At 37.4% G+C, this 72,089-nt stretch overlaps 4 protein-coding genes across 7 annotated transcripts in view; 3 read left to right on the forward strand and 1 right to left on the reverse strand.

The window, feature by feature from the left end:
• Nucleotides 1-5,313, forward strand: part of LOC115995384 (probable voltage-gated potassium channel subunit beta) — a 6,467-nt gene extending 1,154 nt beyond the window's left edge. Inside the window, exons 3-4 of the mRNA XM_031119935.1 lie at nucleotides 683-847; nucleotides 4,739-5,313. Coding sequence (XP_030975795.1) covers nucleotides 683-847; nucleotides 4,739-4,852 — 279 coding nt within the window. The 3' untranslated portion in view covers nucleotides 4,853-5,313. The remainder of the gene's footprint in view (nucleotides 1-682; nucleotides 848-4,738) is intronic.
• Nucleotides 5,314-12,251: 6,938 nt separating this feature from the next.
• On the forward strand, nucleotides 12,252-20,220 carry LOC115993791. 3 transcript variants are annotated; one of them, XM_031117764.1, is made up of 11 exons: nucleotides 12,252-12,544; nucleotides 12,779-15,516; nucleotides 15,604-15,918; nucleotides 16,005-16,091; nucleotides 17,072-17,224; nucleotides 17,422-17,585; nucleotides 17,661-17,808; nucleotides 18,019-18,141; nucleotides 18,261-18,348; nucleotides 19,403-19,604; nucleotides 19,852-20,220. In XM_031117764.1, the coding sequence occupies exons 2-10, from the start codon at nucleotides 13,297-13,299 to the stop codon at nucleotides 19,588-19,590; spliced, it is 3,486 nt and encodes a 1,161-aa protein (XP_030973624.1). In that variant the 5' UTR covers nucleotides 12,252-12,544; nucleotides 12,779-13,296; the 3' UTR covers nucleotides 19,591-19,604; nucleotides 19,852-20,220. The 3 variants fall into 3 exon arrangements, with proteins under 3 accessions (XP_030973624.1, XP_030973623.1, XP_030973625.1); XM_031117763.1 differs by lacking the exon at nucleotides 19,852-20,220 and having other exon boundaries at nucleotides 19,403-19,838; XM_031117765.1 differs by lacking the exon at nucleotides 19,852-20,220 and having other exon boundaries at nucleotides 12,957-15,516; nucleotides 19,403-19,838.
• A 10,192-nt stretch (nucleotides 20,221-30,412) lies between these two features.
• On the reverse strand, nucleotides 30,413-33,534 carry LOC115993760. Of its 2 annotated transcripts, none has more exons than XR_004093069.1 (4): nucleotides 33,060-33,534; nucleotides 32,729-32,793; nucleotides 32,420-32,537; nucleotides 30,413-30,919 (listed from the first exon to the last, which is right to left on the reverse strand). XR_004093069.1 is itself a non-coding variant. In XM_031117735.1 (4 exons), the coding sequence occupies exons 1-4, from the start codon at nucleotides 33,195-33,197 to the stop codon at nucleotides 30,902-30,904; spliced, it is 330 nt and encodes a 109-aa protein (XP_030973595.1). In that variant the 5' UTR covers nucleotides 33,198-33,534; the 3' UTR covers nucleotides 30,413-30,901. The 2 variants fall into 2 exon arrangements, 1 of the variants encoding a protein (XP_030973595.1); XM_031117735.1 differs by having other exon boundaries at nucleotides 32,729-32,784.
• Nucleotides 33,535-64,268: 30,734 nt separating this feature from the next.
• Nucleotides 64,269-66,229, forward strand: LOC115950004. The gene is made up of 4 exons (XM_031067259.1): nucleotides 64,269-64,911; nucleotides 65,001-65,180; nucleotides 65,256-65,653; nucleotides 65,714-66,229. The coding sequence occupies exons 1-4, from the start codon at nucleotides 64,269-64,271 to the stop codon at nucleotides 66,227-66,229; spliced, it is 1,737 nt and encodes a 578-aa protein (XP_030923119.1).
• Nucleotides 66,230-72,089: the final 5,860 nt, after the last annotated feature.

The following is a 72,089-nucleotide window of genomic DNA, read 5'->3' on the forward strand; positions in this document are numbered from 1 at the left end:
TATAGCTTTATGTTACTTTTTAAGTCTCATTATTGAATGTTAATTTCACCTTTGGCTGTTTCTTGGTGGCTGAAACAAAGTGCATTATATTGGGATAGTGTTCCATCATCATTGGTTCTCCCCTTCATAGACTTTGTGCCTATGTAGTGTCTGTGATATTGAATGCTTCTGTGATTACTGCTTCTATGATATCCATGTGTATCCAAGGGAATGATGGTTTCCACCATCAGCACTCGGGTATAAGAATGTCACAGCTTATGACATGTTCCGTAATGTGAAATATGTGGATTATACAAGACTCGGGGACCCCTTTTTTTTTAAATTAAAAAAAAGAAGAAGATTGTTTTAGCCACAGGGTGATTATCCTTGTGAAGTAGCATTTTAGTTCTATACTGTGTTGTCTCACATGTAGTTCAGTTTGGATGCAGATCCCTGTACAATTGATGATTCCATTTCTAATGCGAGAGCTCTTTTTCAATTGATGATTCCATTTCTTTTTCTTTTTGGTGTTCTGTTGGCCTTGTGTGATGAATGCAAACCAAAGGGTCCATGGTTTAAGGACCGGCACACGCACACACAGAGCAATGTTGTTCTTTCTTATTTAAATTTAAATTTTATAATCTGTCTGGTGACTGATAGCAAAACTTGATTTATCATGTCAAACTCTTATTTTGACTTGTAGAATCTTGCTACTCGGACATTGGTTGATGACGTGCTGAAAAAAGTAGAAGGACTAAAGCCAATTGCAGATGAGCTCGGTGTGCCATTAGCTCAACTTGCAATTGCATGGTGTGCAACAAATCCTAATGTCTCTTCCGTTATTACTGGAGCAACAAAGGAGTCTCAGGTTAGTTTTAAAAATATCATATCCTTTTATTTTTATTTTTTGAGAAGTAAAAATATCATATCTTCAAAACATATTGTAGTTGCACGATATACTGCATTTTTTGATCTGGCGTGTGTTTGCTTATCATTCTACTTAAAAAAAAAAAAAAAGAGATTGAGTGTGCATTTGGATACCACTTATTTTGCTGAAAAATGAAAACAGAAAACAATTATAAAAAAAAAGTTACTGTTTGAGCTTCGGATACTGTTCATATGCCTGATTGCACTGTTCATGACAGGCGCTGGACTTAAAAAAAAAAAAAAGCCAAAAATGCAGACTTGGAAAACGCAGACGCCAAATCCAAACAAACACCGAAAGTTGGATTTAGTTTTTGGATGAATGAGATGACTTTTATTGATTAAAACCAATCAAACACACAATGTAGACTATACAGAGCTTAAAGTTCCCACAGATCAGCACTAGTGTTTATGAAAAAACAGAAAACGAAACCAGATCAACTTCTGCTTTCCCCTTATAAAAAAGACTACTGTTTAAAAGTAGAAAACACTACAATTATAAAGAAAAGAATCTCAGCACTATTTACTCTTTGAGATTTTCCTACTGATCATGCTTTCTGAAAGTCCGTGCTCCCTGCATAATTCTACAATTTCATCTGATTTCTTAAAACCATCTTTGTCTCTTACTCTGTTTTTCACTTCCTGTTTAATGAATGCAAAATGCTCTCTTCGCTCCTGAGCTGTCCCCCATGAATTATGAAATTCCTTTGGCACCAGATATGGTGAACCACTGCTCCTGAAGCTGTTTTGACCACAATAGACTTTAAAATTTTTCCCTTAAGGCTTTCCGCACCCCAATCCACCAGTCTACAATACCCAAATTCTGGGTTCTCTATTAAGAAGCATTTCATGATTCCTTCCCAGATTCTGCCAGTGAAGGTGCATTGGAAAAGCATATGTTCCCTGGTCTCAGTGTTTCTTCTGCAATAAACACAATTCATCTCACCTTGTTACCCCCATTGGCTAACCTATCTATTGTAGTGAACCCATTCTTTGTACCAAACCACATAGAAAATCATGCCTTGGAATTGCAAGAGAGTACCATACCAATCTCCAACAGTTTTACCTCATGTAGCCTAAATCTTAGTCATTCCATGTCTCTGCACTAGAGAAGCAACCTGTCTTTGCAGGAGTCCAAATGGGTCTATCACAATCCCCAATAAGTACCAAAGATAGCTTGCCTTATATGGTTACTAGATCCTTAGACATTCCTGGCCTACATGCCCAATTTTTATCTTTCAAGAAAGAATTAAAATCCTGCTCTATCATAGTGATTACCTTCTTGGGGAGGACAAAACTGCTTGCTCAGTAGACTTCAATGGTGTATAAAACTGAGGGCAGCAACTGTAGTCTTCCTGCAAAGGACAGGCTCCTTGAATTCCAAGAGTTAATTCCGGAAGTGATTTTATCCCGAAATGTTTTTTCATCTTGAGCAGATAACTTACCTGGGATTAAGGGAATACCCATGTATCTCATTGGAAAATGACGTTCTCTAAACTGGAGGAGCTCAAGAATCAGTCTAGAAAATGCTTACATTGCCAACACAAACAGATAGGGAGGCAAAAGATCCTCCTGTCTTAATCCCTTATTTCCCTCAAAATAGCTAGCTAGGCTGCCATTAATAGCCACTGAAAATTTAGGGGTAATAAGGCATGTTCTCACCCATTGCACTAACAGCAGCAAAACATTGGAGGATAAATTCCCAGCTAACTGAAGCATACACCCATGAGCAATCAGCCAATCACCACATGTTCTATAATGCTTCTATTAGTAATAAATGCTGTTGTTTGATTATGGTATAACAGATTTTTCAGAAGGTTATGCACTTGTATGTCACATTTGACATTACAGAATGAAATGGGCCTAAAATCACCCAGGTAGGAAGGATTCTGAACATTAGGGACTAGGATTATAATTGTCACATTGACTTTCCCTAACAGCTTCCCTGAAGAAAGATTCGATTGCATCCTCCATTTCACACTGTATAGCCCAAGATTTATGGAAGAAACAAGCCAAGAACCCATCTGGGTTAGGGCCTTATTACCATTAAGAGAAAAATAGTTCTTTGTATTTCCTCAGCAGTGTTTTCTCTTCTGGCTTCATTAACCCCAAATTGTAAGTTGGATTTTCCAAGCTGGCTTTTATAGAACTCAAATGCCAATTGTGTATCATCTGGTCGGATTCTCCATCATGTTTCCTTGATCATCTCGTAAGCATTTGAGTGAATTTGTTATATTCCTTTAACAAATCTATAAAAGTAAGAGGTGTTGTGGTTCCCCAAGTTCAACCACTTATTCCTAGATTTTTGTTTGAAAAAAGCTTCCTCAGCCGTACTTACTGCACTCCTCCTATTCACAAATACTCATTTCTAGGATTCCTCATCATGCAATTTTGGGTTTGTTCCAGTTTGGATCTAACTTGAATTACCCTTTGAGAAATACTGCCAGATTGTGCAGATTAATCTGCCTCAAGATTCTCTTCACCGCCTTCAGTTTAAAGTATAGCTTGAACCCTTTTTTTTTGGTTTTGAAAAGTAAAAGTTTTATTAGAAAAGGAAAAGAGAATGACACATAAATAGATGTGTACAACCCTTGTCAAAGAATTAGAGAATAGCTTAAACATTGGAACTCCTTCAACTTGTGTTTCTCAACCTTTCTTACACAAATAGGATTTCATCATTATCTGCACAGAAATTGAATAAATTGAAAGGTTGGTGCTCAAAATTCATTTCTTCACCAAATGACGTCACTGCAGATAAATGATCTGATATACCATGACTTAAAATTTTTAGTGGCCTGGCTGTATTTCTTCATCCATCTCTCATTCCCCTGCCACAAACTCAATACCTTTTCTTTTATTACTCTATGTATAAAAGCATCTTGTTTAAGCCAAGTCCATCACTTCAGTGTTGTATAAACACTCACCAAAATCCATCACAAATGTTGAAACAGATTCTCAAAAAAAAAAAAATGTTGAAACACTTCCAGAACCCCACTTTTCATAAGAGTTTCTAACCACATTTAAATCCTCCATTAGCAGCCAGGTGTTCTGACTTACCCTTTAAACAACCCCAAACTGTTCCATATCTCCCTTCTGTTAATCCCTTTTAATGAAGCTTAGATACAGGAAAGGAAAGAAAAATTCCATGACTTAGATGCAGCTGTAGTTTGCTACTCCCTATCGCTTTTAATTGATGTATAATCTGAATCCGTACCACTTCCTTAAACCCAGATTTAATTGTTTGTATCTTTGACATGTAAATAAATAAAAAAAAACTGCTTTTGAAATACTACACGACACCTTAAGAATAATTTGTATAATAAATCAATGGTCCATGTCATTTCCTTCAAGATCAAGCAATTAATTTTATTAATTCTCATCTTTTTTAGCAATAAAATAAAAAAGCTCGCCTATGGATGCTTTATGCTTCTTCAAAAAAACGCGAAAAAAGTGCCTAAGGCGTGCTTCTTGAAATGAGCTTTGCTTCAGTGCTTTAACAACACTGTATTGTGTCTAATGTGGAGCTTCATGGAGTGTCTGAGCTGTATTCATGTTGCCACAGGTCCTTTGTTGGGGCATATCTTTGCTTCATATTTCCCCTCTGAACCCACCTAATCTGTGAATGTATTTTAAAAATGGGTTTGTGATGTTAAAGGTCATTCTTTGAGGTTTCCCCCAAAAAATTTATTTCTTTATTCTGCCTGATTGAAAATGCTTATATATCATCCTATTTTTCTCTCAAAGGTGCTAGAACATGAAGCTAGTAAGCATCTAAAATCTGAAAATGATATAATCCATAAAGCATGCCATTAAAGAGCTTTTTTCTTCTATGTAGATTCAAGAGAATATGAAAGCTATTGATGTCATCCCGCTACTGACTCCTGCTGTGATGGAGAAGATTGAGGCTGTAGTTCAAAGCAAGCCAAAGCGTCCAGATTCATATAGGTAAAGTGATAATTCACGAGCTCCTCTGTGTTCTGCACATTCCGCAGCAGACTCCATTGTTCCAATATACTGGAATGCAATTCTATACCTCAACTGTTAGGCCTGATGCTTAGTTTCTTTTTTCTTTTCTCGGAACTATTCTTGTGATTTCACTGTGTACCTGGTCTTCTCTTTTTCTTTTCCTCTCTTTGGTTTTCTTGATTTGGGGTGTGGGGAGATAGTGAGTTCTTGTTTGAAGTACCTACATCATTGTTAGTGGCTATGGATTTCTATTGGACAAATTACAGCGTTGACATCTATTATTTGCCTGTTAAATTAGCCTGAGTGTTTTTTCTTCTGGACTTCTATGCCTATTGTTAGGTCTGGATGTTCGAGGTTGACACCCATTTGGCTTTTGGTGTCTATGCCCATACCCTCTTCGCCTGTATGCATATTTCGTACATGTTCATGTATGTTCATCTGGAAGTTAGTGTTTTTTTTAGAACAAAAATGATTGAATCTGATTAAATACATAGAAATGCTCTTACGTGATTGCCTTATCATCATTCTCACCTGCTGCCAATTCTTCCCTTATCATCATTCTCGCCTGCTGCCAATTCTTTACGTGTAAGACTCCAATATCCAGCAACATTTTCACCCTTTCTGCTGACTCGGGCTTTCAATGAGTGCTTGGTGGGATCTGGTAGGATCCAAGCTTAAAAAAATTATATTGTCTGAATCTGAGATGGATGGAATGCAATTTGAGTTTGAATCCAAAAGAATTTCCTTGCGGGAATTGATTCTTTTTCCACATGAAGGAAATCCAAAAGTAACCAAGTTAATTTTCTTTCTCTAACAAGAAAATTAACTTTCCGAGTCATAATAAAAATTCAAAGCAATTTCCCAACAATGGGATGAGAAGAAGGGAACCGGTTAGAGAACAATTATAAATTAGTAACTCTATGGAAACATCTAATTTTACAACATACAAAGAAGTTAAGTTGTGATAGGCCCAACATCACATTCATATGAATTCACTATTTTTATTATGTACTAATTACAACTTAAAACCTTAGCATGTTATAAATTTGGGTGTGTCACTTACAGTATAGAAATAAAAATAAACAAAATACTAAATATGAAAAAACATAAATCACTCAAACGGACTTAAAAAGTAGAAATCCTAGAAGTTATTTACAAAGCAAAACCAGATTGACTCTACTGTTTAAATTCGAAAAAAATCGCAATTACAAAGCAAAAAGTCTCACCAATATTTACTCTTTGAGCCTATCCTACTAAGCATGCTTTCTGGAAGTCCCCACTCCCTGCCTAATTCTACACTTTCATTTGGTCTCTTAAAGCTACATTTGTCTCTTACTCTGTTTTTCACTTCCCATTTAATTGAATGCAAAATGCTCTCTTCACTCTATGGGGCCCTTTTTTAGGACAGTTCCCCAAGCCCAAACCCAATATGATATCATGGGTTGTTGAAAGGGGCCAGAAGTGGAATAAGAGTGCTGAATGGGCGAACTGGGCTTGGTTCACCGCAAACTATTTGTGCCATTATGTCGAACTGGTCTATTCACAAATCAAAGCTCCAAAAGAGTGAATACAAGGCAAATATAACAACAAATACATAATAACCTATATTTTGCAAGAATCAAAAGAGAGCAGTAACATTAGCAAGCATAAAATAAAAGAGAGCAATAACATTTTGTAAATCCGGCAGAGTTTCGTGTTTTGTGAGCTAAGGCGCACCGACAGGGTTTCATGCCTATGTATACGGTGTGTGTCAACATGCTCATGCTAGGACGAGCCATAGCCCCTTAAAGCATCAAACATATTGATGTGTGCTGCATACACGGGGAAACCGATGTCACTTGATGACATGGGTCAGGATGATCACACCGTGATGATTATGCACACAATATAGCGTGAATATGCACCTATAACAATTGCCTTGGGCACATACCCACACTACAAGGTTAAGAGCACTCATGACTAGAGAGGGTCGCTCACGTAGCCATGAGAGTCCATCATAAAAAATGCATGATCACCCACATACAAGCATATATATATATATATATATATATATACATCATGCACAATGCTATCACATAGAGTGGGAAAGTAAAGCAGACATCGCTAATGTTCCAAGGGTATGGCCTAGCAAGGTACAGGAAATGTAAATCAGACATTGCCATACATAGTGAACGCAGCCCAAGCAAAGAGCAAGAAAGATAAAGGATACATGCTTACATCCATAGGGTATGGTCCAGTAAGGTGCAGGAAATATAAAACAAACATTGTTGTACCCTAGGGATGACGCCTAAAATTGGGTACAAGGATGATAAACCCAATACAATGCTCTAGAGAAGAGGCTAAGAGAGAAAGAGAAAGATGTAATCACTCAGGGAGGCTAGGCCTCCTAATCTACTGAACGTCGCCCTTTTTGGGCTTGTGTCATCTTGTTTGCATCCTTGCCCTCATTGCTTGCACCTTGGAAGTCGTGCCCTTGCTCTAAGAGTCTTCGTTCCAAGCATGTACATGCAACAAACAAAAAAAACCAGGCAGTAGACAAGCAAAGGGGATAACCAAGAGGTAAAGGGAGCATGCAAAAAGACATACTAGCAAAGAAAGCCAAAAGGGGGCAAACAAACATCTTACCAAACAAAAGGGGGTGTCCTAAGAGGACAAATGTAAGTTTGGATTAGGTGTCCATAGTTCCATTGGATTGGAGTATGGGCAACATACATGTCATTAAGCAAAGTTCCTAAAAGGGACTTGGGGTCTTATTTATCAAAGACAGGAGTGAACTCACACGAGATAGTAGGAATTAGGCTTGATGGCACAAGCAAACAAGGACTCATGCACGAACATATAGATAAGCGTGCGAAGATGCAAAGAAACAAAGAGAGCCAAACGGGTGGCACAAAGCAAGTAAGGCAAGCATAACATCGCATGGAGCAGAGAAAGAGTATGCATCAAGCAAACTAACATCACGGGGATGTGTTCTCACAAGTGGTTACACCCAAATAAGCCACAAATAGGACGGATGCAACCACACAAGCAAGTGGCCTCAAAGACCAATAAACACAAACCCACGGAGGGCACAAGGCATGGCAAAGCCTAGATCTAAATAGGCAAACATGGATATAAAGCAAAGAAGCAAGCAAGCATACACATGCATAAAAGAAATGATCCAAGACCTAGACCACAAGACCTAGATCTACACCCTACCTAAAGGGCCAAAACACAAGAAAGAGAAACATCAAGAGACAAAAAGGGCTATAGAAGCACATGGCATAGCATCCAATATGTAGATCTAGACACATAAACATGGCACGGAGCACACAAAGATATAGATCTAAGTATAAACAAGGTAAAGAGCACATAAACATGTAGATCTAAACAAAAACATGGCAAAAAGCACCTAGGCATATAGATCTAAGCACATACATAGTATTTAGGCATATCTTAGCCCAAGAAGGCTAGGACAACATCATCGAAGTAATAAAACATGTTTGAAAGCAAAGAGACCTACTAGGAAAGCTATGAAACATGCTAAGGAGCAAGATAAAGCAAAAATATACTATGGAAAACAATAAAACATGTTATAAAGCAAGATTAAGCAAATGGTGTAGATTGTAGCTAAAAAGCTACATCTACACCCTCAAAATCTCAAATCCAAGGTCTTAAGACCAAGGAGAGGAAAAAAGAGTGCAAGAACACTATCTCTTGATTGTTGAGAAAAGAGAGAAATTAAAGGTTTTTTAATATGTTTAGGAGAGGATTTAGAGAGGAAAAGAGAGAATCTACCCAGAAAAGTGCTCCAAAAATCCTAGAACTGTTTATTTTATTTTATTTTATCTGAGAGGGGTATGGGGGTATAAATAGCTAAAAAGTGACTATTCGGCTTCCAATGGTCGGGTTTGGTGGCCCTTTAGTGGCTACCGGGCCTAATGCTGACATTAGTAATCCCGGCTCCTTCCCTGGTTCAACTTCAAATGTATATTTGGAGGCCTTCCCGAACTCTGATTGAGCTGATCTTGATATCCCTAGAAAGATATGGATGTCTAGTTTCCATAACACTAAAGAAAATGAAATTTTGATGGTCAAATAAAAAGTTATGGCCTTGGGAAGCGAGCTGATGTGCTTTGCACGGTTTTTCGGACATCTCAACCGTTTTAACTCCGATTTCAACCCATGAATAGTCGTTGGAAAAGGAATTCAATAATCTTCACAATGACGCTAGTCTCAACCTGTTCTAATGGTCAGATTAAAATTAGGATTTTCGGGGCCCCGAGAGTCAACTTGGGTCAAACTTGATGAAAATAACCGAGTAGCTCGAGTTTGATGTAGAAACATGAAAAATATTGTTTTGTGATTATTTTGACCAACTTTGACTTTTGGCCAACTTAGGGTTGACTAGGGTATTTTGGTCAATTTGACCTGAAATGACACTTCAAGTGCTCCATTGCCCAAACGGGTTGCCGCACTTCAATCTAGATGTTTTCACTGTCCCTCGGAAGAAAGTTAATATTTTTAGAATTTTCGAAGTCCAGCATGCAAATTGAGGGCGGGCAAAATACGATATCTACAATGTAGAACAGTTCTATTTGTTAAATAACCAGATATTCATCCGGTTCAAGGTTATCTGGGTTGAATTGGCTTGTATGGTCAGGTCCGGGTCTGGGTTTGACAACCTTGTTGTTAAGTGACACATTATCATGCTGATGTGTTTTATTTTTGCCAAATTAGCTCCAAAACTATGTAGTTTTAGTGACACTCTCCCCACCTTAGCACCAATTTTGGTAAGACTACCCAATAATAGTGGGACATATGTAACATATCGAAAGACCATTTAACCTTGAAAATTTCAACAACTCGCCTTCCCCTTCTTTCTGAAATCAAATTTTAGAATCTCTCTCTCTCTAATCAAATTTCATAAAAAATCTCCTTTCATTTCGTTACAATTCTTAAACTCCACCTTGCACTGCTCCCACCACTAGTTTCAGCCCTTTTAGCCACCCACCTCTATTTCACAATGCTAACCCCCAGGAAAAAAAATGGTGCTCTCTCTCTCTCTCTCAACAAACTTAGATTTGATGTTACAAAAGTGTCCTATGTGTTTACAAAAAATACTACCCAGTACCCACTGCCCTTTTTCCATTTCTTTTGCTGGATTCATGAACTTCCTCAACCCCCATCTTTAAATAGGCCAATAGACCTACCAAAGCTCTATCAGTTTTCACTCCCATTGTTTTTTGTAGTCACTTAGCAATTCCAATTGCAGGTAAATTTTGTCTCAATTAATGCCATATTTTTGTTATCTTATTTCAGCTTTTGTGATTTTTTTTTTTGGTTTCTTTTGTATACATAGATCATATATATTTCTGTTTTCTTGAATTGGTGTGTGTTTGTATCAATGTCATCTTTAGGATGGATTAATCAAGATTTTTTTTTAAAATCCCATAACCCAAGTTCTTTTTATTTGTAATACTGAAAATATTCTTTATTTTCTTTGAAAATAAGTGTATATTTTTTTGTGACTTTTTTGGGACTGATTTGGCAAAAATAAAACACATTAGCATGATGATGTGTCACTTAACAACTGAAACTAATCTTGGGGGGTGACTTGCTAGCGGAGCAAAACTTTAGGGTGTAAAATAAAAAATTTGAAATTTTGGGATATAAATCTTGTCAACCCCAAACTTCAGAAGTATAATTTGTAATTTACCATTTATTTATTTATATTAGAACCAAGATAAAAATAATATACTCAAGTTTATTTATTTAATTTTTCTGTACATAAAAATCCAAGTCATACTAGATTGATTTGACCCATCAAAGACTAGGTAAGGGTCATAAGATTTTCAACTCGTTTAAGTCCGACCCATTTTCTAACAATTTAATTTGAATTTGAACTTATTTAGTGTCCATTTGACATGATTAATTTTGCTAACTTATTTTATTATTCAACTTATTTTTTGCTACGATTTATGAGTCCCACTGCATTTTTTGATACTATTCATAGGTCCCACTATACTATTGCCGCTAATTTTTACTTTTATCTACAGTATTTTCAACAAAAAGTTGTCAGTTTTAGCAAAATAAGCGGATTCCAAACAGATCCTTAATATAACATATTTGCCAAGTCTACTTTTTCCCAAGTCCATACGGTCAATAATATATTTGAATGAAAACTTGAAGAGGGTCCTTACAAATGAACTTTTAGGCTACACTAAGGCACTTTTCCCTAACATAATTTCATAATTATTTTCATAACTTTTGATGCGATATTCTGATTGGTGTGTAACAAAAATGGTGTTACTAGCAGGTCACTTGAAAATGATATCCTCTATGTTCTAAATTGTTGGTACTATTTAGAATATCTAACTTTTTAACGTAAGATCATTTCATGAATTGTTTTTTAGTTAAAAGGTACAAGTATCTAAAATTGTGCTTGATAAATTAAACTCTGAAAAAAGGTGGTATTGACTTTTTAATTAAGTAAGGAGTAAGATGAGAATTTTATTTATCAACTTTTCAAAGAGAACAACATTTTTGGGTATTCCAAAATGAAATAGGTGACCAAAAATTTGGGACAAAGAAAGTATTACATAAATAGCAACTTACCACTTTAAGCAAGTTGTGAAAATAGATTTTATTTTATTTTTTGTGCCCTAACGTTGTTACTCTTCCACTAAACTTCTCTTCCTAACATAGGTAGAACTAGAATCTATTGTAGGTCTCTTGTGTAAAAAAAAAAAGAAAAAAAGAAAAAACCAGAAGAAGAAAGGAAAATACTAGAGCTATAAACTATTTTACAACATTTTTTTATAAGGTGCTGATGTGTTGAATGATTATTAATAAGTAAAAAAGTAATATCAGTAGCGGGCCTAGATGGTAATCAGTAAAAATTTGTCACATTAATAGTTTGTAAAAATGATGTAAAATAATTTGTGGTTGTAGCATTGCTTAAAAAAGAAAAAAGAAAAAAAAAAAGATTCCTTTAACAAACATATATTTGAATAATTTGTTTAAAGAAGTGAGTTCCAAATAACTCAACTGGTAAAATCTTTGATGGTTGAAAAAGATATTTGAAGTTTAATTTTCGCCTATATCAAAAACTGATTAATGTCTTATTTTGATGATAAAAAAATATAATTATTAGAAACGGACGGTATAAATTGACACTCAATAATAATGAAAAAGTGAAAAAGAAAATGTCTATAGCCAAGGAGAAATGGGAATATGGGCCGTAGACCCATGACATAAAATATTAATTAGAATGAGGCAACCATGACCCAAAAAACTTTCATGGGCCAATCGAGACCAAAGAACTTTAAAAAGAATATATTTAAGATAGAGACAGAAACAGTTATCATAAGTTAGTTTACAGTTAGGCCATCGAATCTAAAGCCATTGTTGTTCGTGTTCCCTTGGCTTGAATTGATATGCCTGCCGCGTTATTTTAAGCAAACAATGTCGTTATCTCACACCCCCTATTTTGAACTCCCGACCCTTGTGCAACGGCCTCTTCTTCTCTCTCTCTCTCTCTCTCAAACCCAAACTCACCATTTTCTTTTTTTGGTTTTCTTTTTAAATAATAAATTAAACTAATAATGTACAGACTTCAATCCAAATCCAATGCAACAACCTTTGGAGCTTAATTCCATTCTATGTAGTTTGTACACGTGCACCATTTTCCCAGGTTCCCTTCTTACCATTCCTTCTCTTTGATGTTTAATTCAATTTTATCAATCTGGGTATTTTTTATTTTATTTATTGAAACATCAGGATCAGATTTTTAATTTCAATTCTCACATACCCTCCTTTTTTTCTTTTCTCTATACATTTTTTTTTCTTTGTATGGTTTTTATTTTTATTTTTATTCATTGCTTCATATATGATGTTGATAATTGATGTTATGCTATTTCTTGCACAGTTGAATTTGTAAGTTCCTTTGTGGAATTAAGGCAAAATCCCCTGTGATGTGTTTGTTGTGCAAAAAATGTGTGTCCGTGAGAGCCATGAATTTTGCTTCCAGTTTATTTATGATGGAGTAAATATGCGAAATACGGTGGAATCTTTGTTTGAAATTGTTTCATTTTGTTGCTTGTAAGGGAATATTTGTCGAAGACTGTTTCATTACGTCGTATACAAAGTTTTGAAGCCATAGGGAGAGGCATTGAATGTGGATCTAATTTTGAAGAGTGGGAGATGATGTACATGACCCTTTAAAGAAATTGTACAGTATCTTATATTATCACTATTCTTGGTCCAAGTTTATAGTGAAAGTAAGCCTTTGAAGCTATAGGTGTTGTTGATAATTCCATTGGTTAAGTTTCAAGGTTGAGTTTGTACAAATGAACAGATTTTGTGGCATAGAGGGAGTAAGGCATAAAAGACCAGAGAATGTTAATATGAAGCTATAAAAAAAGAAGAGGGAGTTCTACCAAGACCATGACTAGTGAGGCTCCTAGTTCTTCAGGCCAACAGTTCCACAAAGATACACAACAATTTCCATCAAGTGTTAGGACTGCTGCAGAGAGAAAAATATATAATATCTGTGTCCAGACAGGTGAGGAATTTTCAACTGAGTTTCTGCAGGATCGTGTTGCTATGAGAAGACTACCACATCAGCCAAAGAGAGTGGGTTTTAATTTTAATCAGAACCATCAGCCATTTCATGAGGATCTCAATGGCATTGTTGAGCTACAAAGAATTGATTCTGATTGTGATTCTGAGTTCACAGTGTTTGTCCCAGGGACAAGATATGGGGCTGAGGCGGAGAAAAAGACTTATGCTGATAGTATAAACAGAGTTTATTGGGAATATGGTGCAAATGGGCAAGTACCAGGTAAGTTTTCTGATGAGAGTAATCCCGATCGAGGCACTCCAGGACCAATTGCTCCACCCCTCTATGTAGTGGGGTCCCATCAGTCACACTATCCTTATGGGCCAGGATTTTCAGAAGGCTCTTTCTCTGGAAAGATGAAATTTCTATGCAGCTTTGGGGGAAGAATATTACCAAGGCCGACCGACAGTAAGCTTAGATATGTGGGGGGGGAGACCCGGATTGTATCCATCAGGAAGAGCATCACTTGGGAGGAACTTATGACCAAGACTTATGCAATTTGTAACCAACCTCACACTATCAAATACCAGCTTCCTGGTGAGGATCTTGATGCGCTTATATCTGTTTGTTCAGATGAGGATCTTCATCATATGTTAGAGGAATATCAAGAGCAGGAAAGAATTGAGGGTCCTCAAAGACTCCGGATGTTTCTTATATCTTTAAATGAATCTGGGAGCCCAAGTTCTATGGAAGGAAGGGCTGCCCAGCCAAGCGATGTTGATTATCAGTATGTTGTTGCTGTTAATGGCATGGTGGAACCCCCAAGGAAGAGCTCTAGTGGCCAGAGCCAGAACAGCCAGTTAGGAAACACCTCAGATCATAGTCCAACTTTTCATAGAGACTCTCCTACATCTGGATATGCTTTGGAGACTAAGGATTGTAGTCCAAGTTCCTTGAACAAGGCAGGAATGTTCTCAAACCCTGCTTCTCAGTTTTTAACTACACTTCAGATACCAAGTAATTCCTTCAATCAATCGCCTCCTATATCTCCAGTTCAGAACAGAGATCCTAAGAATTCTAATGTGCAAATTTATTTGGATCAACCTTGTGCTAATGGCCATCAAGGTATCAATCCATTTGTTATGGAAAAACTACCCTGTGACAATCCCTATTATGTTGATGCCATGGGTTATCACCATAATCTTCCTCATGGGACTCCATTGATGAATTATCATCATCATTACAAATATTTGGTTGAAACTAACCAGGCTAACAAACTCAATGACAGACACTTTCACTACCGTATTCCCAGTAAAGACGTGCGTTCTCCATCATATGAGAGGCAAATGATTAAGGAAAGGGCATTCCATTCAGAAAAGATTGCCCCTAACGCTGATGATCCAATGAGCTTATGGTCAGGGCCTAATGATACAGATGGTTCTCATCGCAAATTAATGCATGCATTCTCTGACTCACAGTTGCAAGAGCATGATGAGAGGTCCAACTGCAACTTCCCTACTGGGAGAGAAAAATCACCTACATTTGCAATGTTAAATTACGCACAGGATTTGCCAATACAATGCAAAGAGAGAATTCATGATGAACACCAAATAGATGAATATGAGAATAAGCCTACTTTCAAGGCGCCTAAAGATTTCAAGGAAAATTTTGAACTGGGTCGAGAAATTTTCAGCTGGACAGATGGGATTACCCCTTATTCTGATCAAAACCAGCAACAATTTGAAGGAAATGTTGAAGTTACATCACATGATAATGTCATTGAGCTTAAGAATTTACCAGACCTTAACTGTCTCCCCAGTGTTTGTCTATTCTCAGAAGAGCTACAAAGCCTCAGAGAAGGGATTTCTGTTCCAACAATCATTCCTTCAGAAAGGTCTGCAGATAGCATGAGCGAATGCCCCTGTGTTTACCAATTGGATGCAACTGTTCCTAAAATTTTAATCAAGAGCCAAAGACCTGATGAGGATAAGCAGTGTGCTACAACTGAGACATTAAGTAGTCAAGTAATTTCTGATTGGTACCCTGGAATACTACCTCTTGCACCTGAGGAATTGCTTGACCAAGAATCCATGGTCCCAAGCTCTGTAAGTATATCTCCCTTTGCAGAAATGTATTTATATCCAAAATTATGATTTCATATGAATAACACTCCCATGTCTGCCTTATTTCAGAACTCAACCACAAGCACTGTTTTGAGTAGAGAGACCCCCGTACAGAAAGTCGAACTGATAGGATTTAGCACACAATCTTATGAGGAATTGAAGATTGGAGATGTTATCTGTGTCCAATCACAGGAATCAGATGGTCATCCTGACAATAAGGTACTGGAACAAACGGTTATTGTTGAAGATGTAACCGATTGTACTCCTGCTGGCATCCCCTTGTGCTCAAAAATTGTCCCATGTATAGAAGATGAGGATAGTGATGATTTGCTATCCCCTAGGAAAACAGAATCAGAGAATTCCACTCCAGAATCTGAATGCGAGGTAAACATATTTCCTATGGAACTGGAGTTAATGTTTTATGAAAATGTGTTTAGTGGTCTATTTGAGCTTCCACCTTGTATTCACAGGGTGTGAGAGTTGATGGCAGAGATACGTATGATTCAATCAGTGATGCTGCAATAGCTGAAATGGAAGCAGGCATCTATGGTTTGCAGGTTCGAAACTGCTATCTTATGGATTTAGGCGTGATATGATATTGGTCCCCTTTCCCATTTTGATAGCTGGATTTCTTTTGATTCTATGCCTGGGCACTTAGTCCAATTGGTTAGAAAATGCCCTTTTCTTATGAAGGGTTGGGTATTTAGGAAAAGCTAGTATTTTGCTCAGTATTGGAAGTGATCTAGTACACAGAATGAGAGTTAACATAATATTGGCATGTTAAATATTTTTTGAAATGAAACTGCTCTCTTATGGGCATGACCTGTACATTTGTTAATATCAGTCTATGGTTAATGAATTACCATGAGACAACCACTTCCCCCCAGATTTTCTATTTTGCTATGGATTTTTAAGCAAGCTATGCCATGATTCAGTATACAACTATACATATGGTGTGCAATGCATGGGCTCCATAGATTTAGAATTGAACTCATGACCATCTGATTCGTAGTGATTGGTATCTCCTTGCAAAGAAAATTGAAGGTTGAAGTCTGTATTTGTAAGAAAAATAATGGCATCTAATAAATAGCTGTCTTTCTCAAAGTCCTAAGAGAATGAAATGCTCATGAATCATTATGAGAGCCAAGTAACGTTGGTTTCATTTGTTTCTTCATTATTTTATCTTTTTTCTTGCCTAACTATGCACCTTTAAGATATTGTCTTTGTACACAAATTTGTCTTGTCTTAAAAAGGAAATAGTCTTGCAAGGAAAAAATTATGATTACATATTTTAGAAATATTTTCTTAGTTTTCTTCACTACATAAGGATTTCATTGTCATGATAGGTAAAAGCAAATTCAGATTTGCCAAAACCCACCTGTAATCTGAAAGTAACAACCCTGTATTCTAAGATTCACTCCCTTCTCATGTTTCTATCATTCTTTCTTCTTCTTCTTGCCACTTTTCTACTTTTTTTTTAGCAAAAGAAAGTATATTTGGAGTGAGTTTAACTGAATGCTTCATTTGTTGATATCAGACTATCAAGAATGCTGACCTTGAAGAACTGCAAGAGTTAGGATCTGGTACATTTGGAACTGTATATCATGGAAAGTGGAGGGGAACAGATGTTGCTATTAAGAGAATCAAAAAGAGTTGCTTTTCAGGAAACACATCAGAGCAGGAGCGACTGGTATAATTTTCATTTAATTTCTCACAATGTACAGAAGTTTCCAACCTAAAGAAAAAAAGGATTCTGCATGGAATTAGTGTCTCCATGACTTGAAGGATATATAGCATCACTTAGTTCAAATATATATTTTCTACACTATAAAATTTGGGTCTCTGAATTTTTATGGATGAAAATTTCAACTCCACCTGTTTGTTCAGATTAAAGACTTCTGGCGTGAGGCACAGATACTGTCAACGCTTCACCATCCAAATGTTGTAGCATTCTATGGGGTTGTTCCCGATGGTCCTGGTGGAACATTGGCGACCATAACTGAATATATGGTAAATGGATCATTGAGGAATGTACTAATAAGGAAGGATAGGTGAGTGGATTCATACATTTTTCAACCCTTTCACCCTCTAAATAGTTTTTTGGATCCTCAGAATCCTTCCTGCAGGGTGCTCGATCGTCGAAAAAGGCTTATGATTGCAATGGATGCAGCTTTTGGCATGGAGTATTTACATTTGAAAAATATTGTCCATTTTGATTTAAAGTGTGACAATTTGCTTGTCAATTTGAGGGATCCTGAAAGACCCATTTGCAAGGTATTTAATAGTGGAACAAAATTTTGATTAACCCAGTTGTCTTCTGTAGTTGTTTTCATCTACTCATAATTACTAACTTTTCTGTGGTATATGAGGTGTTCAGTAATTTGTTTTTCCTGCATGATTTTAGCTCACTGACTTATTAGAAATGGATTTTATGATATACGGAAGCATTGTACAACTTACCCATGGTTGTGACCTGCTTTGCAGGTTGGAGATTTTGGGCTGTCAAGAATAAAACGCAATACACTTGTCTCTGGTGGTGTTCGAGGAACCCTTCCATGGATGGCACCAGAATTATTAAATGGCAGCAGCAGCCGGGTCTCCGAGAAGGTATATGAACTTGGGATAAAACCTAGTATCTTCCATTATTGAGTTTATCTGCTAAATCAGAACAAATTATGTCCCAAACAATGTAATAACAAGATCTTTTGAATTCCTTTCTTTGACAGGTTGATGTTTTCTCATTTGGTATTGCAATGTGGGAGATTCTGACCGGTGAGGAACCATATGCTAACATGCATTGTGGTGCTATCATAGGTAAGTTCAGACCTATTGCAGTAATTATTGTGCATTTTTTTTTATCTGTTTTGATTTTATACCATCTCAATAGAGCCGTATTCAACCTACTATGAGTTTCATAGTGCATACGGCATACCATTGTATTAATTTGTTGAGTTAACTTCAATTATTCTTTTAATGGGCAAAGAGGTGGTTACTGATTTGTTGAAATATGTTCACAACTATGGTGTTATTTTTCAACTTATGATCATAAGGGTGTTGTTGACGGAGATCATTTGGAGTAACATTTATGATGAATTTCAGTGGCCTTTTATGGAGACCCATATACGCAGGGTAGAAGCACAACTCTTAAGGTGTGTCACTTGCATAAAGGTTCTCCTAGAAATTTTCGGTGCTGACCACCTCCTGTGGAACCCACTTAAACATTGTTGTCCAATTAAAGTACATTAATTTCCTCCTGATAACTCTTACCAATTAACAATGTTTTTGACATAAATTTCATTAGTTCTTCCGATGGGCCACCATCTAGTGCAATGGTGTAAATCTCATACTATCAAGCACAAGTTTGCAGGTTCAGCTTTTTGGGAATGGTCACTTCATGCAATAATGTCAAACGTTAGGACAGTGGTTTCTCTTCCCCAACCTTCCGTCTGCCTGCACAGTATCCTGCTTTGGCAGAACCATGACTTGAGTTTTACCTTACTCATTCAAAGTTATTCCTATATCAGAACCCTAGTCCCTCTCTTGGTGCTGTTCATTGACAAAAGTTATTTGAATACATTTTGTGGCATGGTTCTCTTGAGTAGAATTTCAAAATCTTGGTTCAACATTGTTTTTGGTTACTTTAGGAAATCAAATAAATATTGTTTTAGCTTTCCTTTTGACGTTTATATCTCTAAACATTTGATTTTTCTGGGTAAATAAATGTATATGTTTCTAGGTCATATTTCTTGAAATGCCTAATTTGTTAATATTCTGCCACTATCTTTACTCTCAATCATTCTATACTTTTAGTATGGCTATGTTAAAATTTGGATGATCATTTTTGTGGTGTTGTGAACTTTGTATGAAGGAGGAATTGTAAGTAACACGCTCAGGCCTCTAATTCCAAAACGTTGTGATCCTGAGTGGAGAAAGTTAATGGTAGAGTGCTGGTGTCCCCATCCTGAAGGCAGGCCATCATTCACAGAGATTACAAATAGGCTACGCATAATGTCAAATGCAATCCAGAAAAAGCGGCATTCTCCTGCAAATAGATAAACCAAGATCACCATGTAAGTCACACTTATACATACACCCAAAAAAAAAAAAAGGTTAAAAGGTTTATATTTTCATGCACAGTCTGTAAACTTTGTGAAGTAGCTTCATACAAGCCATTTAACCTGTACATTGAAAGTAAAAATCAGATCTGTATGTTCTTTGTACCTTTCCACTTGTTTACTTTTTCACATGAAACATTCATAGAAGGTAAAAATAATATGTGAAATGTCAGTTTATTGTGAAATTCTTTTAATTTCTTAGAGAAGATGATGGGAGTGCATTTATGGAGCTGTTATAGAGCTGCATTTGGAGTAGGGAATTCTTGCATAGAAAAAAAGTTGCTAGAGAGAGCACAGACTCTTCGAATTTTCCACTTATAGGCACCGTTCACTGTCTGGAAACTCACTTCTCTTGCTGAGTTTTCTCTTGACCTTGCAATAATGAAGTTCAGAATTCTGATTTTAGTTTGTCTCAGTTGAGTCCCATAACAGAGTTAGGAGTGCTGCCATGCTGCATACCTTTGCATGACAAATACAATATTATTAATCCATAGACAGTTTATCTTCGTGTATATAATGTAATTTTTTTAAAATGTTAATTTATATGAGATGAATCTAATGAAGTGCTGTGAGTTATGCCATCATCCAGTGATTCCAGTCCTCAGATGTTGAATCTTTTATAAAAGACAAATCTGGGTGAAATGATTAAATATATATATGAAAAAAAAAAAAGATTCTTTTGGAGGAATCTCCTCCTCCCTCAATACGTTGCAATTCATAAGATCATCTACTAGTATGATTTAAATAAATCATATTACCAATTATAAAGATTATATGACTAAATGTAGATATTGATGGTTTTTTTTAGGGTAAATTACAAAGTTGGTCTTTATCTTCAGTAGGAAAAAAGATTAAGTAATAAGTTAGCTTATAATCAAGACCCAAACACACTTAATACAATTATAAAGAACAATAGTTGTCAAAGTTGAGTTAAATTGTTAAATACAAGAATTTTGTAAAGAGTTAAAACAAACTAAAAGATAAAAGAATTATGAGCAATAATAATTAAAGCTCACTTAACGATAATAATTAACATGTTTATTGTATTTGAAAATAATGGATGATTTCCAAGATTTCATCTTAGTAATAATAATTAATATGTTAATTATATTATGAAACTATATGCCAAATGAACTGATAGTTTATGTAGGGGCAAAGGCCCAAGATCATTCAATGGGCCTTGGGTCCCGTATGGAAAATTCGACCACGTCCGAGGAGAAGGCGTGGGTGCCAAAAGGGCTCCCGACCTAATTCTTGTGGGCCTGAAGATGTTTAAAAGGCAGTCCGAGGAGAAATGTCTCCTCGGACGTACCAAATATGGCTCAAACATGCACTCTGCCTGCTAAAAGGATCCACCCCAACGAGCACTAGTAACAAGGATGAGTCCCACAAGCTCGTAAGAAGGAAGAAAGCGTAGGATGCCAAGGGTGAGGCTACAGCTGCCAGATTAAATGTATGACAGCTACTTTTCTGGCCGCATTAATGAGGAGAGGACTTGTGAACAGTGTTGCCTTGGCTACCACAACTCATAGAAAGATGGGGGGAATGTCCAATGGGACAAGCACTCAAGTGAAGGTCCAGATGATCAACAAATGTAAGGCCCTTATGACTTCAAGAGGACAATATAAGAGAGGGAGTCCCCATGAAGAAGGGGACAGAGAAAAAAAAGGGAACTTAGAACAGAAGAACAGTGTTAGAACCATAGCCTTTGAGCAGGGACTGATATACCTCCTACACGTCTCCTCGGACTGAATATCTAATAGACATAAAGGGGATTTTCTTACTTTCAATTGTTGCATGACCCAATTTTAGCTAGTATACACTTCGTTAAGGCCTAGTTTTGTAACCCACTCTTTATAAATTCATTATTTCAGGCTTCCTAGGCCAGAACCCCATACCTGTTGGGCCTGGGTCCTGAATTGTGATCCTACAGTTTATATTTTATTTTCTTGCTAATATTATGGACAAATTTTTAATAAAGAAACATCATAAATAACAAGATTCATTTTTTTTTTTTTTTATCTAAGATTTATCTTTTAATTGATTCTCAAAAAAAAAAAAAAAATCCTGAAGCCAGTCACTGATTGAACCCAGTTATATTCCAACACTTGAATTACCTTAATTTGAGCTTCAACTCAAGGCAATCAGCTGGAACATGTCTCCAATCCCAAGGAGGGTGAAGTGCTAATTTGGAACCCATCTAAGCCACCAATACTAATTGGCTCCTTGGGTGCCCAAGAATTGTTGATCTGAGGCCTCGATTTTCTGAACTAACTGTCGAACAATACTTTAGTCTGTAGGCCAAATACTCTGTTATTCAGTCTTTTTTCGCTTCATATTGAGTTGGCTTGTGCCTTGAGTTCTAACATAGTCCTAACAGTAAGTCCTCAACTATTTCTCTCTTTCTTAAATTTGATTAGTAAAAGAAAAAGATAACAATGTAATAGCATTAAAGTTGACAAGCGGTTAACATATAAATATTATATTTCTCTCACTTATAATTGGAAAATTATTAGGTAATCTTGGAGTGCCATAAATACGTAGTCTCCCCTCTTATATGAATAGTGGGTCTTATCATGAATTTAATTAGGGAGACTCATCATTCATGTAAGAGGAGGGAGTACGCATTTATGGTATTCCAGAAGTACACAATAATTTTCCCTTATAATTAACTCCGGTGGAAGGATACCTAGCCACGTAACGAGGGTTATCATTTCACCATCTACCATGCATGGAAGGTTGTCAACAAACAAAATGAGCATTTGCAAAGCTAAATTCCTCAACTCATATGGACAGTATGACCATGCAGACTAAATTTTCAAATTGAAGTCCAACGTCTAGCACAATATATATACGTTGAATTCTGGGGCATGCCATATCTTTATCTTCTTGCTATATAATAACACGAGTAAGAGTAAGAGAACAATATCTGCTATAACTATGTGGTAAAACTTTCTTTCTTAAGAGAGAAATTATGTTTGCCCAATATTTAAGGTTAAAGTTAAACTACCTTTTGAAGTCGAAGATGAACAGATTTTCAATCATAAAAGTTGCATAAAGAAAATTTTCACTTAGCCAAGAAAAGTCAATTAAGTCGATGCTATATCTCTTGGGAAATTTATTATAAAGTATATATAAATGTTCAACATAGTGAAAGGCAACTATGTTACTAGCTACTACGTACATCCCTTTTGTTGGCCTAGTCAACATACTTTTGATAAAACAAAAATAAATAATTATATTATTATATCTCTTCAACTCTATACATACTTTGCCGCCATTTCCCATCGATCCATGCATCCAATTGTCTCCTCTATGACTCCACCAAGACGAGCACATATGAAAAGAAAATAGCTGCAAGAAAGATTAGTGGCTAATCCTATCCTTAATGTTGCCCATTGGCATAGCAATTATTTGATGCTGAAAAAATCACCAGTGAGCCACACGGTCTTCACGTGCTCCTGACAAGAACCTGCACAACACAAAAGCTGAAGACCTTAAGAGGAGTACCGGTGTGGTACCGGCCAAATACCCTCTGACAGTCAAGTTAGAGAAATCTCTTGTTCACAATTCTAGAGTACCAGAGATGGGGTGAATTATGCGTACCTTGGTTGGTGAGGGTATTGGGGCTTTTATAGTAGTAGAGGGTTGACCTCTCTTCCTTGGACTAGAAGTCTTTTCCTTATAGGAGTCTTCTTTAGGCGTATTTGGCAGAATCCTTTCCTTATAGGAATCCTTTTAAGTAGCGCCAAACGTGGAAAGTAAGACATTCCTTTATATATGTAATCGTGGGTAGCAAGTAAACTTGTATCAGGGTCGTTAGCTTACCCTACATCCTTCAGCCTTATTGGCGTCTGCCCTCAGGTGCGTTTCATGGACTCCCTACACTTCGTTTGTTGACACCTACTAATGGAAGCTGACGGTTTTACATGTAACCGTGAGTTTATGCCTGATGGCTTTATCTAAAACCGTCAGCTTATGTCTTATATGAGTAAGCATTATTTTTATCCATATTCGCTTCATCCCTTTTCATTGGTGATTCTAATATTGTAAATTTATCCTTATCACTCATTAATACACATATCTCGTGGGATCCTTTCCTAACTTCAGCTTTCTCCCCGTTTAGGCGTAGATGCCAACAGGTCAGAAGATGAAGTCGTCAGCTTAACGGCTTCATCTTGTGTGAAGTCGTCAGTTTAGAGACTGATAGCTTCATCTTGCGTGAAGTCGTTAGCTTAGAGACTGACGGCTTCAGCTTGCGTGAAGTCTTCAGCTTTAGAGACTGCTTCATCTTGCGTGAAGTCTTCAGCTTAGAGACTGACAGTTTCATCTTGCGTGAAGTCGTTAGCTTAGAGACTGACGGCTTCAACTTGCGTGAAGTCTTTAGCTTAGAGACTGACGGCTTCATCTTGCGTGAAGTCTTCAGCTTAGAGACTGACAGCTTCAACTTCAGCTTCATCTTTTGTGAAGTCTTCAACTTAGAGACTGACAACTTCATCTTTTGTGAAGTCTTCAACTTAGAGACTGACAGCTTCGTCTTGTGTGAAGTCGCCAGTATGCATAATAGAGCTGACGGGTCTTTGGAGATCAACAACTTTTATTTTGTCAAAAAATTCCCCTTATCAATTATCACGTCTCTACCCCATATCTTGTCCCCCCAAAATTTAACGGTGTTGACTTGAAATGTTGCATACATATAATGATTGCTTGCAATTTTTTTCCTGCAAATATTACTTGTAGTGAGTGGTATTGCAATTTGCAAGACTCTAAAGTACTACCCTTTAGTCGTAATTCCTGAATTCAATTCCCACCCAAAAAATAAAAAATAAAAAATAAGGAAAAAGAAGTAACTGTTAGCTATCTTTTGTAGAGCCAAATGTGTAAAGTAGTTAAATAGAAAATATATAGAGCACTGAAAGAACAAATAAGCGTGGCTTGGACATCTCTTTTTAGCAATGGCTAATGGTGTGTCAAGCATATATATATTGGTACCAAAGAGTTCCTATACAAAAGATAATATGATTATTCTATTGGCATTCATTAAAGAAGAATTTTGTGTAGTGACTATGAGCTTTTTTTCATTAAAAAAAGGAAAGGTAATAAGTTGAATAAGGATTAAACCTTTTTTTAAATTTTATATATATATATAGGGATTAGTTTCATTTGTCTTTTTCCCAGACCAATTAAGCAAAAGATATTTTCCTTATCTTTCTTCTCCAGATTAGTTTGATTTACATGGGATTGAATATTTTCTTACCCAACCCGGCCCATGAAAGGTGAAGATTTCATCTCCGTACAAATTTGAAATTTCTGCAATCCTAATTTATTTTTTGATGCGTTCAAGTTAGCTATTAATCACAATTAGAGCATCCATAGCAGTGGATCTAAATTTTTAACTTTTTAGTTACACAAAAAGTCACTTTATCTATTTTACATTCACACATCCTATAACAGTGGAGCTATTTTACTTTTTAACACAATAAAATAATATAAACACTATAATAAAATAATATTTCATTCAACCACCAACACACTACCACAACCACCACCAAACCTATAAAAATCACTGCACAACTACAACCCCACCGTGCCTATCAAAACCAGTGAAGAAGAACAAAACAAAAACCCAGAAAAATCAACACAGCCAAACCGAAACCTATGCGTGATACTCTGTCCGATTCAGTACCGACCAACGAGACCTGCACCGATCATCAATCAATGATCATAAACAGTGATGATGAGTGCAAAGTGAAATGGAATGCTCCGATTTGAGGTGAGTCGGGTAATGTGGGACTCGATCGAAGCTAAAAATGGAGAGAGAGAGAGAGAGAGAGAGAGAGAAAACGAAAGAAAAGTGGGTCTGAGGCGATCAACGGCGTGGGTCTGAGGCTGATCGGTGGCTTGGGACGATTGGTGGGTCGATGTTGTCGAGCTTTGGTGGCGGCGACGTTGACGATGAGTTGGGCTGGCAACAGTAAACGTGAGCTTGAGAGACCGGAGTTGAGAGAGTGAGATTGAGAGAGATTCTGGAGTTGAGAGAGTGAGATTGAGAGAGATTCTGGAGTTGAGAGAGTGAGATTGAGAGAGATGAGGTTTAGAGATGAGATGAAAGTGAATGAGAAAGAGAGAGGCATGGTGAGAGTGAATGAGAAAGCAAGTGGCATTTTTTTAATCAACAGCCGAAATAAAATAACTTTTTTTTTTTTTTTTTAGCCCTCATGAACCGTGGAACTAAAAAAAATAGATTTAGCTCTACTGTTAGAGCATGAATTTAGTGTTTGTGGAGCTAAAATTTAGCATTATAGCAATATAGTACCACTATTGTAAGTACTCTTAGGTACGTAAGTCAAATGCGTTATAATTGAATTGAGACTTCTCCCTGCACAAAATGCTATTGGATCAATTTGGGCTTTATGTTAGTCAACCTATTATAGTAGTAGTGCTTTCATTGGTCAGCCATTAAACTCTTGAATAAAATGGGGCAATAGGTCTTGCCACTTTCTATCACTTTTCATATGACATTTTCCTTTCTTTTCGTTTCTTCAAACAAAGAATCTTTCGAATTTTCTTACAAAATGCTTTTTAATTATGATCTATCATCATTCATCACTGGTGTATTTGACAAGCACACATTCTCTGATATTTTAGAAAGATCCATTATTCTATATAATTTATATTCAATTTTTGGTCGGCTACTCAGATTTCAAACAACAGCTAGCACGAATTTCATTAATTATAAATATATAATATATTGTATCGTATATCTAAGAAAAAGCCTATGTCTATGTGATTGGACAACTTTTTATCTCCGACTCAAATGAAAGACGTACACCTAATTAATCGAAACTGATTAGCCCCCACCTGGCAACTGCGGACAGAGCCTCTTATGATCTAGCTGACGCATGCCATGACTAAAATATCCATCATATATATATATATATATATGCCTTAAATTAATGATTCTTGTCTAAAAATACATGAGCCTCAAAGGTAGAAAAAGGCATTTCCTAAGAATATCTTCTGCATAATTGAAAAAGAAAAAGAAAAAGAAAACGTGTTTATTATGCGTATTGGGTAATGGGGTATGGATTATACACACATATTGTATGATGGAAATCAACGTTAACGTTGATATCAAATATTTTAGAATTAGGTGGCATTTGGATAAGAACGTAAAGTCAGCGTTTGCATTTGGCCTTTTTATTTTTATTTTTATTTTTTTTTATGCACGTGGATTATACTGTTATGTACTTATTATGTATTGTTCACACACTATTTACACACTGTTCATGTATTGTTTACGGGACCCATAACTACTTTATTCAGAAAAAAAAAATAGATCTCACGACACTACTCACACATTTAAAAATTATTTTGCTATAGTGTTTTCAGTTTTCAGCAAAATAAGCGGTATCCAAACGGACCCTTAATGTACTGAATAAGAACCATCAAATGGTAGGTCCCGTTGGCTATGTTTTAAAATTTAAACCCATGATATTTTGTTGTAAATCCCAAGCCCATGCTCTAAAATTTTCCTTGGCTAGCGTGGGAATTTTCGGCAGCAAACAAAATCCTCAATCTTCTCATATTTCCTTATAAAATAGTCAATTCACATTTCCATATTTTGCAGAAAATAAATAGTGGCTTGTGACATCAATGGGAAAGAAAGTTCCTTTTTTTTTGCCTTTCTCTTTTTCACTCTAATCATCTTCAGCTACTTCCTTTTTTTTAGAGCTCTAAGACTATCAAAAAGAAAAAAAAAAAAAAAATCTGTATATATGATATTAGTTAAAAATAATAAAACATATATTACTTTTGATACTTTAGTTACTTTGCTTCTGCTGAAAATTTTCTCTTGGGCATTTGTGAAGTTCGAAACTTTGTTTGCGAGTGCACATTGCTGTTGTATCCTAGAGAGCGACCGCCTGAGCCATTTGCACCGACGGATTCATTCCAGTGAAGGCAAAATCGCTTCTTAAGAACAGTGGATTTAGTTCTGTGCCTCGGCGATAAGTTTTACTTAATCCTTAATTTTATATGCTTTTATACTTGTCTATTTTGCTTATAAGTTAATTTGAGCATATTTTGTTTTATTGATATATTATTGATATTGCTTTGTAACTTTGTTAATCAATTTGGACAATTTTCCAAACTATACTTCCAACAGGTCCAATGGCTTATCTATTTATCACTATAATATTTTTAATATGGATTGCTTTAAATTATCAATTAACATAGATTAATTATGTCATTATGAAGAGCTTTTTATTGAATTATTTAAGTTTTATAGCATTAATAATTTATTATCCAATTCTCTTAATAAGGAAAATTTGGATTTGAATCTCTCCCGAGTTAGTACGTGCATAACCACACACAAGACACAAGAGATGAAAATTAAGGTCACAAAAATCCAAACACAAACAAATAACTGTCTTACAAAATTTAAAGGCCACAAACACACCCCTATATACAATTAAGAGAGCCTTGTACGTAGAAAACTAACTAATGTCAGCATGAATGCCGTCAAATATGAATACAATTCCATTGTTTTACTTTTTGCATTTTATTTTCTGCTCCATTACTCAAAATTTGTCAATTTTATTTTTTTTAACTTTTATTATAAAATAACCTAAGTTAAAAAATGAAAAAAAAAAAAAACCAAACATATGATAAATCAAAAATAATATAAATAAAATAGAATACAAATTAAAAAGTAGAACAAATGATTTCTATTGCATCAAATACCACGAAACCGCGTCTAATAATAATTCACGAAAAGAGCACAAACCACTAATAGACATTATATTCAACTAGTATGTAGCTCGTGCTACCACATGGGAATGAATATATTATTAATCATGAGTTTATTCATATTTAAAATGCTCAATTAAGTCTAAATTCATATTATTAACCAGAAAATTTCATTAACAAAACTTGTAAGTATATATTTTATATTACTAAACTCATATATATATATATATATATATATTGTATTTTGGTGCATAGGATTGGTTAATTATAGTGATATTATTGGTCAATTTCTTTTTTGTCTTTTTGGGTTTATCACGAGGATAGAATTAGATAAAACAATAAAAATATATATTGCATTTTATTTTTTAAGTGATGCTATTGGGCATTTATAAAGCAAACTAAGGGTGTGTGTTTGTTTTGGGTGAAAATCACTTCCGGAAATGCTTTTCCGGAAATGAGGCTGTTTGGTTGGTCCGGAAAATTCTATTTTTCGGAAATTGAAATCCGTTGACCGAAAAAAATGCCTTTGACCACGGAAATCATTTTCCACTTCCATTTTCACTTCAAAGCATTTCAAGAAAAAGAGAGAGAGAGAGAGAGCAAGTGCGCGAGAGAGGAAGGACCGACGACCGCGCGCGGGAGAGGAAGAACCGACGATCGCGCGCGAGATCTCGATCGAGCCTTCGGGAGATCGCACCGTCGGACTGGATTTGTCATCGTTGATGATTTTTTTTCTGGGTTGTGGCTTGTGTTTTTCTGGATTTGTGTTTTCCTTCTTCTTTTCCAAACACCAGAGAATATTTTTCGGAAATTTTTTTGAAATGCAACCAAACACATGGAAACATTTTCCTTTCCGGAAATGCTTTTACACGAACCAAAAACAGCCTAAATGTAAAACTTAAACCAATGGGAAACAAACTATTTTCTCTAAGTTAATTTTTTCAATCCTCATAAATATTTAGATTCATGATTTTTTTTAAATTTGTACTTTCATCAAGCCACTAAACCGCATGATGAAAAAGAAACAGGAATAATAATGAAGTCTATATTGTCATCAATCAAATACAATTAGTTCATATTAATCTTCTCCAAAAATTGCTAAATCCATCAACTCCTTTGGCTTTGGAACTGAACAATGTAGTCAGTGAACCATCCAAAACCCCATGAACCATGGCTAACCCTTCCCTTTTTCTTGCCAACGAGCAAACTCAAAGCAGAGTCTCTAGCAAATGCAAAACTCAAATCTCTGGCTACCCAAAACCAATTAACCCAAATACTCTAAACAAAAGCAAACCAAATGTGACACAAATATCCTAAACAAAGAAGTGATAAATCTACAATAGCATATGAGAATAAAAATATCATTGAAAACACAAAACATGGCAGGTTTATTTGAAGTAAACAGCAAGAAATCTGAATGTCTAATAAACCCAAATTGAAGTTTAATAACACTAAAATAATTCTATGTCCTATTTCGTATATAAGTACTCAATAAGGGATAGTAAAAATAGGGGAATAGTGTAAAGAGAAACTACAGAAAAAAGTCAAAAATAGTCATTAAAAGGAAGTTGATAACAGTTCCTAATTTCAACAGCAAGAATCAAGATTAATTACACAAAGGTTCCTCAAATTTATTAGGCTTTACTCCAAAATTACAGAAAGAGATATATAAGATTATACGCGCACCCAAGTTATGGAATTCATGAAACTTTCCACCGATTATTATGTAATCATCTATTCATAAAATAAATTAATAAAAGTAAATTATCTATAAGTACTCAAGACATACACAATAAAAACAAATGAATAAACAAAATAAGCAAAGCTAACAACAACAATAGAAAACTAAATACTTCTGTCAAAAAAGAAAAAGACAAAAAGAAGAAAAAAACTTCCCTGTTTTTTATTTTTTTATAAACTTCCTTCTTTTAGGAGATTGTAAAATCCCTCTTAATCTGTGTTTATGCATGAAATATATTCAAATGAAATGAGGAAAATACAAAACACCTCTTCACCATTATAGGATTCTTACTGTAACTCCTCAATTTACATTGCAAAGAGGACAATTCATTCCAAGAATACAAAGTAAAACAAAAAATATATCATGAGGTAAGGGGAGAGGAAAAAGAGATCCCTTAAAGCCAATCCCTATTTTGTACTTGCACTGATTGAAACTAAAAATTGGTCCCTCAAGATCAAATGTCCAAGCCTATGTAAGTTCAAAGGAAGTGGCTATGGTAGGCCTATCCAAGTCTTCCATTATAGAATTTTCTCAATACCAATCATTAAAAGATAAGAGCTAGTACCAATAGAAATCTGCATTGCCTTGCTCTTTCCTTGAGCCGTGTACATTTGGCTTTCAATTTCTTGATTCTTCCTACCATTGTCCTTTTCCATCAACTCCTATTTCATTAGGATCTTGATAATATTTGCACTTTTCTCAGTTTCATCAATATTCATTTTCTTATTTGTCTCTACCCCTTTTCAACTACTCTCTAGCTCTAAGTAGCAATTAAGACCTAGCAAAATAAAAATATTCATAAAAAATAGCATTAGCATAAAACATAAAATGATGCATTGAGTTGCGCTATAAAACTAAGGATTATTATATTATAAATTATCCAATTTGTTGGTCACTAATTGGGTGCAGGTGCAAACACATGCATATCAAGAATTGGGTATAAGGTTGTAACGTTGAATGCTCATAGGAAACCAATACTAAATTGGATCAAAACGTAGTTTTAATGTTATCCATTTAAAAACAGTTAATTTGTTAATAAACTGCATATGGACTATGACCATTGTTCTAAGAAAATAACTTAGAAATAGATGGATTGTGGATGAGATTTTTTAACGTTTGTGTGAGATTTAGCATATGGCTTTAATTTTTTAGACGTGTTTGTTTCACATGGTATAACCTTTCACTTTTTAACTTAAACATTGTATAGTTTTAAATGGGCTTTTTTTCTATATGTCAAAACAGTTATATTGATGAGGCCTTGTGATCATGATGAAGATGCAACAACCAACAGCCTATTATTGATATAGCATGTCAATTTATAAATCAACCAAATGATTAAACATACTAAGGACACATAAACAAAAAAACAGAATTCTCACTAAAGTGTTTGACTTCCTTAGACAATGTAGCTCAAGTCATAGCAAACCTTGAAATGTAATTGATGGGGGAAAAAAAATTCAACCTCAATCCTAAAGCCTACTTGATGTATTTTAAAACAAAATAAAATTTGGTGTATTTTTAATAGAATACAACATTGGTTCATTAAAAGATGCATATTAAGCTATTATTATTTCTGCACATGCATAAACCCGAAAACTTTATAGCATATCCCATTTTAGAGAAGGAAAACACAACAATACACAAAATTTTCCACGATTAACATATCATAATGCTTAACGATATGGCATGAAGGGAGTTCTAAATAAGAGAACTTAAATAAAAGAATCCACCCCTACATAAAGGCATGGAATATTCACTGATAATTGTCAGGTGGAATGTTCATTGTCAATTTCTACTTTGCTATTCATTTCAAAGTTTTATACTAAAATTCAATTTAGTTTCACGGTGCTTGCTCTTAGATTCATAATTGATTCAATTTGATATTAATGGCCATTTATAAATGGCAATAGAACTTAAAAAAAATTAACTATATTAAAATCATCTACCACTAAAAACTATTGTATACCTTTTTTTTGTCATATATCCACCAGTTTCAAAAGTGGGCAAAGTTGTACAATAAGGAATCAATCCATGAGAATGTGCACATATTTAGACTTTTTGAGGAGAAGCACTAATATTAAAAATTAGATTCACTACTTCTAAGAGGCATCTAAAATATTAATTAATCTTCATGTTGATCATAGCAATATACCATTAAATAAATATATTGAAGAAAATTCAAATAAAATATATGCAAAGAAACATCTAGTAGAAGTCCTATAAACAAATAGATTAGAATAGAATAAATCATATAAGAAATGTCTAAAACGATATGTACCTGTTTAGGTTCAGATTGTTGTAAAGAGAGAAGCAGCATCCAGCAAAGAAGACATGGTTGGCAGCATAGTATGCAGATTGTAAAATCAATCACAGAATAGCCCAGAACCATTTTAATCCTAATATTTAAAACAAAAAAATAGAAAAAAAAAAATCCAAACCCAAATACGTAAATGAAAAAAAAAAAAATTCTAACCCAAATACCTAAAAATCAAACCAATCCAACCAAATATCCAAACATAAAGTATATTTAACATTCAATTAAAAAAAAAAATTACCGTTGATGGTTCCAATAAAGTAGAAACTATACCTGGTAGTACTGTTTCTACTCAGACTTGGATTGCTTGCAATGATTTCCCTTTCCACCTACAAACCCTGAAAAAGAAAAGCTTAGAAAGAACCCAACTCATCTCTGTAGAGAAAGGAATTGACATTGACAGATATAAATAAAAAATACTTGAAATAAAAAAATACGAATAACCAGGAAATATTAAATAAGAACAGTCACAGTTGAAAAGCATTCATCATTGATCCCTGGTAAATTAAACAAAAACACCCTCATAATTCACCACTATTTACATTAATACCACTCAAAGCACAAACGGTTACTGTAAAGTCAAACTCAAAACTCGAAAACTCACTGTATTGGGAGACTTGAAAGACGATGACCCATCAACGACATCGTCGGAGGCACCCAAAGAAAGCGGCATCTGTATCAGACCAGACTTGCTGGCTCTAGCGCTGGCACCGCGAGACATGAAGAGTTGCTGCTGGAGCATGATGGCAGCGGCGGAGGAGGACTTAGTAGCGCCGGAAATCTGGTGGCTATGGAGCTTGGAAGCGAGGGTGGAAGAGTCATGGTCGAACTGGTAAGGAACATTGTTGTCAGGGTTAGACGGTGGCGTTTCATTGGAGAGTTCTCTGGGCTTGAGGTCCCACGGGGTTTTAGGGTTGAGGTTAGGCCAAGAACACGAAGGCTCCAAGAAGTCATCGTGTGTGTTGTTGGGGTCGAAGTGTGAGTTCTGGAGGTGTTGAATCTGAGAGTTTTGGATCTGTGGGGAGCTGTATTTCTAATTTGCGTTTGATTATTGTAGAAGGGGAGGTGAAGCAAGCGTGTCCGATATCAAAAGGTTTTATTTAGCCAAAAAAAAAAAAAAAATAGCACAACATTTAATGTAAAACAAAGATTTCTAGAAGGTGAGGTGAACCTAGCGTTTTATTTAGGAAGAAAGAGAGGACAACTTTCTATAAGAGATAAAGCAAAATTGGATTCCAATTTCAGATTTGAATTGAACAATTAGGAGGGTAAATTTAGACACGACACAAAATTAGAACTCTAATTAAGGATTTTAATTTAAGTGTTTCACCTATTATTTTATATATATAGATATATAGATAAGCCAAAGGGTAACATTATATCAATCGTATGAAGTTATTTTTAATTAGGTTACGAGTAGGGGAAGAGCCGCACGTTTGACTCAGGGACCGACCCCTCTCCTGAAAAATAAATAATGGTTCAAAAAAAGAAAAGAAAGGGCAAGTTACTTGAAAATATGAATCATTATAGTTGTCAGATTAAAATAGATTTAAAACCTGAGATATGGTCTCCCACTCTCACTTAAAGCAAAAGCCTTGGCTTAATTTATTAGCCAAACTGTTCAAAACTTCAAGCTGGTATCCACGAAAAAGAAAAAAAAAAAAAAAAATCTATTATATACTAACACAAAAAAAAAAACAAAAAACAAAAAAAAGAGTAAGTTTTGTCACAACACTCCATATAGTTTATTGTGATTGGTAAAAAAATAAATAAATAAATATATATATATATAAAAGTGATTTACAAACAATTACAATCGATTACAAAACAGAGTTACCACCGGCCTAGTTGCCCAAGTGGTACCCGGTTCCTTAAGTAATCTCAAGCTCGGGGGTTCAATCCCCCGAATAAATAATTACCCAGCCAAAAAAAAAAAAAAATCGATTACAAAACAGAGTTATAATAAAAATTGTGATTTTATTTATAGTAACAGAAGGACTCCCACCAAAAAAGGAATGTTATGTTATTACACTATCAATACTTGCACCAAAATGGCATCCATATAAACACCATGTAACATAAATATGAGAATGTGTATACACTAAACAGTGTATTTGTCTGTGTGTGTGAGCAAAAGAACAATAAGGAGCATATGCCAGCAATGATCCATGGACATCAATTTCTTTTGAGGAGGAAAAAACAACAAATAAATGGATTATAAACGTACATATTTTCTTCTCTACATGTCGCTAAAAATATATAAACAGAGTGCACGCTCTCCCAAGTGATTCATCTCCTCCCTCTTGAGCCCAATCATTTGGCAGAAAGATTCACACAAAGTTAGTTCATGTTTAATTATTACAAAATCTAAACAACGTACAGTTCGTTCCTTCATTTGGCTGCAGAAAGCAAACCATGCATGCATGTGTTTGCCCCAAGCTTTCTTCAACGCGGCTCACCAGTCATTCCGATATTTGACTCCTTATTTCTTTGTTAAGTTGAACCTACTCTGGTGCGCGTACGTACAGCCATTTGGGAGAGGATTAATGTATCCAAGGTGTTCTGCTAGCTGGGTCTGAATGCAGATTGGAATTAAGGTTAAGGGATTTTCCTTTCCCACGTAATTAATTTTTATCAAACTGCTCTTCTATTCAAGGAGGTTAACAAATACACAAATAACCATCAGAAAATTTAGTGAGCAAGCAAAAACCACTAAAAACAATTAATTAAGAGATTCCCATATACAGAGATCTAACTAATGCCAACATGTAGCTTTCCACTGCCACCAAATACCACCCAACCATGCATGTTTAATTTAACGAACGTTGTCATCCACGGGAAGAACACAGGCCTTAATTTAATAGACATTATATTCAAGTCACCGACTAACACGCACTAATATCGATCATACGAAATTATTTCTAATTACGTTACAAGTAGGGGTAAAGCAACATTTGGCTCGGAGACCATCCTCAATTTTGTTTTCCCTTTACTAATAAAATAGTATAATTAGAATATTGTTTCTATTAACGTGTATAATGTTGTGGCCTTTAGGCTCAACTAGATTACTTGTATAGCACACATTCTTGTACTACACTCTTACTTGTATTGCACTCTTACTTGTACTGCACTCATATGTCTCATATATATAAAGGCACTCGTGTATATTCTTTCACTGAGAAATACAATATACAATCATTCAGTATTTTTAACATGATATCAGAATCATTGCTCTAACTTTCTTGTGTCTTGTAGTCTTATCTTTGTTGGTATTTTCCGCTGCCTTGACTTCTTCGGTTAGTAAACCTTTTCCGTGCCCTCTCCTGACCGCCCCACCGCTATCAGAGGTGCCCAAGGTTGAATTTTCACCGCCAGAAACTTGAACATTGCCATCAAGATAACTGCCTTCGTCGGACCTTCCACATCGGACCTCCGATTAAGATATAAGACATATCACCGTGTATATTTTCAACCAATCTACACAACTTCGCCGGAATCATCATCATCTGACCCTACACGCGTTGCCAGGCGCCAGTCAAAGATTCGCTAGTTTTTTCATGCGCCGTCAGTATTTCTCCGATCATTTCACCGCCGCCGTCATCGGAATACACTTTCTCTGATCTACATTGTCGGAAAAGAATAGGTCTCATCGGACTCAGCACGCGCCCTCACGTGCCGTCCAAAGATTCGACGAAGATTGAACCACACGCCTCACGCGCCGCTGGGTCACCTGCTGATGTCATCACTGCCACATCAGTATCCACGTAAGCCCTAGCTGATGTCATCAACTTATGTCATCTTGCTGACGTCATAACTGGGAGTTGACCGTTGACTTTGACTATTGACTTTTTCTCAAAGTTGACTTTTTACGGTCCAAGTGCTCCTTACCCATTTTTTTTTGCGTAGATTTCATTTTCGCAATCCATTTTTGCATATTTTGCTTCTAAATGAAGAATAAGGACAAGTCTTCTTCCTTTTGCAACAATCATCGTCGACAATCCAACAAATGTTTTTGCAATTTTTGCAAACGTTTTGGCCATAATATTGAGACTTGCTAACAACGCAACAAATCAGTTGTTTCCATTTCTGCTGCTACAGTTGCTAACACTAAGAGTGTCCAACCTATGGCTTCCATCTCTGCAAAGTCTCAATATTCTGGATCCACTTTCACCATTTTCAGAGATGACCTTATAAATATCATCACCAATGTCATTCGTATGGTTGATAATGCATCTTATTCCTCTTCTTTCTTAGCTTTATCTGGTATGTCTCCTACCTCTTGACTTATGGATTCTACTTGTTGCAATCACATGACACCTCATTTGTCCTTATTTTCTAACCTTAAACCTGCACCGCACCCTCTTAATATTCGCGCAGCAAATAGTTCCACAATGTTTGATCATAATATAGGTTATGTTGCGACCTCCAATCTCTCGGTTCCTAGAGTCTTTAATGTTCTTGACCTTTCTTATAATTTATTTTCTGTTGGACAATTAGCTGAGTTGGGTTATTGCATCATCTTTGATTATTCTGAGTGTATTGTGCAGGATTAGAGGACGGGACGGGAGCTTGGGACTGGTCCTAGAGTTGGGCGTATGTTTCCTGTGGACAACTTTCGTCTTGCACTTGTTGCTCCTGTTTCTGTTGCTGTAGCTGGTGTAGTTCCTTCTATTCCTTCCCTTGCATTTTGGCATGCTCGATTTGGTTATGTATCTTCTTCACGAGTACAACAATTGGCTTCTAGAGGTTTGTTAGGTTTAGTATCTATAGAAAATTTTGATTGTGTTTCATGTCAGTTAGGAAAACAACCAGTTTTGCCTTTCAATACTAGTGAATCAATATCCACTGATATCTTTTACCTTATTCATTTTGATGTTTGGGGGCTTTCCTCTGTCTCTAGTATTGATGGATCTCGATATTTTATTGTTTTTGTTGATGATTACTCTCGCTATAGCTGGATTTTAATATGAAACATCATTCTAAATTGTTACAAGTATAGAATAATTTTGCAAAAATGGTTGAAACTCAATTTTCCAAACGTATCAAAATTTTTCGATCTGATAATGCTCTTGAGTACACTCAATATACTTTCCAAGCTGTTTTGCATTCCTATGGCACTGTTCATCAACTAACTTGTCCAGGTACCTCTTAACAAAATGGTAGAGCCGAACGAAAACTTCGTCATATTCTTGACACTGTTCGTGCTCTCCTTCTCTCTGCCAAAGTTCCTGCTCCTTTTTGGGGCAAAGCTGCTCTTTATTCTGTTCATACTATTAATCGCATTCCAAGTCCTGTCATCCAAAATTAAACTCCATATGAGCGTCTTTTTGGGTCACCTCCAGACTATCACCACCTTCGCTCCTTCGGTTTTGCTTGTTTCATTCTTCTTCAGCCACATGAGCATAACAAACTTGAGCCTCGGTCAAGGCTTTGTTGTTTTCTTGGCTATGGCGAAACTCAAAAAGGGTATTGGTGTTATGATCCTGTCTCTCATTGTCTTCGTATCTGCCGCAATGTTGTCTTTTGGGAACATTGCCTCTTTGTCAAGCTCTCTCACTTCCGTGCCTCCCTATCTTCCTCCTCTATCTTAGATCTCTTTCCAGATGAGGCACATATTCCCTTCTGTAGCTGCTCCTGATCCTCCTATAGTTGCTCCTGATTCTCCTGTAGATTTCTCTATCCAACCACTAGATATCACTAATCCCTTTCCTAGTTCATCCTTTAATGAACAGGTGGAAGATGAACAAGTCGAAGATGAGCTACCCAACTCCAACCCTGAGCTTAGGTCCCCTGCTCCTACTCCGCCTGAAAATCTTGCACAAGACATTCCACCTCGTCACTCAACTCGGGTAAGATCTATTCTTACACATTTACTTGACTATCATTGTTACACTGCCTTTGCTACACTACACGAGCCTCACACCTATCGTGAGGCTTCCACTGACCCTTTATGGCAGATTGCAATGAAAGAGGAATTTGATGCATTATCTAAAAACCGTACTTGGGATTTGGTGACATTCCCCCCCGGGAAATTTGTGGTTCATTGTAATTGGATCTACAAGATTAAGACTCGCTCTGATGGGTCCATTGAGCACTACAAAGCTCGTCTTGTTGTAAAAGGGTTTACACAGGAGTATGGGATTGATTATGAAGAGACCTTTGCTCTAGTTGCTCGTATCTCATCTGTTCGTGCCCTCTTAACTGTTGCTGCTACCAGTAAATGAGACATTTTTCAAATGGATGTCAAAAATGCATTCCTTAATGGGGATTTAGGTGAAAAAGTTTATATGCAACCTCCTCTTGGTCTCTCTGTTGATTCAAACAAGGTGTGTCACCTTCAACGTGCACTTTATGGCCTTGAACAAGCTCCACGAGCTTGGTTTGCTAAATTCAGCTCTACCATCTCTCGCTTAGGTTACATGGCCAGTCATTATGATTCTGCCTTATCTTTTCGTTGCACTGATAAAGGCATTATTTTACCTCTCCTGTATGTGGATAATATGATCATAACTGGTGATGACCTCAGTGGCATTCAAGAACTCAATGATTTTCTCAGTCAGCAGTTTGAGATGAAAGATCTTGAACATTTCAGCTACTTCTTGGGTCTTGAAATCACTCATTCTACAAATAGACTTTATATTACTCAAGCCAAGTATGCTTCTGAACTTTTGGCTCGAGCTGGACTCATTAATAGCAAGACTGTTGACACTCCAGTTGAGTTTAATGTGCATCTGACTCCCTCAGAAGGGAAATCATTGTCTAATCCCTTTCTTTACAAACGCTTAGTTAGCAGCCTAGTTTATCTAACTTTACTCGTCCAGACTTTTCCTATGCTGTTCACTAGGTGAACCAGTATCTGCCTGCTCCACGATCGACTCACTATGCTGCTGTTCTACACATTCTTCGATACCTAAAGGGCACTCTATTCCATGGTCTTTTCTACTTTGCTCAGTCTCCTCTTATTCTCTGTGCATTTTCTGATGCTGATTGGGCAGGAGATCCCACTGATCGCAAGTCCACCACTGGTTATTGCTTTCTTCTTGGTTCTTCTCTGATTTCTTGGTGTAGCAAGAAACAAACTTATGTGGCCTGTTCCAGTACTAAAGCAGAATATCGTGCCCTTGCTGATACCACATCTGAGCTCCTTTGGCTACGATGACTTCTCAAAGACTTAGGTATGTCTACATCCTCTGCTACTCCTCTTTATTGTGACAACCAGAGTTCCATTCATATTGCTCACAATGATGTCTTCCATGAACGGACTAAACACATCGAAATCGATTGTCATTTTATCCGTTATCATCTTGTCCATGGTGCTCTCAAGCTGATCTCAGTCTCCTCTAAAGATCAACTTGCAGATATCTTCACCAAGTTACATCCTAAGGGACGCCTTCGTACTTTGGTTGACAACTTCAAGTTGGTCTCACATCCACCTTGAGTTTGAGGGGGGCTGTTAACGTGTATAATGTTATGGGCTTTAGACCCAACTAGATTACTTGTATAGCATACATTCTTGTACTATACTCTTACTTGTACTGCACTCATATGCCTCATATATATAAAGGCACTCGTGTATATTCTTTCATTGAGAAATACAATATACAATCATTCAGTATTTCTAACAGTTTCTCTTTTCTTTTTTTCTTTAAAAAAAAAAAAAAAACTTTTTCCTATCCTGTCTAATGAGTTTTGGTTGTTGAGTCTAATTTATAAGTAGGAATTTTTTTAATGAAATCAGTTTCTCTTATCTATTTTTAACTTTTATTCATTCATGGCTTAAGGACTTGATTTGTTCCATTAGAAATTTCTTTTGTTTGCTTTGTTCTAATAAATTAGAATTATATGCGTATAACGTATAGAGTTGTAGACTTTTTTTTTTTTTTTTGTTAGACAAAGGCTTTTGTTGTTTTCACTTTTAGGCTTTGTTTGGGAGTTCGCAAGACAATGGAAGGAAATGGAATTAAGTAACCTTGATTGGATGTTTTAAAATAAAGGAATGAAAATAAATGAAAATGAATGAAATGTAAGTAATCTTGTTTGTAAGTAATATAGAGAGAATGAAATGAATTCATTTTATAACAGTATTACTATTAGACCCCTGTTTTAAAATAAATGATTGAATATATAAGGGCATTTTTGGAGTTTTAGTAAAAAAATTCATTAAATCTAATTTTTTTTTTTCCTTACATTCCTCTCAATTTTGGGAGGGTTGAAAATTTAAAGTTTTAACCCTTGTTTGAGAGGAGGGAATAGAATGGAAATGAATAAAAATAATAATTTTAGAATATTCTTTCCTTCTCTTATTTGAGAGTTTTAATGGAGGGAATGGAAAGTCTATTCCTCTATTTGGGAGTTTAAGTGGGAGGGAATGGAATGGGTAAAAGGGAACACTCATTCCTCTCTATTTCCTTAAAACCTCAAATTTTCATTCCCCTTAAAATTGGGAGGAATGTGAGGAAATGAAATTAGATTTAATGAATTTTTCACTAAAACTCCTAAAATACCCTTATATATTTATCCTTTTAAAAAAAAAAAAAAGAATTTAATGGTAATATTGTCATAAAATGATTTTATTTCATTCTCTCTATGTTACTCCCAAACTAAATTACTTACATTCCATTCATTTTAATTCTTTTCCATTTCTTTTTTTAAAAACATCCAATCAAGGTCATTTAATTCTATTTCATTTCATTCTTTTCCATTCCTTTCCCTTGTTTAAATACATTTCATTCCATTCATTTCTATTCCCTTATGATCATTCTATTCCGTTCCCTTATGAACTCCCAAACGAAACTTTAAGGGAATAGATTTTTCATTCACTCCACTAAAACTCTTAAACAAAAGAAGGGAAGAATATTATAAAATTATTTTTTTCATTCATTTCTATTCCATTCCATTCTCTCCTCCCAAACGAGGGCTTAAGGTTTAATTTTTTGTAAATGCTTTATTGAGATAATATTACAAATGATAATACTTGAAAAAAATAAGAAGACCCATTTAGTAGAGGAGTTTGAGTAATGTTATTTGTAGTTTTTTTAAATACGTGTGGATGAAAAAGTGTGTGGAAAAATGTGTAAGGTTGTTTAAAAACTGAAAATGTATGTTTGAACCACTCTACCAAATAGAAGCCTTTTAAAATCGAAATAAATAAAATAATTTTGGCTATTTTTGGTCCATATATCTATCGAAAATTAGGAAACTTGTTTAGACTTATCAAAGTTTATAAAAATGATAAATTATCTTATAAAATTATTTTAGTTAATTAAGAATTACTTTAAGTTCTAACTTTGTAAGTGCGTTTATCTCTGGAGATGCAATAAACGCGATAGAAAACAAAAGTTACTGCAAAATATTAATAATTACCGTTGTTGGATTAAAATAGATTTAAAATCTAAAGCAACTAGCTCTATATATAAACACCAAGGGCCGGCTCAAGGGCTTTTGGGGCCTAAGGCAACATTTAAATTGGGGCTTTTATATATATTTAAATTTAATTAAATGATATTTTTTTACTTAAAATATATTCTTCTAATTTGTTTAAACGCAATTTTTTATTTTTATTTTGTGAATTTGTTGTTTATTTATGAGTTGTTCATGTAATTTTTTTATAATTATTTTTTGAAGACTTTCTTTTTCTTTTTTTTCTTTTTCTTTTTTGAGAGGGATATAATTCTATTTTATTAAAGGTAGAATTAAGAAATTACATCAACAAAAACTAAATAAGAAATTTCTGGAGGAACATACTCCATCCAAACTAAGAGAGGGAAAGACATCCTTGCTCATTTAGCTAAGGCATGGGCCACACAATTGCCCTTCCTTCGAGTATGTGAGAATGAACAAGTTTGTAGGAAACCCAAAATAGACTTACGGTCTTTGATAATATGACCAATGCCAGAACGCTCCAAACACCAACCCGATAAGGCTTTAAACACAATTTCTGAATCGCCTTCAATGACCACTAGATGAAGACCCAATTCGACAGAGAAGATTGTAGCTCTCCTCGCCGCCAAAGCCTCAAGCATTTCAACACTTTCTGGACTCAGAATTTTTTCTGCTAGAGAGGCCATCACTTCGCCTTTTTCATTTCTGACCACAACACCAATTCCAGCTTCACCCAGCTCTGCAAACATCGCCCCATCATAGTTGACTTTGTAGGTTTCTAGTCCTGGTGGTTTCCACTTCACAGCTTTCGATGGTTTAGATTGTGGTTGCTACACTGGTTTTGCTTGGAATTCATTAAGTAGTGTTAGAGCTACATTAAGAATTTTCTCTGGAGGAAGGCACAGTTCATTTAGTCTCTTCTTATTCCTCCTAAACCAAATAAGCCATGCCACACATGTGAATAGCTCCAACTTTTCTTGGTGTTGTCCAATGAAGTATACCAGGTCCAGAAGGAGGATACCTTAGGAATATCGCCTCGAAGAGCATTAAATCTTGGTCCCCATATTGGTTTGATTGACTCAGTTCCATAGAGCATGGAAAGTTGATTCCTTATACAATCTGCAGGCGTTACACAGAGAGGAGTTAAGCACTTTTCTTTGATGGAGGTTCTTCAATGTTGGGAGGGCATCAAAGCAAGCACGCCAACAAAAAATCTTCATTTTATTTGGAAGTTTTAATTTCCAAATACGCTTCCAGAAAGCCTTTTATGCTGTTGTGTTTGAGTCGGAGGCCCTTTTAGAATTTGTCAACTCACAAAGGAGTTGATATCCTGTTCTCACCGTGTATGAATCACACCTGCTTCACGGCCAAACTAGGCAATCTTCCTATTCAGTTCTGCAGATTGGAATGGCCATGATTTTCTGGAGTAAAAAAGGGGTGATGGAATTTTTCAGAAGCTCTTCATTCCAAGTCCTTGTATCTGGGTCAATCATGGTAGAGATTGTGGGCTTGTCTGAAACATCCAATCTGCAAGGTACTACTTTTGATGGGAAGTCACCAGGGATCCAATTATCATGAAATAAATGGACCTTTTTTCCATCTCCAATTCTCCATAGCATCCCTCTCTCTATGACATGTCTTGCCTTAAGAATCCTCTGCCAAGCAAAAGACCCCCTTGAACTTTTTGCATCAAGAACCGAACCTATTGGAAAGTATTTGGCGCTGAACACTCTGAAGAAAAGTGATGACTTATCTGGTAGCAGCCTCCATACTTGTTTAGTGAGCATCGCTTCATTGAATTTGACCAAATCTTTGAAGCCTAATCCACCATCCAGCTTGTGTTTGCACAATATCTCCCAGTTCCTCCAATGAATTTTCCTTCGCCTACCATACTAACCCCACCAAAACTTCCGAATAAGCATCTTAATATCATGACATAATCCCACCGGTAATTTAAAGCAACCCATTGCAAATGTTGGAATTGCTTGTACTATCGCTTTTATCAAAACTTCCCTACTCGCTTGGGATAACAATTTTTCCTTTCATCCTTGTAACTTGCTCCAAACTCTTTCCTTAATGTAATTGAGGCTAGCCTTTTTGTTTTTTCCCACTACTGCTGGTAGACCATGATATTTTTCTTACTATTTAATCTCCGAAACACCTAGGAAATTCAGAATTTCCTCCTTCTTTTCTTCAACCATAGCCTTGCTAGAGAAGAGCATGGTTTTATCTCTATTGATTTGCTGCCCTGAAGCTTGTTCATACATCGCCAAAATGCTTGGATTACTACCAAATCTGTCGGTCTTGCTCTACAAAATAGCAGGCTGTCGTCTGCAAAGAAAAGGTGGGTAACAAATGATCTATTTTCAACTATTTTTTATTATTATATTGTGTTCATTGCTAGTCACAAATGATCTAGAGAACCCTTTTGAGACTCGATTATTTTTTCACAAAACTCTTTGTTAACAACATAACATATACATAAAGCTATAAAGATAAACTTTTATTTAAAAAAAAAAAACAAAACAAAAACAAAGAAGTGAGTAGAAGGTGGTCCACCTACACTATTTGCTAATTTTTTTATTTATAATTTATATATTTTGTCTTTGATAAACAATTACTTTGAGTAATGATAGGGACACAAAAAAATGTTACAATAATTTCATAGCATTCTTAGTAAGGCGTTTATGGGGTGTTGGGGGCAAGGGTTATGGTTCAAGTTTTCAAGAGAGCTTCACACACATATACACTTATATTATGTTAGAGTAGAATCTCTATCTTGTATAAAAAACAAAACAAAAAAAATAAATTAGAGACTGTGGAGGCCCATATGTGAGTTGGAGACTTGGAGTATTAATTTAGGAATGTAGTGAAATTATTATGACAATTTGTTGTGTCCATAGCATTTCTCATTTATTTATTTTTTATCTTTTGGCTAATACTTGCGGTCTAATTAATACTTTTATTGATACAGAAATATCATTATTGAGTAAAACTGGTGCGCCTTAAGCAATTGCCTAATTGGCCCAGTGATGGTGTCGGCCTTGCACGTCCTAGATGTAATAATATTTCCAAGAACCAAAACAAAAAGAAAAATTAAATAATTTATGCTTTCTACGTTTTAAAGGCAAATCATTATCAATTTGGCAATAAAGCTATATATTTACATTTACATATAGCCCGGAAGTGGACTATTAGCTCTTTTTTTTTTTGTAATTGCTACCCATCCGTTGTGGGTGGGGCATGCCCTTTAACCCAAGGGCAAGTGGGCAAGCTAAAGTTGACTTCAACTTGGACAAACCTACTAACCACATCCATCCTAGCCAATCATAACATACAATCAACCACTTTAATGCCCCAACTCGGTTACAAGCTCATGTTACTAAGCTCGACGACTATTAACTACTTATGGAGCTATAACATATTTCCGTTTACATCCACTGTCCATAGCATAACCTTAGTTTCTTGCTCATTGAATTTTTATATTTGTCCCCCAAGACAAAACAAAAAGTAATTAATATATAAACACAAAATAAGCGTGGAAAAAGGAAGTTATTAATATATATATATATATATATATAATTATTTCTATTCCTCATGAAATTTTCATTTTGCCCCCAAACTACTGTCATGCCTAGTGCTTCAAAGTTCAAATCTTCAACACTACAAAAGTACAAATGTACTGTAGTTTATATAAACCTTAGCAAGCAGTCTCATTATAGCCACTTGCTTCACACTTGAAGCTTTCACTATCATCACTACAACAAAATGTATCTTCAATGACGAATATTAGTGACATTTTTTTTCGTCGCCAAAAACTCATGCATAGCGATGAAATTCAGCTTTTGTCGCCATTTATATATATATATATATATATATATAAACATTTGGTGATGAAATTACATCTTCGTCGCTATTAGTCTTGCTAAAAGTAGGGCACCAAAGGGAAAAGTGGGGCACAAAACTAAATTCAGCTATGGGCGACAACACATTTTGTCGCTAAAATTGTAACACTTTGGTGACGAATAAATCCATCACCATTTATATCAAAAGAAAAACATTTGGCGATAAAGTACAAATTTTGTTGCTATTATTCTTGCGGAAAGTAGTGCTCCAAAGGGAAAAGTAGGGTGTGGATCGGAATTCAGCTACGGCGATGAAAATAGTTCGTCACTAAAGTGTAACACATTGACGATGAAAAAATTTGTCGCTATAGATGTGCTAGGATCAGATTAGGCAAGGAAAAAGAAGTCGTCATGAAAGGGAATCGAATACTTGTTTTATTTTTACTTTTGAATTGTATGGATCATTTTCTTATAAATGTGTTATTCAAATGTAAGGTTCTAATAATGTAATGACATGTTATAGGTTAATATAAAAAAAAGGAAAAAAATGAAAATAGAAAATTAGTTTTGGCAACGAATTGTTCCATCACCAAATATAGCAAAATTTAAATCAAAAAAAATTGGTGAAAAAATATTTGGAAGAAATAAAAAAATAATTTTAAAATTTTTTTTTGGTGATGAAAAATTTCATTGCCAAATATAGAATAAATTCTTAAAAATGGTTTTGATGACGGACTCTCTCATCGCTATATGTAGCCGAAGTTTTTTTAAAAATGGTCTTGGCAACAAAATTTTTTGTCACCGAATATGATTTAATTTTAAAAAAATACATTTGGTGATGAAACTATTTCATCCCTGAATAGTATATTTATCGAGGAAAACTTTTGGTGACAAAATTTTCCGCCACCGTACTTTTGGTGATAGGGCATTAGCGACGAAACCAATTTCGTCTCCAAAAAACTTTCGGTGACAAAAAATTGGGTTTTTGGTGATGAAAATTTTTGTCGCCGAAAATGCATTTTGTTGTAGGCTCTAACCTCTTTAATTTCTTTCTCTTATCCTTCACAAACTTAGGAACTATCGGCTCTTCATCATTATCTTTTTTTCACCATAATCATTATGATAATCTTCTCTATCACATTTATTATCAAACCATGCATTAGTTCCAAATTAGTCTTTGCATGACTGAATACTTTGGCCACGACTTTGCTATTAATTACTGAAAACACATAGTTTTTTGTCCAATAAATTGCCTACTCACTTCCTTACTTCCAAGTTGATTTCTAACATGATGATTCAACGTATTAACTTTCCATTTTTCACGCAAGATCTCACAAACACATAATACTGTGAAGAATATATACAATTACACACTTTTAAACTAATAGATATTTAAACAGAGTACAAGGACATAAAATTAGTTCCAAATTAGTCTTTGCATGACTGAATACTTTGGCCACGACTTTGCTATTAATTACTGAAAACACATAGTTTTTTGTCCAATAAATTGCCTACTCACTTCCTTACTTCCAAGTTGATTTCTAACATGATGATTCAACGTATTAACTTTCCATTTTTCACGCAAGATCTCACAAACACATAATACTGTGAAGAATATATACAATTACACACTTTTAAACTAATAGATATTTAAACAGAGTACAAGGACATAAAAGACATTTGCACAAAAACCCAGATATACACAACACGACTAACTGTTATAAAATATAGGGCGGCAACAGACACCACCAAGGACCTTCAAACCACAGCTAAATTAATGTTATCAATTAAAGAAAAAAAAAAACCCAATGCATGATAAGAACTAAAGCTTTAACAGGTATTATATTCAAGCTATTGATTAACATTGCATCAATTATGCAAAGTTATTCAAGCTACATTTGCACATCCTAAATACAAACAAGTAATTATCACAAAATAGGGCAGGCAACAGACACCACCAAAGACCTCAAACCACAGCTAATTTATTGTTATCATGCAAGGAAAAACTCACTGTGCAACAAGAACTCAAGCTTTAATAAGTATTTTTTTGATACAAGATAGAATTTCTACTTTAACCTAATCTAAGCGTATATGTGTGTGAAACTTCTTCCTGGAGATTAGAACCCTAACCCTTGCCCCCCACACCCACAATCATTTATATTTGTGGAGTGACCACTGCACCAAGAGCTTTAATAAGTATTATATTCAAGCCACCAATTAACACTACATCAATTATGCAAAGTTATTCAAGTCACCGACTAACATTGCATCAATCACGTGAATTTATTCAAGCCACAAATTCACACTGCATCAATCATTCAAAATTATTTTGAAATAACTTCTAATACCACAAATAAACAAAATATATACACAAAGAAATATCTCACAAACACACAATACAAACAAAGAATATATGCAATCACACACAAGCAAAGAACGCTAAGGTTTTATGCGATCTAACCTACATACGTCCATAAAAGATAAATATTTAAGGAGATTACAATGACATAAAGACCCTCTCACAAAACCCCAAATACAAAAATATCTCTAAAAAAATTTAGGGCGGCAAGTAGACACCATCAAATACCATCCAACCACAGCTAATTTAATGTTGTCAATCAAGGAAAGAAATCAGTGCATGATATAAGCACTCAATCTTTAATATGTATTGTATTCAAGCCACTAACTAACACTGCATTGATCATGCGAAGTTACTCGAGCCACCCACTAACACAATATTGATCATTTAGTATTATTTTGAAATAACTTCTAATGCCATACACACACACACAAAGAAAGATCTCACAAACATATAATATGAACAAAGAATATATACAATCAAACACAAGAAAAGAAAATTAAAGTCACTACAAAATATTAATCATTAATGTTATTAGGTTAAAATTGATTTAAAATTTTTCAAACATATATTTGAAATTGAAATCAACTAGCTTTATACACACATGTACCAGAGGTAATAATACTTACAAGAAGCCAAACAAAATAATGTATGTTTTCCATATTCTGAAGATAAATTATTAACAATCTAGTGATAAAGCTATGTATTTACATTTACATATGGCCCAGGATTATTAGCTACAGAGCTATGATATATTTATGACAAAACTTAGGTACAATATTTAAGTACTATTCCTTAGGTTTCTTTCTTAAAATTCAACTATGTAGCTTTTTTATCATAGGATGGAAGAGCATTTTTAGTTAAATATTGCCACATGACCAAATTTTAAGAGAGAAATTTAAGGAATAGAACTTAAGTACCATATCTAAGTTTTGCCCATATATATACATGCTCATCCCCTATCCAAAGCCTAACCGTATTCTCTTGCTCATTGAAATTTCTATTTATATAGTCAAAACTGCGAAAAAAAGTCAATTAAATTTTAAAATTGAAGTCTAATTTTGTGTTATGTGTCAAATCAATTTCTTAATTTTGATGCAAGTATTTATCATTCATTGCAACAAACAAGGAACTGTTAGTTTTATATCATAGGTAACACCAACAAGAATTATTTCTTTTTTAAACAAAGAATTCTATAGCATATTCAATTTTTAGTTTTAAGTTTTTTTATTTATTTTAAGATAACTAAACAACTCCTTTTTTTTTTTTTCTTTAAAAGGAAGCTTATCATTTAATTGAGGGCCATTATTTTGACATGAATTGAGTAAGATAATTCTAGAATATTTTTTTTTCTCTAAAACTATAACTAAAAACTTAAATTGTGATTATAATTAACATATCCAATAATTTAGGAAAAAATTGAACTTTAAGAATATAATTTAAAAGGAAAAATTGTTAGCCTCTAAAATTGAACTCTTATTATTTTTCTTTTCCAATGCCCCCATAAGAATAAAAATATAATGACTAAAACTATAGTTTATAAAACTAGCTTTAAAACACAACACTAAGACCAAAGTCGTAAAGTAGACATAAAACGAAAAATAAAAATAAAACCAAATAAAAGTACAACAAAGGCCAAACTATGGTAGTTTGAAAACAAAAAATAAAATAAAATAAAATAAAAACAAACAAAATAATTAAAATGTGAATTTTCAAAAAAAGAAAAAAGAAAAAAAAAAGTAATGCTAATAAACTACTAACATATAGCTAAAGCTAGAGCTATGAGATATCAAATCTGAGATGTTGATAGTACGTACAATAGAGGACTAATTTACTGTCAAATGTCTCTACATTTTAAATGGGCTTAATTTGTGTTAATTAAGTGTCATTCCATCTCATTTTTAAAATTTTGAATGTACAATACTTCTAACCTATTTAAAATTATTTTAAGTCCATCTAAATGTACTTAATCTAAAACTACTTCTAACTCATTCTATTTAGGCCCCATTTGAAATTACTTCCAATCTATTTAAAACCAAGATTTTCTTATAGAAACTTATTATTAATTAGTTCAAATATAAATATGAGTGAAAGTGTATAATATGTTTTGGAAGTTAATTATTCATATCTTATTTAAAATATGCAAACATAAAATTAATTTATGGCATTGCAATAACAAAAATTAAGTTAAGTAAAATAAAATTTTTCCTGAAATAAAATAAACATGCACAAACAATTTGCATTTTCTATTAAAAAATATTGTTACAAGGCTTTTCTATGAGTTAATAAAATATAATAATGATCATAGGAATTATAAAATGCATCTAGTTGTATATATATATATATATATATATATTTTTTTTTTTTTTTTTGAAACCGGGAGCAACATTCATTCATTCACTAGATAAAAAGTCATTGTACAAAGCATGTAAAGCCGGTGGGGGGGGACTCCTCCATCCAGTACAGTTTATCATGGACATTCCTAGCAAATCTAGCAAGAGAGTGGGCCACTGTATATGCATTGATACATTTTAAAATGCATCTAGTTGCATATTTAAAATGTATCAATGCATATACATGAGATTACAAGCTAGTTTTTTCTTAATGATAAAACAAAAAATGAATTAATATATAATTAATGCATAAAGACAATTATTTTTAGAAGAACCATAAAGACAAAACTAAATGTAGAAAAAGGAAATAATTAACATATAATTAATTCTATTTCTCATGAAATTTTCATTTTGTCTCTAAGCTATGGTATTAGCTTGTGATTCAAATCTTTAACACTACAAATGTACCATTAGACATATAAAACCCCTAGCAAGCAGTTTTACATCACCCACTTGCTTCATGCTAAATCCAACCCTCTAAAACTGGTCCAATCCAACTCAACCCGTTGGGTTGGGGATTAATTTTTAGGGATTGGTGGGTTAGATTGAGCTGCGTTATTTGTTTTTATAGTGGGTCGGTTTGGGTTAGGGTCATAAGATTCATAAATCTGTCTAACTAGACTCGACCCACCTATATTTGATGTATATTTAAAATTTTAAAAATATATTATACAAATTTGTTATTTACTTTTTTATCCATCTTCCTAAATAAAACTCAAACCTTATGTCTCCTCATATAGTTTATATTGGTTTGGTTATTTGGCTATAAATTTGCTCATAATTGTGGTGACATTATTCTAAATCTCAATTTAATATTAATAATAGTAATTAAAAAAATCTAGTCTAACTCATGGGTCCAACCGATCAATGTGGGTTGGATTAGTTTGGATTTTTTTAAACCCAGTACAGTGGGTTGTGTTAAAAAACTACTCAACCCAACCCAACCTGACCTATGCACACAACTATAATCGTGCTTGAAACTTCCACTATCACTAGCTGATCTAATTATGAAGGCACATGCTACATCACATGCTACTGATGCTACTATGGTTGAAGGTGCTGACACAATTGGTGATAAGGCTGCTGGTAAATGACCTGTAGGATAGTTGACATAAGAGGTAAACTACAGGTAGCATAGGGTAGTTAAGTAAGGATGAGTCTGGTATTGTTTTGTCCACATGTCAAGATCTGGTAGCATTGAATGTGGGTTGGTTAGATTTGTTCCACACTCTACGGAGGTGGTTACAATTATATATATTGGATATTGTATTTGATTCAATCTATCAATGAGAATAGAATTTACTTCCATCAAATCTCTCTCTCCCTCTATCGTTCTTCTCTATTTTTCCTTTATTTCTTTCTTCTTGCATTGCATTACTTTTCATGGTATCAGAGCCACCATTAATGGCTTCTGCTCCGAGCTCTAGTTCTTCAACAACTCCTTCTACCATTACAACCACAAGTCCTCTGGTGAATCCATCATTGCTACTGTTATCAAATGTGTCGAGCACGAAGACAGTGAAGCTAGATTTCACCAATTATATTGTGTGGAAGCATCAGATTGTTGTGATTCTTGAAGCTTATGCGATGATTAGTTTTCTTGAAGAATCATGTGTAGCTCCAAATCCTTTCTCGATAGATAGTTCTGGAAATTTCACTAGAGAGTCAAATCCAGAATTTCTCAATTGGAAAAGCAAAGAGCAAGCCCTTTTTACTTTCATCAATTCTACTTTATCACCATCAGTCCTAGCCATCACCGCAGGTCAGAAATCTGCAAAGGTAGTCTAGAATGTGCTTGAAAAAAGGTTTGCTTCTGTATCTCGTTCTCATGTTTTGAGTTTAAGGAATGAATTACTGAGTATTAAGAAGGTCCTGAAAGCATGGATAATTTCTTTCAAAGAATTAAAGAAGCTAGGGATAGATTGAGTTATGTTGATGTGTTTGTTGATGAAGAAGAGCTTATAGACTTAGTTTTAGAAGCATTACCACATGAATATAGTGCATTCTGTTCTGCATTAGGACTCGTAATGATGTGGTTACTATTGAAGAATTGAATACTTTGTTGAATGCTAAAGAGAGGGCTCTTAAGAAGAAATCTGAGATTAGGAATACAGCTAGAGATACAGCTATAGCTATGATTCTTTAGAGTGGTTTCAATTAGAATAATAATAGATGTAGAGGTAGAAATGGTAATCAGAGGGGTCGTGGCAGAGGATTTAATAATTTTGGTCCTAATTTTAGGTTTAATAATGGTTAATCCTCTGGTCAGTCCTCTGGCAATGCAAATGGTATTCTTTAGTTTCCTAGATTTCAACCACAATCTCAGCATAAGAATGGTTCTGGTTTTCCTTCATTTTAGTCTCAAGGTCAATCTCAGTCTTCCAGACCTACTTGTCAAATTTGTGGCAAGAATGGTCATATTGCATTGGATTGCTATCATCGCATGAATTTTTCCTATCAAGGTAGACATGCTCCAGCCAAGATAGCATCTATGGTAGCTAGTTCTATGGCAGTAACTACCAATTCTGCTTCAGCAAATGCTTTAAGTTGGCTTACTGATACAGGGTGTTCTGATCATGTTACAGCTTGCCTGTTGGATGATCCGTTCGTGTAGATACTCCATTGAGGATGTTCTTCTATCCCCTGGCCTTCTATATGGGTGAATTTCGCAATGAAGTTAGCGACCACTTGTCCCTTTATGGCAGTGCACAAGCGGTATTGTACGTCAAATTCACTCAATTCTATTTCCCATAGCGCCATCCGTTTGGCAGTTTCGAGACTACTCATTGCTCGCTATAGAGGCTTGTCAATCAGGACGACCACAGTGTGGGCCTGGAAGTATGGCTTGAGCTTACGGGCTGTGGTAACTAAAGTGAAGGCGGGCTTCTCCATCGGTGAATACCTTTCCTCCACGCCTCGGAGTGCTTGGCTAGTGTAGTATACGGGCTTCTGCACCCTGTCTTCTTCCTAAATTAAGGTCGCGCTGATAGCAGCCAAGGACACAGCCAAGTAGAGGAATAGTTCTTCCCCTGGTTTAGAGGGACTTAGCAACAGCGGTAAAGAGAGGTAGACCTTCAGATCCTCAAATGCTTGTTGACACTCAGTCATCCACTCAAAAGACTTCTTCAGCGTGCGGAAGAAAGGTAGACACTTATTTGTTGCCCTTAATACAAACCTATTCAACGCGGCTACCTTGCCGTTGAGGCTTTGCACTTCTTTCACGCTCCTTGGTAGTGCCATCTCCATTATGGCCCAAATCTTGTCTGGGTTGATTTCGATACCTCTCTGAGATACCATGAACCCTAGGAACTTTCCAGCCATCACTTCGAACACACATTTGCTTGGATTGAGCTTCATGTTGTAAAAGCGAAGGGTGTCGAAGGTTTCTTTGAGATCGTTTAAATGGTCGTCCTCCCTTCGGCTTTTTACCAGCATGTCGTTGTGAGAGACCGCGCCCCCGGCCCTTTTTTATAGGATGTTGGGCCAAACCCACGTGAATGGGTGGAGTCGTGTTGTTGTCTCTCAAAATGGAGGTTCGACTAGTTATATTTTTCCCTTTAGATTAGGAGTTTTACAATGAAGTCGCCACTTATTTAATTATTGGAAAAATAAGAAAACCATGAATGAAAAATTCCTCATTTTATTAATTTGAAATTGAATTTACATTGATCATAGGAAAATTACATGGTTTTGGTCCTAGATACAATCTAAGATAAAGTACATGGCTTTATTTCCTAGTTACAATCTAAAAATCAAAAATTATATGGATAAGTATTTGATCTACTAACCCTTGATCTAAGTTCGAAGGCTATGTTACAAGATGGGAAGGTGTTAGGCACCCACCTTGCCCGGTGAAACCGGTCTTCTAGACTATGGTGGCCAACATTCATATCACATCATCCAATTTGTCAATCAATTTGTATGTTGAATTTAATGTGTGTGCATGTGATAAACCCTAATTCAATTTATTAAGCATGACATTTGGATTGAAAAATAAACTCTAGTGAATGTGTGTGGATAGTGATAACCTAGATTCAAGGATTTGAAAGAATTACTAAACAAACATGTTTTTCATATTTTTGATGTGGATTTAAGATTAAATCTAGTGATATGCATGAACATGTGATGAACAACTAAGAACATGTGAAGAACACATAAGAACAATTAAGAACATTCAAACATATTCAAGAGAATTATCATGCTTTAATCTTAAATTCTCATCATGACAATATAAGCAAACAGTTAGGGAAGGGGATTATACCTTCATGCAAGATCCATGTAATGGAGGAGGAGATTCTTGATGGAGGTCCTAAGGGTGGAGGAAAAGAAGAACTAGGAGAGGGAGAGTGAGTCTCACTCAATACCTTGAGTCTCAGGAAGACCAAGATATGACAAGACTACTCAACTTCACTAGAACTTAAGAGAAGAGAAGAGAGGGGGATTTTTTTTTTTGTCTTTGGAATGAAGGAGAGGGGGGTTTATATAGTAGTGGTGGAGGAAATATGAATGGAAGGCCATTTAATGAGAGTTGACAAGGAATCATGAACCTAGACCTCATTTTAGCCTTTAGGGAAATCTGGTGCATTAAATGGAAAGATTGGTGGGAGTGAGGAGCAAGCCAAAATTCGGTTTTCCCGTAGCTGCTGTCACAGCCTATAGAGCCAACTTTGAAAAATCATATCTGCCTCAATTCTGATTGGAATTGTCTCATTCTTGTGCTCAAATTGAAGCCCTGGATGTCTAGTTTCTGGGAAAAATAACCTCATTCACAGATTCAAAATATTCTGAGAGATATCAATGAAATGGTAAGCAGAGGTCATTTGTTAGAAAATGGTTTCAGCACAATTAACATTAATAGGTCCCCAAATTAGCTCCCAATTAACATTAAATGGCTCCAATCACTCCCATTTCAGACTTAATTGGCTCTAAATTTACTCTAATTAAAAGATAATTGCACAAATTACTCATTGAATAATTAATGTTTAACTATCTAGTTAATTAGGTGTATGCAACTCTACCATAAAATGTAGTCCTAACCAATCAAATTATGACACATCATCGATCTCAAATTGATTATATTTATAACCAATTGAAATCAATTGTTCATAATCACATATAGTCAGACTCAATTTGTAATAGTGCATCTCAGCCATTAAAACTTGATTTGATGATAACTTTCAATCTAATGGTCCGATTAGGGCTCATGACCAGTCGATTTGATCGTTACAACATCAAGATCATTTTGGTGAAATGAGATTAAGGATCTAATGACCAGAATCAAGATGCATATTTCCAATGTGAAATTACCCTTTTACCCTTCATGTGAGGTTAAATACGGGTTGCAAAATAGGGTGTCAACAGTCGTTAATGTAGACTTGGACATTGATTCCAATCTGATGTGCAAACATCTTGTTTAAAAGCCTCTGATATGTTGCGCCCATGTTCTTGAGGCCAAACGGCATCACTTTATTGCAGAAAAGGCCTTGGTTGGTGACGAACGAAGTCTTCTCTTGGCCAGTTTCGTCCAATTTAATCCGGTTGTAACTAGAAAAAGCATTCATGAAGCTTAATAAATGGAGTCTGGTTGTAGAGTCTACCAGGAGGTCAACTCGCGGGAGTGGGTAGCTATCCTTGGGGCATGCCTTATTCAAATCCATGAAGTCCATACACATCCTCCATTTCTCATTGGCCTTTTTGACCATTACTACATTGGCCAGCCAGTCGGGGTAGTACACTTCTCTAATGAAATCTGCGTCTTGCAGCTTGCGAACTTCTTCTGCTATAGCCTTGTCCCGCTCCTAGGCAAATACTCATTTCTTCTAATGGATGGGGGAAAAGAGGACGACACATTCAACCTGTACACCATCACTAAAGGATCGATCCCAAGCATGTCTTCATGGTTTCAAGCAAAGACATCCTGGTTCTCCTTGAGAAATGTTGTGAGCACTCTTGGCAGACTGGTGAACTGGCGAGGGTGCCAATCCTAGTCGTTCGATCAAGCTTAGAGTTATCGAAAAGTATCTCTTCAAGTCCTTCAGCGAGCTCCGCAACCGTTTGCGATTTTTCTATGTTCATGGCCTGTAGATGGTCGTCCATCTCCAACATTGCTATGTAGCACTTGCGTATAGCCATTTAGTCCCTATGTACTTCTCCTACTCCATACTCGGTAAGGAATTTGATTATCAGGTGGTAGGTCAAAGTTACGACCTTCCACGAGTTGAAGGTAGGTCGACCCAGGATGGCATTGTAAGCAGATGAGCAGACGACAACAAGTACTTTGCTGAAGGTAGTCACCGACCGGGTAATGTGACTGCACCGAGAGGGTATACTCTCGTCCCTTCGAACTTGATGAGTGGCGCATTGGTCGGTATGAACCGCTCTCTTTTGATCCTTATCTGTTGGAATGCTGGGTAGTAGAGGATGTCAGTAGAGCCCCTATTGTCAATTAAGACCTAATAAGTGTTGTAGTCCCCCACCCATATGCTAACAATGAGCGCATTGTCGTGTGGGTGGTGGAAACGTCGAGCATCTTCCTCCGAAAATCCAATCACGGGTTTATTGACCCACATCATCTTTGGGATGAAGCTCGTCAGCTAGACATTCTGAACCATCCTGAGGTAAATCTTACGGGCTTTTCTAGATGAGCTAGAAGCTGCAGCGCCTCCCACAATCATTCTTATGTCTCCTATGGGTGGCCTAGGAGCGACGCGTCTCCCCTTTCCTTGCTGACGAACCTCTGCAACTTTTCTTGTCTGATAAGAGCTTCTATTTCCTGTTTCAAGTCATAGTAGTCAAACGTATCATGACCATGATCACGGTGAAAACGACAGTACTTGTCTCTAGACCTTTTACTAGGGTCTCCCTTCAGCTTGCCAGGAAATGTCATGGCTCATTCATCCTTGATCTGCATCAGGACTTGATCTTGGGGCATTTAACGAGATGTAGCTCGCGAACCTCTTAGTGGGGGGTTTGGAGCGCCTATCCTCCCGTCGGTCTCCAGTCTTTGTTGTCTTCCATCCCCAGTCCTACCATGCCTCTTCCTGTCTTTCCCTATTCTTAGGTTTCTCTTCCCGGCCCAGTAGTGTGTCTTCCACATTCATGTACTTAGTAGCCTTGTCGAGTACATCCGACATAGTCTTTGGGTCGTTTTTGTATAGGGAAAATAGGAACTTACCCTTCTGTAACTTATTGGTGAATGTAGCCATGAGTATCTTGTCGTCAGCTTTGTCAATTGAGATGGACTCCTTGTTAAAGCGAGTTATGTAAGACCTTAGCGTCTCATCGTCTCATTGTTTAATGTTCATCAAGCATGCAATGGACTTCTTATACCTGTGCCCCCCGATAAAGTGTGAGGCGAACTATGCGCTCAACTCCTTGAAGGTGTCAATGGAGTTTGGCATCAACCTGTTGAACCATACCCTTGTGGGACCATTCAGCGTAGTTGGAAAAGCCCAACATATAATCTCATCTGCCACCCCTTGCAAGTGCATCAAGGTTTTGAAGGACTCCAAGTGATCTAAGGGATCCTTAGATTCGTCATAGGCCTCTACTTGCGGCATGTGGAACTTTGGTGGAAGGGGAAATGAAGTGACAAACGCAGTGAATGGTGAATCCGTTTGAAGGACCAATTCGTCGAGGTCGCTTGATACTCATCCTTTGAGGGCGTTCATCATGAAGTACATCCGTTCCTTCATCATCTGCATCTCCGTGATCATGTATGGTAGGGTCGTATCTGCAACGAATGGATGGCTTGTATCATGTCGCTCTTGTCTGCTTGGGGCGTTGCTGCCCTTCGACCTTTCTTGGTCCCTTCTCTCAACACTAGTACCTTTTTGGCCCTCCTCCTGAGTGTTAAGCCTTGCGTTCTTTTGGTGTAGTTGTTCCTCTAGGTCATGATTTTGCTTGGTGAGGCGTTCTACCACCACGGCGAAAGTCTGAACCTGTCTCTCGAGGGCAGTGGTACGTACTTTGTCTCCTTGATTATTGTTGGTGGTCGCCATCAAGCGAGTAAGTACCATGCAACTCTTTGTTTAGGAAGCGGTAGTATGGCTTACTCCTTCCCCCAAGACGACGCCAACTGATGATGCCAAAAATCACTAGTAAGTCACATAGTCCTCACGTGCTCGAGACAACATCTATGCAACCAAAAAAAAAAAAAAAAGACCTTACAGAGAGTACCGGTGTGGTACCGATCAAATACCCTCCGAAGGTTAAATTAGAGAACTTTCACAACCCTAGAGTGCTAGAACTAGGATAAATTATGCGTACCTTGGTTTGTGAGGGTTTGGAGGTTTTTATAGTAGCGTAGAGCTAATGTTCGTTTCTTGGTTGAGAGGGTCTTTCCTTGTAGGGAAGATCCTCATTAATACACGTATCCTGCAGGATCCATTCCTTTTAGGGATCCTTTTGATTAGGGTTAACCGTGGGGCACAAGATGTTTCCTTACATACACATTCGTGGAGGCCAAGTAAGGCCACGCTGGACCTATTATAGGCTTCTTTCTCCCTGTCAACTTCCTTTCATCGGCCTCTTATCCTGTCTAGGCGTTCCCGTCGTCTCACACAGATGTCTTTGGGCGTTGAGGTGGAGTCGTCGACCTATGATATCGTCATTTTCATCTCTCTGAATGCACAAGTGGAGTTGACGAGTTCATTAGGACCATCGGCTTCCTTATATGTGAACGAGTTTATCCTCTTCCAGAATTAGCCTTATCAGCTGACAAATTTTACTGGTTTTTAAGAGCATCATTGAACTAACTCAAACATTTGGAGAGGCCAATTTTTATTTTTGTAGCTAAATATTTAAAGCCTTACTATAGCTTCGCCCTGGCTGTTCTTTTTTTTTTTTCATTATTTTTTATGAACTCTATGCTAATTCATCAAAGTTACTAATGTGTTAAAGATATATTAGACATATTAGTCCAATGTAATAGGCCCAAGCCCACTCCTACTTGTACTAGTAGTTTAGAGTTTAGTCGTCTATATATAAACAAGTTAGGGTTCATTGTAATACAGATTATTGTACTACACTCTTATACAATAAAGATGTAATCCTTATGGGATTCCTCCGTGGATGTAGGCTGACAAGGTTGAATTATGTAACCTTCGTATTCTCATTGTTCCTATTTTATGTTTCCCCTTCCGCATCCATTCTAGCATATACAACATAGTATAATACATCGCGATGCTAATAATATATTTAACATAGTACTAGAGCCAAACTTCGTTCTTGGCATCAAACAAACATCTTTACACAACAAAGAAGATTCTCACTTGCACACCACCATCTGAAGTCACACATGTTTGTCTGTTGGATCTAGACTCCATGGCATCTCGCAGCCACCATGGCTCTGTGCTGTGTCAAAATCCAACAACCAAGCAAGTTGTGACTTAACTTCTCAGATTTGTGCACATCAAGCCTTCACCTAATAAAACCAACCACACAGACGTGCCCCACGGCCTCCTACGAGAAAAACCCAAAAGTCTGGCAACCATAGGTAGTCACACACGCCTCCATGCATGGACAGAGTCCCCGGCTCTTTCTCCCACGCGCCGTCATGATTTCTTCATGTGCAGCTCATCCATCGGCCACATGCACTGCCTTATCAGCCATGTCGACCGCCAATCTACCTACGGAAGAAATCTGGCTTTCAACTGCTAATGCATGCGCCTCCACGTGCCAACTAATTTCTAGCTTCTCCTCCATGCGTCAATGGACATCGCATGCACTAGCCACTTGCTGAAAACCTCTAATGATGTCATCCTAACATCATCTAGCCATGTCAGTGCCACGCAAGCCCTAATCATGTCAGCCTTAGTCCAGGTCAATGCCACGTCAGCCTTAGTCTAGGTCAGCGCCACGTCATCAAGATGACATCACCGTCTCTACAGCCCAATCTGTGACCCGACCTGGAAAGCCAGAACTGACCCAAACCATGTAGCTTTTGACTGACCGTTGACTTTGACTAAGATCCATTGACTTTGACTTTGACTTTTGTGTTGACCTTGACTAAAAGTTAAAATTTTCGAAAAGGCCTATCTTGCTCAATTTTTCGCTTAGATTCTGATTTTGGACTCCGTTTTTTCATTTGAAACCCCGAAATTGGTCAATTGACACATTATTCATTGTGATTTCTTCAAAGGCATTCTTCAAGGCATTTCTAAGGGATCTTCTCATACTTATCCAATCTTAAACCTTCATCGAGCTTTTGCCTTAAGTTTGAAGGGGGTGTTAGAGATAGATTAGACATATTAGCCCAATGTAATAGACCCAAGCCCACTCCTACTTGTACTAATATTTTAGGGTTTAGACGCCAATATATACACATGTTAGGGTTCATTATTATAATACAAGTTATTGTACTACACTCTTATACAATAGAGATGTAGGCCAATAAGGTTGAACCACGTAATCTTCGTGTTCTCACTATTCCTATTCTATGCTTCCTCTTCCGCATCCACTCTAACATATACAACATGGTATAACACATCGTGATGCTAATAATATATTTAACATGATGCATTGACTGTATAATTTTTACATATTAATTAATACTTTGTATGCAATACATTTTTATTTTATGAATGTTAATAGTTTTTTTTTTCTCAGAATCATGAATGTTTTTTTTTTGGGAGAAGAAAGAATCATGAATTTTTGATAAGTAATACTTATATTAACTTAATAGAATAGTGCCAGGGTGTACCATATTAATTGTTCCTAGAAGTAGGATAAAAGCCCAACGTAGTATTTTTATTTTATTTTATTTTTTTGAGGAAATTTGATCAACATTTTGAAATTTTTGATGTTTTAAAAAAGAAATATATTTTTTGTTAGCCTTTTCCCAATTGGGCACGCATTCCCATGCCCGGAGACAACAACAACCACACCTGTTGAAGCGCATGCAACGACACCCTATCAGGAGAAAATAGGAGAAAGTTTCTCTACAATCTAAATTGGAGGAAGTCTTTCCAAACTACAACATGTTAATATCTGAGAGTGACACCTGTCCAACCCAGCTAAAACTCAAATTCAAGAGATAACTCCCGTTAACTCAAACGTTAGCCACTTTTCCATATCTTTTTTTATTAAAAAAATAATTAATTATTTCTCACCACCATTTCCCTCTCTTTTTTTATCAAAAGAACAATTATTTCCCCCCATAACCAAAACGAAAATGCTCAGTCCCTAAACCAAACCAGACCAGACTAGTCACTCACACTCTCTCTGTCTCCTTCCTTAAGCCTTATACAGCTCAAATCCCTTCTCCATCTCTCTCTTTCATTCTTTTCCCTTTCTCTCTTCAATTGGTCTTAGCCGCACTCAACCAATGCTCCCTCCGCCTGTCCCCCCCCCCCCCCCGATCTTTTCATTGTTTCTGATAGTCCCACCCATCCACCACTCTTCGCCATTCCACCCATCCAATCACTTCCCTCTTAGTTGGCGCCACTCCATCCAAACCTCTCTCATTCTGCCGTTCCCACTCCCTTTCCCCTTCTCTCTCTCTGCCTTCCCCATCCCGCACCCAACTTGTCACTATTGAGAACCACCTCTCCATACCCTTCTTTTTGTGGCAATCTCAGTGATGAAGATGATTATTTTTGCGGTTATCTCTGTGATGAAAACAAAGATGATTCTTTTGGTGGTAATCTCTGTGATGAACACAAAGACGATTTCTTTTGCAATAATCTCTATGATGAAAACAGAGACAATTGCTCAACCTTTTTCAAGGTTTGTTTTCCATTAGTAGATTTGAGATTTTTATGCATTGGTTTGTTATTTCTATTGTTGTTCATTGTTTGTGATTGATTTTCAAAGTTTGAATATTGGAGCTTGCTTATCAGTCATACTATTTTGCAATTTTAATCATGTCATTGATCTGTTGTTATGCATAAGTTCATTTAGTAAAGCTTTTGAAATTCTATTGTGATTTCAGACACCTAAACACTCTTGATGGCCCTTTAATTCATGCAAAATGGATGAATGTAAAGAAAGCCATTTCCAAAGAAACAAAAGTCGTAAAGCAATTAGATGTGGAGGAAACATAAGTTGTAGCCTTGTTTTGGTTTCCCTTTTAGTTTCTTGGTTTAGTTGGATAGTTTAGGTGTTGAGCTTTGTGGAGCCTAATTGTGTTTGATTCGGATTATTAATTGACCCAAAATAATATTGTTACAGTTTTTTAATGGGGTATATTTTCTCTATTTTTGCATCTCACAGGTCTAGGAATTTTGTACATATTCCCATCACTATGCTGTTAAATTGGTTATGATTTGATACTCTTTTTTTCTTGTCATCTACTGGGTGTGCCTCTTTCAGCCTTATTGTGTATCTATAGCATTTTTGTGTGCTAAATTGGTTTGTGTTGGCTAAATGGGTATGCTAGGTAGCTTGTGGCTTTTTTCTAAGTTGTTTTACATGTTTTTTTTTTTTTTTTTTTTCATATGCAAATTTATTTTCCTAAAACTGTTTACTTTTTTTTTTTTAAAAAAAAAAAATTCAAAAGGAGTCTCAAATAGTAACTACTCATGGAAGCCCAAAAAAATCAAGCATTGTAATAGACGCTCCAAAAATTGGCATGAAATTTGATTGTGATGATAATGCATATGAATTTTATAAAGATTATGCCCACCAAATTGGCTTTAGTGTACGTGATGATGCACAGGATCGTCAGTAACAGTGAGCGGATGGAATCCTTCGTGGTGCGAGAGAATATGCTCAACGATGATCACCGGTGTGGTGCCTGCCACAACGTCTCCGATGCCAAAGTCAGAAAAATAATAGTCAATCAAGATGTATATCTATGTGTGTATATTTCGTACCTTTTTACTGACTGTGTGGGAGCTTTATACTTGCAACCTTGGGGGCTAGCCGTTGGGGTGATAAATGCTTTCTCAAGTAACGCCCCTGGTCCAATAATGAGACTTTTAAGAGGTTCCCAACGGTCTGCTGGGCTGATTTCGTAACCGCTCAAGTCATTGATTGACTGCATTGAGTGACTCTCTGTCTTCGTCAGTGATGATGGTTTTCCTCGTTGTTCCTGATGACTTCGTCAAGGATGCTTCCTCCTTCACTAAATGTTATCTTCGTCTAGGGATGCAGCATCGTCATTCCCATCAATTGCCCCCCAGGTTCTGGGGTCGTCAGTGACGTGTCATGACGATCACAGAAGATGAAAAGCTTCTCTTGTGACTCTTGGGGTTCTGTTCCGCATTTAATGCTTAGTGGCGGCGCTACAGGCAATCATGGCCACGTGGCGCGTGACGATCCGTGGAGTTAATGGTGTGACCCTTGGGTTTCCCGCTGGTTTTCTAATAGCTTTTTGGTCTAAGTTTAAAACTTCTCTTTTTCAATTTTTTCTTTCACCTTTCAAAGAGCGAAGACAGAAAGTTTTTCAGTGATATTCCGAGCATTCTTTTGAGACTGTCTTTCTTCTCCGACTCGCCTTGCGCCGTGCTTTTGCCGTTCCGCCATTGGAGGTGTGTGTCTCTTTCTTTTCACTTCCTTCCTCTTTTTGTTTTTGCATAATCTCTGATTCTATGTTTCCTTTTATTCTTCTTTTGTTGTTGGTTTCTGCTTTTCTTCTTTTTGGGGATTTAGTTTGAGTTGTATTTTTCTGCCCCTTAGATTTCTGCATTTCCATGGTTGATAGTTTGGAGGTTAGGATAGCTTGTCCGTCGGTCTCCTTCCTTTTCGCGCGTCTGGGGGGGTCTTTGGGCACCTATCCGTTTCTGGAAAATTTTGTGTTTGAGGGTAATTGTCTGAGCGTGGTTTTGGGCGACTTGTTGCCCTTGCTTCGTCAATCTCTAAATTGGTTCGAGGGTTTAGCTAGGAGAGGGTCAATGTCTGAGGTTAGATCTAGCGATCTCGAGACTGGGTTGTCTTCTAGTGACGACCCGGTTGAAGGAGATACAGCCGTCTCTGGCCAACGGGTGGTTAGGGCTTTTCATGCCCTTGAGGAGATTTGTGGCCTTGACGCTGAGACTGTGAATAGATTCAAGGATCGGTTTCAGTTCCCCTCTAGGGTTCGTGTCCGTCTACCCAGGGAAGAAGATAGGGCCTGCCACTTTTCCCCAGGTGAAGTGTGTTTTTATGAGTCATCTTTCACCTGCGGGCTTAGATTCCCCGTCCATCCGTTCCTGATGGAACTTCTAGATCATTTCGGTATTGCCCCCGGGCAGCTCATGCCTAATTCGTGGAGGATCGTGATCAACTGTATGCAAATATGGTTGGCCTCCAACGGGGATATGATCCGGCTGGCTGAGCTCACCTACTTGTACCGCTTGAAAGAATCCAAAGAGTGGGGGTATTATGAGTTAGTCCCCTGGGAGAGAAAGACTAGGATCGTCAAGGGCTTGCCCTCGTCCTTCAGGTATTGGAAATCGCGCTTTTTCTTTGTGTCTGGGGACGACTTCGAGACTCAATCCAGCAGTGATTGGGGTGATATCCCAAGGTTGCTCCGTCGGTGGGGAACCCCGACCTTAGGTGCGTCAGTATTTCTCCCCGTTGTTTCAATTTTGCCAATTTTGAGGCTTTGGCCTTTGCTAACTTTTTTGTTTCTTTGTTTGGTGTAGCTAAGAGACGGCCTGGATTGAAGAGCAGATACAAGGAACGCATAGAGACTGCGATCGGGTACGCGGAGACGATTGAGAGCTGGGACGAGCTGGTCGACCCCCGGTCTCTTGCATTTTACAATCTCGGTCCTGACCCTTCTCCTTTTGTTCTTCGTCAGCTTGGTATTGAAGGAAAAAAGAGTAAGTTCTGACTTCGTCAATGTTTGATTCTCCTTGCGTACTTAGGCATTTTTGATAAATGTTTTCTTCTTGCAGAGATGACGACCAAGTTTAACAAGGACATGTACGCGAAGATGAGGTCGAAGAAGGACGAGCCCTTGTCCAATCTAGGGAAGAAGATCGTGCGTGTGACCGGGCAGGGCTCTACTCCTACTCCCCTGAGCACCCTTCCTCTCGTAGCCCTTGAGACGACGAGAACTTCCTCTCCAACTGCATCAATAGAGGAGATCGTCACTCCCGGCTCAAAAAGGCAGCGTGTAGCTGGTAAAGGGAAGGAGAAGAAGAAAGCTGATGTTTCCTCGTCAACAATATGGGATGATGAGAGGTTAGCTTTGGACAAGGCTCATGAGGTCATCACTCCAGCGGACCTAAAGGCTCTCTCAGACATGTCTTTAAATGACGTTGCCTCCCGCCATGTTCATAAGCTCGTCCAGGTACGGAGTTCGTCAATTTTTTTTTTTTTTTTTTACTGACGACTTACAACCTCTTTTCAGGTGTTGGGAGAGAGCCTCCACATTACTGCTGAGTATATCACTCAAGAGGCCAAGGTGGCGTCTCTGACGACCCGAATGGAGGCCCTGGAGAAAGAGAACTCCGACCTGAAGAAGAACCTGATTACCTCCATGGACGAGGCGACCTCTTTGAAGCAGAAGGTCAAAGTGTTAGATGACGACCTCAGGGTTGAACGCCAGTTGACCCAAGAAAAGGATGAGCAGCTTCTTTCAGCCAGGGAGAAGCTTGCAACTGTTGCCGCCAGGTCGGTGGAGGCTTTCCAGACCACTGACGAGTACAATACTGTACTCTTCAGTTGGTATTTCAAAGGCTTTGAGCTGCTCAGGAGGTACCTCGTCAAGCACCCTTCTGGGGTCAACATGGAGAGTTTGGATTTGGAGGAGGTAGATAAGGAGATGGCTTTGGACGAGGCTGCTCAGTCCTCTGCCCCAGATGGTGATGCTCCAGGTCCTGCCACCGATGCCCCTGCCACCGTGGACGCTTCTGCTGATGCCTGACCCTGTTACTTAGAGAAAAATTTTTGTTGTATTTGGTAGATGCCCTTCTTGTTTTGGGGCCCTTTTTTTTTGTAAGTCTAATTTCAGAACAGTTAATTTTATTTTGAAAACAATGATAGTGGCCCAGTGGTTATGGGCTGGAATGAAGTTTACTTACTTTTCTTCTAGATGCTTTGGCTGATTTACATCTGTTTACAATTTTGTGCTTTGTTGCATCCTGTTTTGATTTGACGCATTGCACTCTTTTCTCCGTGCACTGACCCCTGCCACTTGTGACTTGAAGGAGGTGCCGTCTGGCGACTTAGGTCCGTCCAGGCGGGCTCTTGTTACTTAGTCTTTTAGCCATACTTCTATGGTCGTCAGTAACTTACATCCGTCAAGGCGGAATCTTGTTACTTAGCCTTTTAGCCATACTTCTATGGTCGTCAGTAACTTACATCCGTCAAGGCGGAATCTTGTTACTTAGTCTTTTAACCATACTTCTATGGTCGTCAGTAACTTACATCCGTCAAGGCGGAATCTTGTTACTTAGTCTTTTAACCATACTTCTATGGTCGTCAGTAACTTACATCCGTCAAGGCGGAATCTTGTTACTTCAATTTTTTATTGGCCTTATGGTTGACCAATGCTGTCTGCGCAAAAACATCAGAAGAAAAGTACTTTTATTAACTTCGATAACGAATGCATTCGTGTATTACATTTACTCATGGTATTTCTTTAAGTGTTCAATATTCCATGGACGAGGGAGCTTTTGTCCGTCCATAGTTTCCAGGTGGTAACTTCCTTGCCTCGAATAGTGGATGACGCGATAAGGCCCTTCCCATGTAGGGCACAGCTTCCCTTGAGTGGGGTTTTTAGTCGCTATAGTGACTTTGCGAAGGACGAGGTCCCCTATGTCCAGACGCCTGAGTTTGACCCTCTTATTGTAGTACTCGGCCATCTTTTTTTGATACTTCGTCATTCTACCGGATGCATTATCTCTTATTTCATCTAGGCAATCCAAGTTGAACCGCAGTCCCTCGTCATTGAGTCCATCTCTGAAAGTTCCTCGTCTGATGCTTGTTACTCCAACTTCTACTGGGATTACTGCCTCTGTGCCATGGGTAAGCCTGAAGGGCGTCTCTCCTGTTGGGGTTCTGGCTGTAGTCCTGTATGCCCACAGGACACTAGGTAATTCTTCTGGCCAGGCGCCTTTTGCTTCGTCCAGCTTGGTTTTGATTATCTTGAGCAGCGTCCTATTCGTTACTTCCGTCTGTCCGTTTGCCTGAGGATGTCCCGAGGATGAGAACTGATTCTTGATCCCGAGGTCCGAGCAGAAGTCTCTGAAGCCTTGGCTGTCGAACTGCCTCCCATTATCAGATATGATCGTCGAGGGAATCCCGAACCTACAGATTATGTTTTTCCACACGAAGCTCCGGATCTGAGCCTCGGTGATGGTTGCTAGGGCCTCTGCTTCAACCCATTTTGTGAAATAATCAATAGCAACCAGAAGGAATTTTACCTGACCTTTACCTTGGGGCAGAGGACCGACGATATTGATTCCCCATTGTGCGAACGGCCATGGGGAGGCTATGGTCGTCATTTTCTCTGCTGGGAGCCGTTGCACGTTCCCGTACCGCTGGCATCTGTCGCACCTTCTGACGATATCAGCAGCATCCCCCTGCATGGTTGGCCAAAAATACCCTGCTCTTATCACCTTGTTGACTAGGGATCTGGAGCCGGCATGGTTGCCACAGATTCCTCCATGTACCTCTTCTAGGATGTATTTGGCCTCGTCCTCGTTGACGCACTTTAGATAAGGCATAGAGAAGCCTCTCTTGTACAAGGCGTCATTCAGGATCGTAAACCTGGCTGCTCTCTTCTTCACCTTTCTGGCTTCGTCAGTATTCTGAGGTAGGTGCCCATCCTGGAGGAAGGATATTATGGGTGTCATCCAGGTGCTTGTGCTCTGGATGGAGAACGCCGCCACCTCTTGAATACTCGGGTGTTTCTGGATCTCTATTGTCATGTCTGTGCTCGCTTTTCCTTCTTCTGACGATGCTAATTTTGATACTTCGTAGGCCCCAACATTCTGGCTTCTTGGTATCTGGACGAACTCCACTGTGTCGAACTCTTGGGTTAGTTGCCTTGTCAGTTTAAGGTATTTCTGCATCCTTTCTTCCTTTGCGTCGTACTCTCCACTGATCTGTCCGATTATCAGCTTTGAATCACTCTGGATTAGCAAGTTTTTGGCCCCAAGAGCTTTCCCAAGCCTCAAGCCCGTCAATATTCCTTCATACTCGGCTTCGTTATTGGTGGCTGGGAACTTCAGTTGAACCCCATACTTTATCACTTCTCCTTCGGGGGTGGTTATGACGACCCCTACTCCCCCTCTCTTTTGGGCTAACGAACCATCTGTTTGTATTGTCCATTTATCGACTTCGTCTGTAATTTCATCTTCGTCTAGCAGAGTGAATTCAGCGATGAAGTCAGCCAGAGCTTGTGCCTTGATAGCTGCTCTTGGATGGTACTCGATGTCAAATTGGCTGAGTTCGATTGCCCATTGGACCATTCTCCCTGCGGCTTCTGGTTTGTTCATTGATTTCTTAATTGGTTGATCCATCATTACAAGGATAAGATTTGACTGGAAATACGGCCTGAGCTTGCGCGAGGCTACTATAAGTGCAAACACAATCTTTTCGATCCTTGGGTACCTGAACTCAGCTCCTTGAAAGGCTTGGCTGACGTAGTACACCGAGAGTTGCTTCTTACATTCTTCTCTAATCAAGGCTGCGCTTACTGCCGAGGCTGATACTGCCAGGTATAAGTATAAGTTCTCCCTTCCTTTGGACGGGCTCAGGAGAGGTGGACTGCTCAGATATTGCTTCAGCTCCTGGAACGCTGCTTCGCATTCGTCGGTCCAAGCAAAAGCCTGCTTGAGGGTTTTGAAGAAGGGCAGGCATTTGTCTGTGGCCCTAGAGACGAACCTGTTCAGGGCTGCTATCCTTCCTGTAAGTTTTTGTACGTCCTTGACAGTCTTGGGTGAAGCCATGTCGATGATAGCTCGTACCTTCTCTGGATTTGCTTCTATTCCTCTCTAGGATACCATGAATCCCAAGAACTTACCCGAGGCTACCCCAAAAACACATTTGCTTGGATTCAACTTCATCTGGTGTTTTCTCAGGGTTGCAAAAGTCTCCTCCAGGTCGTCCAGATGAGCGAGCTCCTCCTTGCTCTTGACGAGCATATCATCCACGTATACTTCCATGTTCCTGCCAATCTGTTGGCTGAACATTTTGTTCACCAATCTTTGGTACGTAGCTCCAGCATTTTTCAACCCAAAAGGCATCACCTTGTAACAGTAGAGTCCTTGGCTTGTGATGAAGGCAGTTTTCTCCTGGTCTTCTTCAGCCATCTTTATCTGGTTGTACCCTGAGAAGGCATCCATGAACGTCAGTAGCTTGTGTCCGGCGGTGGAGTCCACGAGCTGGTCTATCCTTGGTAGAGGGAAGCTGTCCTTTGGGCATGTTTTGTTCAGGTCGGTGAAGTCTACACACATTCTCCACTTTCCGTTTGCTTTCTTTACCAGGACGACGTTGGCGAGCCATTCTGGATAATATACTTCCCGGATGAATCCAGCCGTCCAGAGTTTGGTTACTTCCTCTGCAACTGCCTGATCTCGTTCTGGAGCAAAGGTTCTTCGTCGTTGCTGAACGGGCTTCCTGCTAGGGTCCACATTCAGCCTATGCTGGATGACTTCTGGAGATATGCCTGGCATGTCCTCGTGACTCCATGCAAAGACATCTAGATTCCCCTTGAGGAATTTTATGAGTTTCGTCCTCATTTCGGGGCTTAGCGTCGTTCCTATTCTGGTCGTCTTGTCCGCATTTCCTTCTACCAACTCTACTGCTTCCAGGGTCTCCATCCCGTCCTCCTCTTTTTCTTCAATCGTCCACGTGTGGTTTTCCTTTTTTGCCAGTACGGCTTGATAGCATTCCCTTGCCAGGACTTGGTCACCCTTCACTTCACCCACGCCGCTGTCTGTTGGGAATTTCACCTTCAAACAGTAGGTTGACGTCGCCGCCTTCCACTTGTTTAGGGTGGGCCTCCCAATGATGACATTGTAGGACGAAGGGCAATCTACCACCAGGAAGTCTACTTGTTTGGTCAACTGCAATGGGTAGGTCCCTGCCGTCACCGTCAGAGTCACTATTCCCCTGGGGTAGACCCTGTCTCCACTGAAGCTGACGAGTGGAGAGTCAAAAGGACGGAGCCTTTTTGGATCTAATCTTAGCTGCTGGAAGGCTGGGAGGTAGATGATATCCGCTGAGCTCCCGTTGTCAATAAGGATCTTTCTGGTATTGAACCCTTCTATATTTAGTACTATGACCAGGGGATCGTTGTGAGGCTGCTTTACTCCCCTGGCGTCTTCTTCATTAAAGGACATGTCTTGGTATGTTCGTCGGTGCTTGGACGGAGGCATGGTGTGGAGGCTGTTCACCTGTCTGTGGCATGCTTTTTTGAGTGATCTAAATGATCCCCTTGAGGATGGTCCTCCCGCGATCGTGTTTATCTCTCCGATCACTTTGCGTGGAGGTTGAGACGGATGGTCGTCATCCCGAGTAAAGGATTCATGTTGGGTCCTGTTGTCGTCTCTGAACTTGCCATATTCTCCTTTCTTTACATACTTCTGTAACTTTCCTTTCCGTATTAATTCCTCTATTTGTTCCTTCAGGTCTCTGCATTCTTCTGTGTTGTGACCGTGGTCTCTATGGAACCGGCAATATTTGTTCTTGTCACGTACGTTGGGGGACGAGTGTAATGGCCTGGGCCATTTGAGATAATGCTCGTCCTTGATCTGCGCGAAAATCTTGTCAACAGGCATAATCAAAGGAGTAAATTTTACCTAACGAGGATTTTTGTCATCTCTCCTTCTATTCCCGTCGTTGTTCCGACGTTCTGGTCTGTCTCTCTTTTGCCCTCTGCGGTCGTCTTCTCCTTTGGACTTGTCCCCCAGTCTCTCAGCATCTTTTATGGCAGCTAGAGCGTCTTCCGCGTTCATATACTTTTGGGCCTTCAGGAGCATCTCAGCCATTGTCTTCGGGGGGTTTTTTGCAAGAGAGGCCACAAGGTCTCTGGATCTCAACCCTGCTTTGAAGGTCGTCAGCTGCTCCTTGTCATCAGCTTCGTCCACCTCCAGAGTTTCCTGTGTGAATCGCTTGACATATGACCTTAGAGTCTCCTTTTCTCCCTGTCTTATGGTGAGTAAATAATCTACGGGTCTCCTTGGGCGTTGTCCCCCTATGAAGTGGCGCAAAAAAGCACTACTCAGCTGATCGAAGTTGTCTATGGACGAGTTGGATAACTTAGTAAACCACTCTCTTGCAGCTCCTTTGAGAGTCGTAGGGAAGGAACGACACAATATCTCATCAGGTGGTTGCTGGAGACCCATAGTCGTCTTAAAGGTATTAAGATGATCCTGAGGGTCCTTGAGTCCGTCGAATGGCTCTAATTGAGGCAGGCGAAACTTTGACGGCACGGGGCAATCAAGTACTGCTGCAGTGAAGGGCGAATCTGTAGCCTTTAACATTTTGTCTACACTCCGGTCCGTCTTTTCCTTGATAGCGCTCCTTAGTTCGTCCATCCCTTTCCTCATTTCCCGAAGAAGATCTGAGTTCTGTTCGTCCGGAGTTGTTGGTCTCCGGGGGATTTCCCTCTGTTGGCTATCCCCCTCTCCCTCAGTGTTAACCTTGGACCGGTTTTCTTCCTGTTGAGCTTGTTGAACCTGCTGGAGCCGCAGCTTCATTTCCTGGTTCTGTCTGGTGAGTTCCTCAATGGTGGCTGCAAGGGCTTGAACTTGCTGGGCCAAGGTTGCTGAGTC

The sequence above is a fragment of the Quercus lobata genome, chromosome 6 (genome assembly GCF_001633185.2).
Source record: "Quercus lobata isolate SW786 chromosome 6, ValleyOak3.0 Primary Assembly, whole genome shotgun sequence".
NCBI lineage: Eukaryota > Viridiplantae > Streptophyta > Magnoliopsida > Fagales > Fagaceae > Quercus > Quercus lobata.

Bases quoted from the DNA above. Each gene is read 5' to 3' on its own strand.
- LOC115993791 (XM_031117764.1), top strand. From the start codon at position 13,297: ATGACTAGTGAGGCTCCTAGTTCTTCAGGCCAACAGTTCCACAAAGAT. The intron at 15,517-15,603 runs GTAAGTATATCT...GCCTTATTTCAG, and splicing joins AATCCATGGTCCCAAGCTCT to AACTCAACCACAAGCACTGT. The intron at 17,225-17,421 runs GTATAATTTTCA...CTGTTTGTTCAG, and splicing joins CATCAGAGCAGGAGCGACTG to ATTAAAGACTTCTGGCGTGA.
- LOC115993760 (XM_031117735.1), bottom strand. From the start codon at position 33,197: ATGCTCCAGCAGCAACTCTTCATGTCTCGCGGTGCCAGCGCTAGAGCC. The intron at 32,785-33,059 runs GTGAGTTTTCGA...CAGGGTTTGTAG, and splicing joins CTTTCAAGTCTCCCAATACA to GTGGAAAGGGAAATCATTGC. The intron at 32,538-32,728 runs GTATAGTTTCTA...TTTAAATATTAG, and splicing joins AGTAGAAACAGTACTACCAG to GATTAAAATGGTTCTGGGCT.
- LOC115950004 (XM_031067259.1), top strand. From the start codon at position 64,269: ATGTCTGAGGTTAGATCTAGCGATCTCGAGACTGGGTTGTCTTCTAGT. The intron at 64,912-65,000 runs GTGCGTCAGTAT...TGTTTGGTGTAG, and splicing joins GTGGGGAACCCCGACCTTAG to CTAAGAGACGGCCTGGATTG. The intron at 65,654-65,713 runs GTACGGAGTTCG...ACCTCTTTTCAG, and splicing joins ATGTTCATAAGCTCGTCCAG to GTGTTGGGAGAGAGCCTCCA.